Source organism: Poeciliopsis prolifica, unplaced genomic scaffold, assembly GCF_027474105.1.
Source record: "Poeciliopsis prolifica strain line A6 unplaced genomic scaffold, Auburn_PproV2 SCAFFOLD025, whole genome shotgun sequence".
NCBI classification, from domain to species: domain Eukaryota; kingdom Metazoa; phylum Chordata; class Actinopteri; order Cyprinodontiformes; family Poeciliidae; genus Poeciliopsis; species Poeciliopsis prolifica.
This window is the reverse complement of record NW_026562400.1, coordinates 4,223,270-4,295,358: the sequence shown is the minus strand read 5'-3', so window position 1 is coordinate 4,295,358 and position 72,089 is coordinate 4,223,270. Positions and strand designations below refer to the sequence as shown.

General features: G+C 36.4%; 2 protein-coding genes across 4 annotated transcripts; both read left to right on the top strand.

Moving 5' to 3' along the window:
• Window positions 1-2,435: 2,435 nt before the first annotated feature.
• Window positions 2,436-7,682, top strand: LOC129370850 (cysteine-rich venom protein). The gene is made up of 9 exons (XM_055047066.1): window positions 2,436-2,540; window positions 2,724-2,808; window positions 3,995-4,002; window positions 4,085-4,184; window positions 5,887-5,977; window positions 6,296-6,438; window positions 6,596-6,684; window positions 7,309-7,391; window positions 7,470-7,682. The coding sequence occupies exons 1-9, from the start codon at window positions 2,458-2,460 to the stop codon at window positions 7,604-7,606; spliced, it is 819 nt and encodes a 272-aa protein (XP_054903041.1). The 5' UTR covers window positions 2,436-2,457; the 3' UTR covers window positions 7,607-7,682.
• Window positions 7,683-12,104: 4,422 nt separating this feature from the next.
• LOC129370809 (inactive phospholipase C-like protein 2) lies at window positions 12,105-57,756 on the top strand. 3 transcript variants are annotated; one of them, XM_055047004.1, is made up of 8 exons: window positions 12,106-12,182; window positions 12,304-12,382; window positions 12,602-13,101; window positions 31,290-33,770; window positions 35,679-35,882; window positions 42,765-42,840; window positions 52,502-52,611; window positions 53,438-57,756. In XM_055047004.1, exons 3-8 carry the CDS (start codon window positions 12,850-12,852, stop codon window positions 53,642-53,644), a joined length of 3,330 nt encoding a protein of 1,109 aa, XP_054902979.1. In that variant the 5' UTR covers window positions 12,106-12,182; window positions 12,304-12,382; window positions 12,602-12,849; the 3' UTR covers window positions 53,645-57,756. The 3 variants fall into 3 exon arrangements, with proteins under 3 accessions (XP_054902978.1, XP_054902979.1, XP_054902980.1); XM_055047005.1 differs by having other exon boundaries at window positions 12,141-12,182; window positions 12,316-12,382; XM_055047003.1 differs by having other exon boundaries at window positions 12,105-12,382.
• The last annotated feature ends 14,333 nt before the right edge of the window (window positions 57,757-72,089 follow it).

Genomic DNA, 72,089 nt, shown 5'->3' with positions numbered 1-72,089 from the left:
GATCAAGCCATTCATTATGAAAACAACTTTCCTTTTACTCTGTTTGACTTCATGGAAAATACTTTTTGTATAGCGTGAATGTATGCAAAGCCAATAGTACATAAAGAGCTACACCCATGACATGCATCATTGCACTTAACATTTATTACCACTGACAGCAGAGGGTAAACTAACTGAACTTTGTATTTATGATTTAATGCAGTGAGAAACTGTAACTGAGCTGTCATGAGCTCCAAATGATCATCAAAGAAGTAAATAAATTTTAAATTCAGTTTAGCCCTACTTTGCTAAAATATGTGCTATTCTTATTTGTATGTCTTTTCCAGGACTGAGAACTCAAGCTGACCACGAAAGATACTGCTAAGTCTAAAATAAACACAGTTTGGTAAGGTTTCACTTTACCGGATTAAAATCTTTGAGTTTCGACTGAGAGAAAACCTGAAGAAACTCACAGATATAGGAAACCTCTGCTAACTTCACACAGATGTTGAGCTGAGATCTTGCAGCTGTTAGAGTATAGTAATTAAGCAAATCAAATACTTGTTACTCCTGTTTTAAGATGGTGCAAAACAAGTGTATACATCTTGAATTGTCCTTTAATATATAAAGGACATTTGGTTCTTCTTGACATATGAGAAAACACACAAGTATTTCTTTTGGAAAATATTTCATTCCAGTCCATTAGTATTCATAAAGAGAGACCATTTTTAAACAATCACAGTGCTGTTCACAAAGACAGAAGAGAGTCCTTTGAGTACAGCTGCATGCAATTCAAAACTAAAAACTCTCAGTTGGGCCAAAAGCCATGAAAAAAAGATGTTTTAAGGCAAACTCTGAAAGTGAACAGTGAATCGGCTTTTCTGGCATGAAGTGGAAAGTTATTCCAAAAGAGAGCAAAGACAGAGAAAGCCCTGTTTGTTTTCCAGGACCAGCTGCAAGATTTGAAGACAAACATAAGAATCAGCTGTACAAATTGCACAGTCATGGATATGATCAACTGTAGGATACATTCACAAAAGCAATGTTTAGACCATTATAATCAAACTCTAGTTGTTTGCCTAGAAAGTCTGATCTGTCTGGAAAGGTATAATGTAATCAAACTCTGACGTGGGCCAAAAAAATCTAATTCTGGTCCGCCTAAAAACTAAGGTCTTGGAAGTGAACTCTGCAGCGGTTCGAATCCACACAGACCGGAGACCGCTCCAAAACCAGGAAGCAATCTATAGCGCATGGCATTCTGGGAAAATACTACCAAAACAAATGCGAGAGTCTAGGGCAAGGGGGAGAAATGGCTCATTGTATTTTACCAAAGACAAAAGAGAAATACTACAGCCATAAAGTCTGACGCTCCTCCATCCCCACCACAGACAAGGAGGGGAACAGGTTTTTCAGAGATTGGTTCGTTTGACACAGTGCAGCATGAAAGCAAACAGCAGCAGCGGGAGTCTCATTCTCACCAGTGCAGAGTTTGGTTGTGAGGTGAAGAAAAACTTCTGCCAAGAAAAGCATCCTAAGAGCCAAATCCTTCCAAAACAACAACAAAGCTCATAGAGACAAAGAACATTGTAAAATTCTACAAAAAAACCCAATAAGTATGGCGAGAAGAAAACAGGTGCAAAATAACGTTTTATAAAATCCCGTCTGATTGTATAGCATTTCTGGAAAAGCCTTTGTTCACAGCAGAAGAAAAGATGAATTGTAGCATGAACCCTAGGTGGTGCCAAAAGGTAAACATCCTGATACAATCGTTGTCTCTTATCCAAGAAAGCGTGCTCCTGTTCAGCAACACGTGATCAGTCCTCAAACAACAAGCGGAGAATCTTAACACAAAAAAGAATCAACGTCAGTTTGTTTTGGTCCAGAATGTTGCACCCAGCATGTGAGAGAATTACCTTTCACTGAAAATGCTGACACCTTTAATTAATGAAATCTTTGCATTAATAAAGCACATCACAAAATGTCTAAACTTTAGATTGCACAGGTACTCTGCTACCCACAATCACCTTTTCTTCATCCTGCACTAAAAAAAATGACAGGGTGTGTCTTCAGCCTACACAATCTGTATCCATCTACATACATGACATTTAGTTTAATGTACCCTACCAGTTGGCCTTTACCTTTATTTACCTTAAACTCAATGTTTCCATTCTCTACTCTGTAAATATGGGTTAATATATCAGGGATTCACTAAACCCCTGGGCTTAACAGTTCATTGTGGACTCCCTGTCAGTTGCAGAAGAAAAAGCGTCTTTAGGACAAGGTGATGGATTTGTTTTTCTGTTCAGAGTTCATTGTGTAAACCACATGGTTCATGCTGCATAATTATCACCTGGAGGAGAATGTGACCACCTGAGTTGGCTCTATAAAAGGAGGAGAAGAAAATATTTAACTCACCATCTCCAGAAGAAGAAGACCGGAGAGCAGGTACGCCAGTTCAGAAGTTTCCTTAAGTAACTGATGCCACAAATAGATTTATCTAAGAAGAACACCCATCACTCAAGAAGGCAAACCTCATACGGGTTTCACTTTAACTTAAAAATGTACGTACATTCTTGCTGTTGTTATTTTTGCAGTTGTCGTTGAGCTTAATTAAAATAAGCTTCAATAAATCACGCGGAAAAAGAAAGTAACTAATTTAGGAATGACAAAAGTAATATTTGTTCTTCAAACATGGAAGAGTCAAGAGGCTGTGCAAAGATTACAGTGTTGCACTTCTTTTGTAGAGGAATCTTCTTTGTTGTCGGGAAGATGTTTGTCATCTTGATTTGCATCTTGACACTCCAAGATGTGCACACTGCTTGTGTTGTGGTGAGTGTAACTCTAACACCTTGATTTATTCCAGCCTGTTAAATGCAAAAATGATTGGAAATCATTCCCTACTTTAATCTTAAACTCTATCACTTCAAAACAGATCTAAATTCTATTTTGAATTTTGCTGAGTTTGTCACCTTTTTGTGCTTTTTTTCTTCTCTTTTTCCCAGAAGCTTCAGATAATCAAAGCATGCATTGAACTCAAATCTGTGTGAAGAAGTTTAATAAGTGCATACATTTTAAGTTAGCCTGTTTCTTTTTTTCCATATTGCTGAAAAAAACTAACCGCACCATAAGTGATTTTTCCTGGAGTTTTTTTTTTTTTTTCTCACCACACATCAATGTTTCAGATCAATCTAATTTTGATAATTTTCTTCTTTTTTAACCCATAATGGCCTCAATAACTTACCATGCTACACTGCAAAAGAATGGGTTTAAAATCTGTATGGCTGGATTAACTGAACAGGTTTAGCAAAGTTTAACTATCTTTATCTTTGTTTCCCCAATGAAATATCTTATGTGTTATGGCCATTTTGCTTCTTCCACTTTGACAACCAATCCTGACATGGTCTTCTACAGAGCAGCTAAATGCCCTCAATAAATACATAAAAAAAATGCATTTATATATCAATTGTTCACAACTCCTCCTTCTGTTTGGCCCAGTTGAAATAACTGGAGAAATCCAGCTCAATGGGAGAAATCTGAAGGGAGATGAGAATCAAGCAAAAACAAGCAGGGACAATAAAAAGGTTGTGTTGACTTTAGTCATTTGTCATAGAATTAAGAAGATAAACAAGCACTAAAATCTCACCAGGAATTCAGGTGTTTTCAAGAACCAATTAACAGATTCATGGTGTTAATTTGTAAATTATTGAAAACCAAACAGTTAAATGAGCTGCTTACTCACACGTTTGTTTCACATAAACTAACCTGATTTCTTTTCCTCGTTCCCTCATGCACTTGGCTTCACATCATCCTGTGTTCACAGCAAGGTAAGCGCCCTGTTAAATCCAGCAGGCGTGTTTAGCAGCACCGTTTTATTTTCGGCATCAGCTGAAACCTTGCCAGCACGGCTCACAGTCAGATTAGCGGATTTAGCTCAGTCTTGTGTCTGTGCTCCTTTGTTACGTCGAGCCATTTCAGAGCAATTAAACCAGGATGTGTTTGTGAGTCATCTCTTAAGCCGCCAGAGTAAATGTCAGTGCGCATTGTGTCTTTAATCTGCTGTTTACACATCGCTTTCTAATGTGTGTGTGTGTGTATGTGTGTACAGATGTTTGCCGGAGAACACAACCGTGCAGTCCGAGATCGTAAATGTTCACAACGCCTTCAGGAGAGCAGTTGAGCCTGCTGCTGCCGACATGCTGATGATGGTCGGTCCTTTTTCAACGTCCTTTTTAACATTGCATTTATATATCAGTTGATATTAGTTGATTTTCTACAACTAAGCAATAATAATAAATAGTAATAAACAACAAAGTAACAAACAAAAGATTGTCATTGGGTTATTGCTAAAAGTTGGACAAATAATAAAGTTTTTAATCACCAACTACAAGTCCAGATGATGTCTTGACAATCAAGATATTTTGTCAGTACAGTTGTGCTAGATGTGTCAAAATATATTTGAAAACCTGCAAACTCTCCCCAGCAGATGCAACAGATCCGAGATTGGAGGTGTGAAACTATCAAGATGCACAAAAAACAAGCTCCTGATGTCCAAACATATTTTCTTTAGATAATATGTACAAGCTCAATTAGTGGTTTTCAAATTTAGACAGGGCCATTCTTTCAGCTTCACACAAACTAGCCAGATTTCTTTTCCTCATTCCCTCATGCATTCAGTATAGGTTTCCTATCCATCTCCTGACTGATGTTTTTTTTTTTTTTTTAATCTCAGCTCAGTTTTTTTAATCTTCCTGAAAGTCCTTCTTTAGCTCCACTTTTCTATGCACTATCATTCAGCCATGTAACACAAATTGTTTTTGGAGGTAACTTTTTGGCAAGATAGAGAAGCTCGTTTTAAGTAAACAATTCCTCAATATTGAAGAAATCATATTAGTTTGACTGGCAGATTGTTTAATTTATAACGTGAAAACCATTTGTGTGATAACTTGAGTTGTGACTTGTGACAAAAACTGATTGAGAAGTGAGATGCCATCCCACAGTAGTGTGTGACCAACCTGATGACCAGCATAAGGAGAAGATGCAGAGATGTTGTGGTTGTGGTTCTCTTATGCCCAACTGATGTCCCTGTTTGATAAACAAAAAAAGAAAGAAAATCAAATTATCAGTATTTCTGATTTCTTTGAAAAAGATGTTTTTGTAAAAAATTAATCCCTTTTAGCAAAAACCGATGGATTTAGCTGTCACTTTATGCCAATATATTCCCTATGTACTGTGCTAAGTTTGGAATAAAATATTAATTAAAATATAGTGATAAGGAAATAGAATCTTCTTCTTCAAGGATTGCATTTCCTTAGGCTGAAGGCACAACTCGTCATGCTTTCATATGCACAACCAGTGATATAGTCAAATGACAGGTCAAAGTCTGATGTAAAATGCAATTACAATGTTTTGTCTTAGTCTTAAACATGCTTTTACATTGGCTCAAAATTCCTCTTATTATTTACCAAACACAGTTACCCAAAATTGTATGCTTAAATGCAATTTAAGAGACTCATAAATTACTGCAAAAACAGACGCAGTGTAAAATAAAGTGAAATCTTTCCAAAATTACTTGTAAAAATTACAAGATTCAACGGGAAATTATATTTTTATGTTGGTTTGCATAATTGTCTTATTATTTAAAAATAGACTTTTTGTTTTTGGACTTCTTATTTTACTAGAACTTTTATTTGAATAAAGCCTAACACAAGCAAGTCATATGAATTCAAAATCCAATGGAGAATTATTATTTTCTAGGAAAGAAGTACAGCTCTACGCAGGAAGCAACACATAATATTTTGGAGCTTAGTATGATGATTATCTTAGTTAATTATGCAATGCAACATTTTTCTTAGTTGAACTTGTCCTGTTCTTTGAAACGAGAATTAAACATTTCATTTTTTCCCTCAGACTTACAGTTTGGAGTTAGCAGCCAGCGCTCAGGCTTGGGTGGATAAATGTGCTCTCAGTCATGGACCAGTCAGCACTCGTCTGCTTGATGGTACGTTTGTTGTGCCTCCATATATTCTCTCTTTCGTTCCTCTTTCATCATTTTGGGGCTGTAAATATTTCCTCCATTAATGTAATAATGCCCTTGTGGTAGATGGTCAAAGATACTGTGTATGTTATCTTATGTCTTCTTTTAATAATAGATTGTACTAGGTGAGATGTTATCAAGAAGGAGAATTGTTTTTTTGTCTTTTTTTTTTTAATGAAGCCTGCTTTATACAAATAGTGTAATCTCGTGGGGGATAAAAAATAAAATTATCTGCAAATACTCATTAATCAGTGCTGCCATGTGTTTCCCTCCATTACCCAGGATATGAATTAGGTGAGAATCTCTTCTATTCTTCCTCCCCATCCTCATGGACCACTGTTATTACGACCTGGCATAAAGAGAAGTCACACTATCTTTACCCCAATGGATCCACCAACGGACAACCCATCGGTCACTACACACAGGTGCACATTTTTATCACCCCGTGTTATTTTTTAATGAAAAACACTTCGCTTTTACTGCTCTGCTGCTCTGGTCAAGCGGTGGTTGCAGAGTGTACTTACAAGGAATGTTTGAAAATGAAACCATCCCAAAAATAACCAGCAATTATTGTGTTGCCAGGTTGTGTGGAACAGCTCCTACAAAGTGGGCTGTGGACTTGCTCTATGTCCCAACAACATCTACTTCTATGGCTGCCATTATTTCAGAGCGTATGTGACATTTTTACAAGTAATTTAGGAAAGATTTCACTTTATTTTACACTGTGTCTGTAAGCCATTCACTTTGTCATATCTTGTTACATTAGTGGATTTATTTAATTTTTCAGAATTCAACAAACAATACAACATGCAGACACGGTTTTGCAAATGTATGAAAAAGACATTTCTTATCAGCATCTACATACTTTTTACTGAAACACGCTCTAGTGAATGTGTAAGTTTAGCACAGGTGGATTCATTTAAAATGACAATTTCTGAAGGGTGATTTTTTCCAACCTTTGTGAAAGTTGCAAAAGTTTTCTTTATTTTTTAAAACACTTTCCACTTTCTTATAATGGATCATGTTGAGGATTTTAAATAATACAGGCATTGAGATTTGAGGAACAATCACATAAACAAAGCAAAATGTGCAAAAAAAAAAGTCATAAACATAGTCCAATGCGGTTATTTAGGTATTTGTAGTAGGGAGTGTGTTTTATTAATAATGTAGACCAAGAAATAAGAACAAAATCCTCATATAATATAGAAAAAAAATATTGAGGGAAAACTTTATAAATTTTTAAGTAGGAATATTATTTTCTGCTTTACAAAATCTAAAAAAAATTTGTCCTTTAGTGGAAACTTTAAGAGATGGCCTCCCTACAAGGTTGGAACCTCATGTGCTTCCTGCCCAAACAACTGTGTGGACAAACTCTGCAGTAAGTAGAGTAACAAACCTACAGAAATGTGCCATTAATATTTAAAATACATCCTAATTTCTTCCCTCTCTTTCTCAGCCAATCCATGTCCTTATATAAATACCTTCATCAACTGTCCCAGACTGAAAGTCCTCAATGGATGCAGCAACCCGCTGGTGTTTGCCTGGTGTCCTGCTTCTTGCAAATGTACCACTGAGATTGTTCCAATATATTAGACTGAACAGCAAGAATATTTAAATTTCAGGTGTTCTTTATCTGTACTTAATATAATGCTGGCATCTGCAAAGTACAATAAAGCCAATAGTTTATAATTGGAATATTTTTGGGTGTAGCTTGTCTTCATTGAATGGTTCTATTAAAAAAAAGATAACTCAGTTTAACATAGAAATTTGCTAATGTGGCACATGGCACTTGATGAAGTGAAAGATTATGCAACTGTATAGTCATATTGTAGTATAAAAATCTCTGGAGTTTTTAAAACATTTTAGAAAACAAAGATTTTAGGGGGTTTTATGTTTCTATTATTAGGACTATTTTTGGGGAGATTTTATTTTGTTTGTTGTTCTTGGTTCTAAAATCAGTTTCTCTCTTGGATTTCCCCACCCTCAGGCTTTCCGATTTTCTTTCTGCTATGTTCCTTGTTAGATCACCTGCAGCCAAAACATGTCAGCTTTTCCAGGAAACACACTCCTTTTTGTTTTTTCTCAATATATTATTTCCTTCATATTTTCCATTTCGTTTGTCCTCTCTCAGTTTGTTTAGGGTTTGTTTGACTTTGACTCCAGATGCCTTTGCAGCACTTTCAGTTCAATCATAAGTTATTCTGTCTAACACTGACCTGCTGTTCTGTCATTATTAACCCCTCAATTGAACATCTAGACTTAATATATACATATATATAATAACAGTTGCTGTATTAGCTGTGCAACGGAAGTAATTTTAAAAGAAACCAGAATAATTGGAATATCAAAGCACCACTTCCAACCAACTGCTCCTTTAGTTTCCTTCACAGAATAGATATCAGTAAAATACGTTGATGACTCTGCAGTGGACGATAACAGTCAAGTCTTTAAAAAAACAGAAGACCTGTCAGGACATGAAATACCTTTCATCCATGACTTGCTCAGCAACTGTAAGCTAAATTTCTAACCAATTGCTATTTGGGAATCGTTTTGTTAATGCCAACATCGTATTTCCGTCAGCCACAGTGTGCCATCTTCAGCATTGTCTAGTTATAACTGCATTAGGGAGTACATAGGGACACCGACATTGAGCTAAGGTATCCCTTCAATGAGATTTTTACAATTTGTTCCTAAAAAATGGGCAAAGGGAAGGAATTGGAAGAGGTGAAGTGGCCAATACCCATCTAAAGTTGTCTATTTTTATGTCACAAAGAAAACTATTGGACCCAACTTTCATGTCCATTATATATAGATATATATATATTTTTTAATTATTTTATTTTTTTTTACTTGTACTGTCAGCTAAGGTCCAACGAGACCAAAAAGAGGTTTTGAGCAACAAAACATCCAGCTATGATTTTTGTAAAAGAAAGGATCAGTGTGTAGCAAAGAATTTAATGCCTAATGTTCGGTACGGTAGAGGATCTATTAAAATGTGGGACTCTCTCTTCCAAAATCTATGGGAATAATTGTTAGTTTGTGATATTCTGCAACAATTGAAATCCAAAAGAATTTCATAGAAATCTCAAAATCTTTTACTGAAAACTAAAAATGGAATAGGAAATGAGTCGCCATTTCTTTGAAAGGGTTTGCTTTATTTAGCCAAAATGAAAAACTGGTAGATCCAACTCTTCTTGTGAGTGAACTACATTATAAATAGAGTAAAAAAACAAATACTGTGTGTTAATTTAAAATTTAATTTGTCTGCATCTTGTTTGATAATTGTAGTTTCAGTATTTTTGCAGTTTCTTATGGTGTCAACCTTCATGAACAGTCTGTGTTACCAACCAGATTGCTACGATTCTTTAATTGCAGGTCTGCACAAAAACTTTGGACTCCTGCATCTCTGTGTGCTACCAGAAACTATTAAATGCTAAAAGAGAAAACTTTGAGCTGTTCAATTGAAAAAAGAAGGATCTGTAAAGTAATTATAGCAGCAGTGCTGATAAGTGTAGCCATTGGAGGCATCATGCTGTTGCAAATCCTTTTTCCTGTTATTGGTATTAAAGCAGAAATATTTCTGCTTTAACAAAAATAAAGTGATTTTCTGTTATGAAAATAGACAACTTGAAATGCTCAGAGTAAAAAAGAGGCTAAAGACATATTATAAAGAGACTGCACATAAAAAAGGAAATCCTCAATATGATTAATCATTTTGAAACTATACCTCTATTAACTGTAATCATAAAAAAATCATCATTTTGAACACTGTCCATATTGACCAGCAGGTGGCTCTGTTCCACAACTCATTTTCGTCATTGATATCCCCAACAGCATGCATATCTGCTTTCATAACAAGTGTCAAATACGTTTAGGCTTTTTTACTCACACACTGCGTTTTCTAGGATACAGTATCCAAAATTTTGATTACATTTACTTTTATACATGAACTACCGTTCAATTGACCCACCTATCACTATTGCTCTCAATTTCCTTTTGCTCAGGATGTGTTCTTATTTTCCAAAGGAAACTTGACACAACAGCAAAAGAGACAGTTAAAGTAATTACTTCACCTCTGAGATTAGCACATTTTTTTCTGTATTTACTGCCTACACAAAGAGGAAGATCACCAAAGCACACGATGTGACAGACAAACAAGTATCATGAGCAAAGCCTTTGAAATTACTTCATTAGAATTCATCACATGTAGCTTTCAATAAAACAGTCAACATTTGAATATGTTTAACAGTCTCACTTTGAAATAGAAAGTAATAACGGATTTAGTTTTCTTTCTAAATAGAGGAGTTTACATTTCGGAAACAAGATGTGCAAACTTTGGATAAAAGTTTCTTAGAAAAAATTACCTTTTCAAGAGTTTATGTTGCATTTTCATTTTATTGCATGAAAATTGTATTTGATCTCCTTCCAAACTGCACAAATTCTGCAAAACTGCAATACTAAGTTTGTCTTTAAGAACGCCTCCTGTCCTTAGCTCCATAACTGAATTAACTGTACTTGTTTTACAATAAGATATACCTATTTAGCATCAATCAGTCTCCAACATGAGAGGGAATTTGGGTGATATCGATGGGCTGGGAAAGACCAAAAAGTTAGGCTGCAGAATAATAGACAAGCTTGGTTAACAGCCAACTACTTTTTGGCTCAGTGAGAACCATTCAAGGTCTTGGGATAAGAACCAAATAGGAAATATTCTGGAGGTAACTGAAGCTCTGTGTTGCCCAAAAACCTGAGAGATCTGGAGAACTGTATGGAGTGGGCCAAAATCCCTGCTGCAGAGAGAGTAAATCTGGGCAAGAGCTACTGGAAACTTCTGACCTCTACAACAGAAAACAAAAGATTCTTGTTAAGCCTGCTTCAATTTAAAATGTAAAAATTATATTATTCAGATTCATTTTACACAAAGGGATTTCAAACCGTTAATTGCTTAAGATTATGCAAGCCATAAGCAATTAACTGACATGTAAAATATCACAAAACAAAATGTTTCAATGAGTAGATTTTTTTTTTTTAAAATGGCAAGTAGCGTAACACTTTGGTTGAAAAGCGAAAGCTGGAGAATAAGATCCAGTATTGTAAAAATGCAGTTGAGTTTAATCACACAAACCTGATTTTCAACATCTTTACATGAATTTGGTTGAAACAAATGGGCTACAAAGTAAAACTTTCAAAATATTTTTGCTAGGATAAATTAAGATCAAGGTTGGTTAGTGGCTCAAAAGATGAATATTGACAGGAGAGTAACTTTCAATTCCAAACTAAATGCAATTCTCATTATTAAACATGAAAAATACAGATATAGAATATAACTGATGTCGGATATTTTTGCAACACTAAAAAAGCCAAAAATGTTTTCACTATCTGCCATTAAATGAAGCAAAACTATTTTCCTGATTTAAGTCAGCTAAGAATATTATAATATTTATACTTGCTAAGCAGTGATAAAACGTTTTCATATTCAGGAATGTACACAAATTTTACACAAATTGTACATGTAGACAAATTTTCTTAATATCAGATGGAATCACCTTTTAAGTTGCATGACTTGGCACACGTCTTACAATAATTATTTTGCCCATTTTCTCAATGCTTAGTTCTTTTTTCTTAAGACTATAACACATTGGTTGTTATTAGACAGAACATATCACCTGTAATTAAAGACTCTCTGTGTCATTGTATTTGGAAAAATCTGGTTCTATTTTACTATTTAATGTTTTAGAGGTAATGGATTCTTCCTCACTGAGTGACCTTTGAGCCCCAGGATCTTCATCATAACTTTTGCTTTTCTTATGCTTTTTATTCTTGCACATGCATAGACAAATGAAGATGACATTTCATATGGGAACAAGTTGTTTGTTCAATATCTGGTTAAACTCACCCATTCTGTAATAAATCCACGAGTTTCACTTTTTATCTTTTCCATGTTATTCTAATGTACTGACGTGTGTTTGCTCTGAAAGTCCCAGAAAAAGGTGCAGGTGTTCAGGATAATTCGGTAGAGTGACAACAAACCTGGTGCGCGTTCACGAGACATACACAACTTTGTTCCCTCGTTCAGTGACTGACGATTACAGATTTAACGGGGCTCTTTATCTCTTTCAAAACTGCGCCAAAATGGGTGCGGGCCACAACAAGCCGCCGACGGAGCCAGGTTGGTACTATTTAGTTCTGCCGGTTGGACTTCAGGCAAACTAACTTCCCTGTGCTAGCGAGTGAGTGAGCGAGCTTTGTTAGCCTGCTAACTAGCTGCGCTGACAGAAAACAAACGACAGTCTGCTCCTCAGGCTGCTGGGGCAACAACTTCAGCTGAAACACGGGCTGCGACTATGGAGAGACCGAGCAGCTCTAAAGGTAAGACGCGGACCCCGGGGACATTTCTAGCTCATTATGAGATTTGTGAGGAGGCTATTTTATCTGCAGAAAGGCTCTTTTATTTAAATAAATAGGTGTGAACGGCATCATCATGCATTAACCCCCTTCCCTCCCCTCGTTCACATGAAAGACGACTGGTGCATGCTGTACGTTGAGAACATCCGCTTTCAGTGCTCACGAAATGTGTTTTCTTTTCAGGTTTCTCCTCATGCTGTCAACATAAATCCTGTCTGTAATTCACAAACGGAGCTCGGTGGACGGAGGAAGCCTCTCATTCCGGAGGAACCTGGCGGATATGAGCACCGAGACATGAGACGGCACATGTTACACCGAGGCAATAATTACAATAACAGTAGTAATAACAATAAACGACAGGGAGGGACGTCAGAGCGCAGCCGAAAGCTTTGTTTTTGAGTGCTGTGGAGAGTGTGAGATCGTAAGTGCCTATGGCGGAGTTAGGGGAGGACGGGAGGCTCCCTCCGGTCCAGTTCGGGCACACGGCCGTGCCCAGCGACCAGGATGCGGGGAAGACGCATTGCGAAGTGTCGGTTCTGAATGGAGACTGTGGGATATCGGAGAATATGATGTGCTCAGGCTCCCCGCTCACACCTGGCAGCCAAACCGGAGGTGAAAGCGCCAACACCTCCGTGGGGCCGGATGCCAAATCTGACATACCTCGCCGGAGCAGCATTATTAAGGTAATCTTTGAAGTTGGGGCGGTCTGCGTTGCGTTCTGGTGCTGAAGTTACAGCTTTCCTGTTGGGGTAACTGTGCATGTGGCGTACAAGGTGTTTCCTTAACCACACACCAGTAATTAGGTCATCAGAAACACACCCTGTGTGTGAAAATAATCTCAGTTAGTTTTCACCGTTATGTGTAGGAGGCCAAAGAACTGATGGAAATTATAGGACTCTATAATTTCCATTGTAGGCTTTGTGTTTATGAAGAAACCTAAAAAAAAAGTACAGATGTGTGAGAGCACTCTAGGAGGAAAGAAATCAAAACTCTTGACCCTAACGATGGAGATCCAGACAATCTTTGAGGTCAACTTGTTGCCCAGACATGGAGACCAGCGAATGCCAATTGCTTGTTTAATCTTCGGTCTGACCTGATTTATTTCGATTCATTATTAGCATTGGTAACACTTTATTTGACAGTTTGTGAATAAATGAATATTTATGACTGTTGTCATTAAGTGTCATTTGGTAAATCAAGATACTTTTAATACAAAGTTGACATTAAGAATGTGACATAAATTTGGTACAAAAGTATTACTGATTAAACTTTAGCTTTAATAAAATAAAGCTACATAATTTTTTATGATTTCTTGGTTAATGTCAAGTTATCATAACGAAGACATTTAGAATAATGTCATCTTTGCATTAAAAGTGTCATGATTTACCAAATATCACTTTGACAACAGTCATGACAGTCTTATTCACAACCCATCATATAAAGTGTTACCAAGATGTTCACTTCCAAAATAATTTTCTGCTCAAAATTGTTTTGGAAAAATAATCACCACTTGTTTTTTTTTTTTTTTTTTTTTGCCAAAAGATAATTTAGGTCTGAAAAAATTTCTTCAGTAAAATGACAGTCCATTATTTTAGAATGGTGACAATATTTGAAAGAAAATGCAACGTGCAAACCTCAAATACCTATGTGTAATGCTACATGGCAAACTATTGGCAGCACACTCTGATGTACCATTCGTTTTCTTGCCACCAACTAGTTTGCTGTACCCCGAATGGTGGATATAAGATAGTCAGTAGCTTCTTCATTGGCATTAAGGTGGTTTTCACCTTATGTAAATGCATATTAAAGTAAATTTGGTGTTTGAACCAGTAAAATAGGCAGGTAGAACTAGTGTTTTTAGAGGAGGTCTCAGTTATTGGTGGATTTCAGCTATTAGCAGGCGATAGATGTTCTCAACCACCGTAAACCCCCCCTGGTCCACTGTAATCCAGTTAAACCTAGTCATGTGTTCTTAAATGGTCCTGCTGAGCTCAAGTGTAATCTTCAATATCAGGTTAAGTAGTAACAAGAAGCTGATTATCAATTTAAGGCAGTCCAGAATTACCACCTTGATATATGAATGCTCATGCTGAAAAAGATTAAATACTATTGGAGGACCAGTCACAGAAGAAGCTGAACAAAACAGTCCACAAAAACCAGATGTATTATGAAAGAATGAATCAAATGAATGCTTTGTCAATTTAAATTTCTATTGTCTGCAATTTTTTTCACTTCAGTTTTGCAAAGTGGTCCACACAAAGTGGTCCAGGTTAAAATTTGTGAAGTTAAACTGTCTTTTCAAAAAATTATACAAGTGATGTGAGTATCAACATGATTTACAGATCTAACATGTCACCGTCTGGAGTGTGGAAGCATTTTCACTGAGTAATGTCATAATTGTTATCTTTTAATCCTCAACTTCTCAGTAGACGAAACTTGCGCGTCATCAAGCTCATATTATGTACATAAGAATTAGATTTGCTGAGATATTTAAAGTTGTTTATAGATTAATATTTTGTGTTCTGTGATCATGATTTGTTTTTTATTCCTCACCATAAACTACAAAGCACTGACATAGAATGGGAGTTAGTCATCCCACCAATATTATGCTTTTAACCTGTAACCAATATAAACTGTAAGGGAAGTAAGGATTGTAGAATGACTTTATAAAGGGATATGATACAGAGCAAAAAGCAAAAAACAGGAGGAGTCTGGCAAATTCTGCTGTTTGGAAATATGTCTGGTTGTGACAAACCCAAAACAGCCATGACGCATGAGGGCCACTCATCACTCTTAAGCATTACTCAAGAGTTACCCTAACTTAGCCCAGCTAAAGTAATTTTGTTGTATGATGAGCAGAATAGCAGAACAGTCTGCTTTCTCCCACACCCTATCAGACAAATTCAATTATTGTAGTGTACAGAACTTTGAAATAAAAATGTAAAAGAATATGTATTGGAGGCTGAGAAGAAAATAGACCCAACTTCTACTATACAGAGCTAATTTTCAAAAGTTTTATTTCAAAGCTGAAATGAAGCTGAAAGAAGTGTCTCTTCTGTGAGACATCTCTTTATGCTATGGTGTTTTTTCCAACAATTAAGTGGAAAAATGTTTTCACATGCATGCACACAGACTTAAGCGGAAAGTTTGCCTTAACAACGTAACAACATGACCACAGTCATAGTATCTGATATTTTTGATGCAAGTTTCAGGTTTTGTTAAGAGGTTGAACAAAGGTTGGCATGTATCATTTCTTGATACTGTTAAAACTTCATTGATAAAATTCAGGGATATGTATAGTATAGTCTACTTAGATAAGTGAGATGATAAAGTACTCCATGTAATCTAGGGCATGTCAAGACTTTCTCATTGATTTGTTACTTTATTTGATTAATGATGTAACGCACATCAATTTCTCTGAAGTTGCATCATGGAACAGTGATCTAAGCAGTGAATGAACAGATAAGGACTCAATAAAAGTTCACAACCTCACAGCACAGTGACAAAAAAACAAAACATTAACTCATGAGTTTATGACAATAATGTCATATTTGTCACATCAAGTCTGAGCAGGAGTTACAGCAGGCTGTTAAGAGTTTCAGGTGTTTTTAAACATGTGCATTAATCTCCATGAATCAGATTTTTTTGTAATACATATTCAGTTTCGCTTTTTTTTCTTCATGTGTTTGCCTTTTTTATCTCCAGCTGATTTTGAAGTTGTTTTGGTTTCTAATTTGCATTACTTGCTTCTTCAGTTTAATCTTTATTTGTGGCTCCACTGTTGAATAAAGTTGAAAAGCTAAACATGATGTTTTGATCTATATGGTCCATATTCTGTCATTAAGTACACTTTTAAATATAAGGCAAATTATTTTCAGAATGTAATTATGTATTTGTAGCAAGTGCAAGGAATTTACAACCTATGCTTCCCCACTTCCTAAGCAGAATGTCTTACTGTTGAGAAAATATTATAGCCACAGGTCACTAATTGCAGCAGCAGAAGAAGAGTTAGCAGTGGGTAATGCTTTCTTGCCACAATATGTTAAATTTAAATACACAGACATTGTCAGTTTGTCTCAACAGTATTCAAAAACACAATGTTGCCATTTTTAGACTAGTTTGATACTAAGCACTCTAAATTTGATGAAGAAATGTATTTCACGTCTGTTTATTATTGTATTTTTAAGTTTAACTCTAATTGAACGCTAGACATTCCCAGTGCTGCCCTCTACTGCACTGGAGAATTACATCCCAAATTGTACTTACAGTCTTAGATCCTTCAAAGAAAAATATTATTGTATGTATTTACTACACTTCTGCCCTGATAGAAGTGATATAATCAGTTCCCTTAATTAATTTGACAAGTCTCTTGACTATTATTGCCAAAATATTCACATGAGAAAAAATAAACGAAGAGTTCTGCCCAATTCTCTCTAAGAGAGTTTTACTACAGATTCCGTCCTTCTCGGGAGTTTGGTGTTCTCATTAAAAGTGACAGGCCTTGTTTCTAATTTATTTAAATATTCAGGATTTTAATGAAATTCTCGATCTTCTCCAATAACTTCTTTGATATCTTCTCAGACTGTGATTTTTTAGCCAATGGAGACTGTTTGGAGCTGCGGGTGCTCCGTTTACATGCCACAGCATCCTGGTTTCTATCAAAGTACTTCAGAGGAGACACACAGGCTTCTCAAAACAAAAGGATGAGAGCATATCCAGACTTGTAAAACAAGAAGATGTTGTGTATGTGGGACTATTTGTATATGCAAAACTAAACTGGAGTATTTAACAAGTTGGGCTATGGTCAGGCAGTGCTGAGTATTGAATCAATTACAAAATTTTAATGAGAATCACAGAATGATCATAAAAATGATTAAGGTAGGCTTTGGAAGTTAACAAGATAGGAAACACATGTGGCCTGTCAAGCATTATGTGGTAACAACATAATTTAAACATTTTTTACAAAATGCAGACTGTACTGTAGCCAGTAGTGTATTTTTTATTTATGTTTTTATTATTTTAAGCTTGTTGCAAAAATGTAAAGAATTTCAAATACCATGTCAAAATATTGCAAGCTGGGGTTGTACGTTTTAAAAAATAATTATTTAATGTGTCACAATGTTTACAGAAATTTTAGGTTTTAGTTTATATTTATTTTTTAAAAGTAAATCAAAATTTTTAAACAAACGTTACAAACATTTATGGATTCATTGCCAACCCAGTGAAGAAGTTCTGGCAAAACAACACAATGTTTATTTTCTCACAGTCTGAGATTAAATCATTTGCTAAATGGCAAAAGAATAGATAATTAAAAACTGATATTTTAAAATATTTTCCTTGTCATTTTCTTGCTTTTTAAATCTTGTTCTACACACAGACACACACACACATATAGAAAATTAAATTTGGACATTTTTATTAAATAGTTTTATTAAGTTGCTATGCATTGCTAGATAAAAAAGTTATTAAAAAGTTATTAATTTTTCATTTATGATTCAGTGTTGCAGACTGACTGCCTGTTACTGCTGGGGAAGAAAACAAACTTGACCTCAGAAAACCTCTGACCAAGAAGTGGCTCTGCTGTTGGGCATACAGGCATGTAGTTCATGGGAAATATGTATGAATTAGGACATCACAATGAACTTGTCTTGTAGTTTTATCTTGTTTTTGTCCAAACTTTGTTCTGTTTCTTTCATTGCATGTAAATTATTGCTTAAGCAGATGTTGACACTTCCTTGCATTGCATTAGTTGAAAGTATGTTGAAAGCCTTTGAGATGCTGGTATTGCTACAGTCGGCAGATTTTTAATGTATACCCTGTGAATGCTGCTCTAGCTGTCAGTCAGAAGAATGAAGAATGGAGTGCAGAGGAAGAAAAATGTATTTTTTATTTTTCTTTAATTTAAATAACTTTTCTGAACTCTTTTTGTAATGCTTCCTGACTGATTACTGGGAGCAACGTGAGCTTTGGATGGACCAATTTACTTCATATAGCGCCAGTTCATAATGAAAAGTAATCTCATCTCTGCAGAATAAGTTTGTAACGGAGCACTGACATTACAAATGGACTAATCCAGATTCATTTCAATAGAGTCCGATTTATAAACAAGCGTAATCACATGCAATAACTTTTATATATTTATAGAACAGTTTGCCATTTTCAGAAACCTGCACAAGACCAGTAACAAAGATATCTATCAAAGGAAACCAGTTTATGGCATTTAATCTCTAATTCAATGCAACTTCCTTTTAAGTAAGCATTCAGTGACCATGACAAGAAGAACAAAACAAATACTTCGCCAAAAATAAACGCCCTTAAGAACCGGAGCAAAATTCAAAAGCAGCCATCAGCTGGATGTCAATAGGACAAGAAAGTGAGAAAAGCACAGCAGCATTTGACCAGGAGTACTTTCTATGAGAAAGGACAACAAAGACAGAACACAATGGCAGCAACTACTATCATGTATGATGTTACTTGCTTTATCTATATAAATGTAGTATTCATGTTAAATATTGTGACTTGTGCAGTAATATGTGTGGATGATTTGACTACAGGAGTTTATATAGTCAGCTTCCATTTTGTTCCATAATTATGTCAGAATCTTCAAACTGAAGTTGGTTTTGGACAGGTACTAAAAAGTTATGTTGGTAGTACTTTTGGATATTTAGAATATATCAATTCTAGCAGTTTATGTCTGTTGATTGAAATTGTAGTTATGTTTCTTTTTGGAAGGGATTCCTGGTACAACAGGTCACTATATACAGCAGGACCCTCTTCAAGGTGAAAGGGCAGATTGTTCTTCATCTTAGGTTAAGTTATCAGAAAACATTTTGGCATAAAAGTGTAAACATACTATTTTCTGTAAAAGCAGCTTCAGTGAAAGATTCTTTTTCTGCCTCTGTTTGTGTACAGAAACTAATATTTAGCAGATAAAAAGTTTAAATTGATCAGAGTAAGACTGAAAGAGTTTACTGGATCTTAATTGATTTCATGTGCTACATTATCTTCCCACTTCAAGACTGAGCTTTGCTCCACTCATGCACACTCAATATAAATAAAAAAAACAAAGTTTTTTTTGTTTTTGTTTTTAACTAATTTTCTACATCAATGGATTGTGTTATAAAACGTGTGCGCCTAAAACAATGCCACTGCCACTCTTTCACTCATGTATCGGAATTCTAAAGACCTGATTTAATTAAGGGGAATGAAAAGGAAAAATAAACTATTTACTTGGTTAAGAACCATAATTGGTGAAATCAAAGAACTGAACAAGAGTTCTTGGCATACTGGTCAGATGTTTCCTTTCTCTGAATCAAATTAAGTTTCTTCTTTGTGTTTTTTTTTAACTCTTGACTACCTATCTTTGGGATTTTAATCAAGTTGATTTGCTTTGATGGCGATTGGGCTTCTTCTTTGATGCTGGTTCTGTGTTTCACTGTTGTCTATTCAAGGTCTTCAGAGATGCAGTTTCATAACTTAGTGAGCTCTAAGCTAGTACAATAAGATAACTGATTGAAAGAGTATTCTTTGAAATGCATACGTCTGATCATAAACATTGCATATTTTGACAATTTCAAGCCTGCTCTCTATTCAACAAACAATTATTTTACATGGATTAATGCATGGTGAAGGATTTCTGCACACGTCTTGGTCAGAGTATAAACATGTGCACGAAATCACAGGGTTTGCAATACTTCAGTAGAAAGCTGACCTTTCACTTTCCTTTTTTTATTTAGAGAAAAAACAGTTCATCTTTTGAACTGCTACTCATCGGTCAAACCATTTCAGCAAACAATCTTTCTTTGTTTGTTAGTTTGTTTTCACTTTATGGGTATGAATTTTTCTCTTACTCTGCTCTCCTTGTCCATGAACATGACCAAACCAACATTTCACTCCTTTTTTATTTACGTTTACATGAGAAATGTTATTCAGCCATTTTTAAAGTCCAACATTACTGTTTGGTGGCTCTATTGTCTGTCTGTAATTTATCAAAATATATGTTGTAAACAAATGTTTACAATAAGTTTATTTAGGAACTTTATTGTCTAGTAATATTAGCAGATATGTGAGTGGTTAAATTAGGAGTATGTTTCTGCTTACAATAGATAATCTGTCTTTTCTGTAAACTATCATTCTTGACAGTGTTGGTGTTGGACATTATCCCAGCCTCTGTTTGTGTATTGATGGGGAGTATTGATGTTTCTGTCAAGGTAATTCTTAACTTACAAGGTTGCCATCTGTGTCTCCAAACAAGTTATTTCTTTTTCTTTTTAATTAAGGATTTTGCTGATCTCTGCCGTCGGGATGCACAGGTTCATTTAATTATGATACATGTCTTTTTATTCTTCCTATTAAAGACAGTTGGCATTTTGATAAAGTCAAAGGGAAGAAAAAGGTTTCTTACATTTAAGACTTGTTTTTTCAGTGGCTTTAGGCTCTAATATCCTTTGTTCAGTTTAGCATACTGGTACAGTGCCAAAGGAGAAATCATTATGAAAATGTTCATTGCCCTAAATGATTCTGCTGTCATCAGGCAGCTCGCTGCAAGGTGTCGTGATGAGGCGCAAGAAAGAAGTGAAACTCGATCAAATCATATAAACATGAAATTTGTGGCATTTGATTGGCAATGCAGGACACAGATGGGTTAAATGTTGACTGAGTCAGAGTCAGGACACAGATCACTTCAAGCTAAAGCGTATATCTGTTTAAGCATAAAGAGAACTTGTTGTGCTACCAAAGTCTGTGAGGCACAGCTCTTACCCATGATTGGAAACGCACCAAATTATGTCATCCATAACAAATCTGAATGATCCTCCAAAAACCAAGCCCAAAGGAGAATTTATTTTATCATCAAGCAAAACACACAAAACACATACTTATTTAAAGATGCAACAGTTTGTTTGGTCATTTATTTTTTTCTGCTTGTGGAAAACAGATTTAACCAATTTGCAGTAAATAAAAGCTGCTGCTCATCATGCCTTCATCTGCATGGAGAGCAGGTTGCATTATTATTATTTTTTTGTTCCTACCAGCTACGAGTGTTTAAATGGCAGCGAGTTGGTGGTTATACAGCTTAGCTGCCAGTGGTAACAATGCACTGTTTTCTCACCATCAGAGCATTGAGTTCTTGTTAAACTATTTCTCTGAAGTAATGGGAGGATGTGGTTGGAACAGTACCAACGACACGTTGTATTTCGACTGTAGTAGTTTGCAGTTATCTAGTAGCTGTACAACGTTGTTATGGATGTGCACATGCATATTCTGAAGAGGGACTAGTTTAGGGCAGATTTGAGAATTTTAAAAAGATGATTGGGTTTTGATTTTCTTTGAGAATAGTGTTTTTCACTTAGAAAGTAACCATTGTATATCATTTTATATAAATAATAATCTACTTTCTAAGCAGGCAGGTTACATGACTTTCTCTCCAATTAATCTTAATCAAACCATGTTAATTAGGGCTCATTTTTATGTACATAAACAATGGTTTATGTTGGTTTTCCTACTGAGTTGATAGTCATGTTGTACCATTTCTTTCCTTTAGTCTTTAACCATGCCTTCTCTGCATGGTTTGCTGTGCACATTGCATTCTGCTTTCACTGCAATGTGCACAGCAATCCATTTATCTGCCACTTAGTTCCCCAGATTAAATGGCCTACAGTTGCTTATCTTGAAACAGAATGGAGAGAAACTGAGGAGGCTGGAGAGTACAAGTCAACATGAAGGTCTGACTCAGACATCGGTGATGAGCAGAGAGCACTGTTAGGAAGAACTGACTGTTCTGTGTTTTGTGGTATAAGCTAATGCTCTTTCCTGCTGCATTTGCACTTTCTGTCCACATGCAGAGTAGATGAAAAACTTTGCAAAGTTTAAAGGTTTAAAAATCCCAGCAGATTATCATCACAGTATTTAACAATAATTGATATTATGCAGCCACATTTGAGTGTCTTCTGCCTAAGGTTGTCATTATAATCAAAATAAAATATTTGGTTCAAAATCCTCTTCTTGCAGCAGCTCAAGCTGAGCTCCTGCTGGAAGTTTTAAATTCGGCTAACATGGTAAAAACATCCTGAGGAGAAAAAAGTGTGCGACTCTTTTGTCAACAAAGTAACCAAAAATGAACAAATCGGACAGATGGACTGAAAAACAACAAAATGCCAAATACTAGCTGTGCTAAAGCTATCTGCTAGCGCTACAGGTGAATTTCCTGCTGGGAGAAATGAGAGCATTTTAAAAAGTAACAAAAGATTCTGCATAGGTAACAGTAAACCTCCCAGACGACATAAGGAAACATTATCCATTTAAAGTTTAGCTTAAATGTCCAAATGAATGTTTGCCTTATCTTCCTTTATTTCTTTGAAACCGTTTTTAATTGACATGAACATATTTTGACCATTGCGTTGGACACTACAGCAGGAGCGATGGCTTTTATTCACAATTTTCAGACAGGAAACAAGCGAAAAGAAAAATGGGTAGATATGCTGCAATGGATGTTAGGGGCCAAACCCTCAACTGCTACGACTAATAATAGGACTAATAATCTATGATGGCCACTCTCCTACTTCAGCAACAGTTTTTAATATTATTAGCTCTTTTACTTCTAATGTATATTTTAATAGAAAATAAACTTAATTACTTGTAAATGGGATTAGTGTCTTGCTGACTTAAATAATTAATGATATTTTTAGTCTCCACAGATTTAATTAAAAATCTTCTTCTGCTCCAAATATTACAGTGGATTATTCAGCTATACTGTTAAAAGTAGATCACCATGTTTTTAAATTAAATAAAGGCTTCGTATTCTGAGTCTCCTGTGGGCTACGTTCATTTTCCACATAACACCACAGTCATTGGCGAATTGTAACCATCCTGTAAGTGGGTGGCCGGTGGCAGAAGCAATAATGACCCAATGGTTACAGTTTGCTTCCCACTTTGTGTCTCACTTACCATCCTGTCAAATAAATAGAATCTCTCGGATCCTTTGTCTGCATTTTTTCTCATCTTTTCACAGTTCTGCCAGAAGATAAAAACTGTGGAATCACCCTGTTAAAAAGAGAAAATGATGTGCTAATTATGGTGGGCCAGCAGTGCTGAGAGTCCAAACAAGTACTTCACAGGCTTAATCATGATGCATCAAATTGTGTTGTCAGGTCAAGGCTGTTGTCATAATGTCCATCTTGCTTGTCTCATGGGTGCAAAATGCATTTTTAGCTACATTTTGGTCTGACGGTGTATGAACTGCATCTGAAAATGATTTTCCTTCGTTGCGTGGTCTAGAAACGCTAAGGGATATTTTTAAAAGGATAATCAATACAAGATCCTACCCATGCATGGATCACAGCCTGGATGCAACTTTTTTGGATAGCAGATTGGACAGCATGTAGCAGCAGTATTTGTACACATGTTGGATGTGTTATTGCTCTTAAGCAAAGAATCATTTTTAGCTCCCAGACAGTTACAATATGTTTCTTTTGAAGATGATCTGGGATGAAATATTAAAAAATGTTTGTTTTATGGTATGAAAGATTCACACAGTGACGTGGAGAGTTCCCTGATTTTATCTACCTGAATCTCAACAATTACTTACCTCATAAAGTCTAATAACAGAGTGAAAGTAATGAAGATTTTTGCTTCAAAAGTTCTGACGGTCTGTTTGTATGTTCGTCTAAACTAGAATTAGTCCAATAACGTATTGGCATATAGGCTTAATGTTGAATAATTTGGCAAATACCACTAGGAAACAAAGTTAAGCCCATAATCAAGTATACCCACTGGTTATTTTAAATTTTACAGCAAGTATTTCACACAGAAAGTTGCTGTTCAACTATTTTTTTTCTATATAAAAACACACTATAGGTGTTGCCAAGAATCATTTTAGAGGATTCATATTTTGATGTTAATAACTGAGCAAGACTGGCAATACCTCCAATAAACGGTCTACTAATTGTAAAGGAAACATTCAATGATTGTACTTATATTGATCAGGTAATTTTCTCTCGTCTCAGCCTGATAGCCCTGCAGCCGACTAACTACCTGGCTCAGCTCAAGACTCAGTCAAGTTGCTACAACATTGACTCAGTGTTGACAAAGAAACTGCATGTATCTGGCAGGTAATGAAGTGTGAGTTTTCTGACTCACTCGATGTTCAGCTTGTCCTTGTCATGGATGTTAATATATTTCGCTGCACCAATTCCAGCCACTGGTCTGACCATTCTTTCCGCTCTCTTTGTTTGAGCAGCAGTAAAACCTAAAAGAGTTTATTACGAAGCACACTGGGAAATATACATCTGATGTAAACCATCTTTCAACCTTTAAAAAAATATTCAATGGTGTCTAGGTTTCACTCCTGGCTGAAGAGGTACTGTGTCAGAGAAGTATCTTTAATATGTTAATTTGCACTTATATCAACAAATAATCCCTTTCTAAAAGATAATTTATGTAATAAAAATAATCAAAAGGAGCATCTATGGCTGTAGTGACATTGAACATTTTACTCTGTCCAGTTTAAGTCCACTTAACAATAGAATGTATGTCATAAGTCATTTTTTCCAAATATTTAGTTGAACAATATTAACAATAACTTCGAAAAACAAGAATTTAGTACACAAGTTTACAATTTAGGCTTTTTTTTAAGCAAGCAAACAAGCTTCTGGCATTGACTGTGACTTCAGCTGTTCTTGTTGGTATAATTGATTAATTTGAACTAACTGGTTTTATTTGGCTTTTAAACATAGTACATAATCTTTATGTAAGCCCAAAATCCAAGCCCAGTTTTGACACAAAGTTTGGGATCATTGTTGCAACACCCACTAACTTATTGGTTGGTCAATTAATACTGTATAAAAATCTAATATTTTAGATAATGCTGTTAAAACCAAAAACAGGAAAGCCAGAGTACTGCATATTGCTGAAGTCATTGCAAATTGATTGCAGAGATTTTTTTGGAAGTACAGAAATTAAATGTCTCTCAGTACCTGCAAGTAGTTCAAAAGATATTAAAGGGAAAATAAATTCATGGATTTTTAAAAAGAAAAATTCAGATACTGAAGTCTGATTTAATCATCATTCTCTAAATGTTGGAGTGAATAGAATAGAGATTCACTTGTAACATTGAAGCTATTAGTTACTATGTGTGAACAGGATCGTGGCATATTTACCATGTTGGAAAACCCAGACCAACAAAATATTGATCCAAATGTTTGTCCACAGCAGTGTTTTTCTGTTAAGGAAACACATTCCCTTGGTTTTGATGAAACCCTACATGCAGTATATCTCGATGCTTGTTTTCGTCTTTAAAAAGGTTGCAGCAAATCCACAAATATTCATCTGAGAAAATAACGCTCACACCAGTCTTTTGTTTACCATCTTTGGACATTCTGCAGGATTTCATTGGGTTCTTGTCTTTTTTGGGGGACAGAAGTGGCTTTTTTGCAACTTTTGTGTAACCTCTTGTGTGAAGCCACATGTTGAGATTTAACCTTGGTTCAAAGTAGAAGCCATTTGAGTTGCAGTCATATTCTCCAAGATAAAACTGTTCAGATTCTAAAGCTATTTAGCATTTCCTTAAGTTTTGATTGTCCAACTTTTAAGAGTGCATTTGCTATTGCATTTGATTTACGTTTTTACAGGAATGAAAGAATACAATTGTTTTATTTCCAGACTTCATTCGATATCTGATGGTCTAAAAGCTGTGCTAAGAAATCTGTCAGTCTGTCTGTTTATCCATACATCTGTGCACCAGACCATACATCTTTGCAGCTTCCTTTCTTTTGTCTTTCCTTTGTTCCTCCCTTCCTAGCTTTCTCGCTTCATTCCTTCTTTCTTATGTGTTTTATTCTGCAATATGACTTTTGGTTTGTTCTTCCAACCTTCCTTCCTTGCTGTGTTTTTTGCTTCCATGCTAGAATTTAGAGCTCTGTGATTTGAGTCTGGAAAAGACTCAAATCAGACTCAAAGTTTGACATGAGAAATGCGCAGCAACCCTTTCTCCTTAGACATGAATATCCAAACCTGCAGATGTGGAATTTGAATGTTAAGATCTTGGGAGTAGTGTGAGCTTATTCATATCCTTGGCCTGTTTCTCAACTTGTACTAGAGGAAAATGTATTGCTACCTTTGGCATCTACAGTAGCTTTAGAAGATGATTCAGACAGCAGCACACGCACTTCACTCTTATTTATTGTGCGCTACATATTTCTAGTAACGTCGCTTCTTTTGATTTACGTTATCATCAGCAGTCAAAGCAGAACTTAAACGCTAATGTATGGTGCAGTGTGATTCAGGTCATTACAGTTGATGATGGCGTAGTTGGAACAGTAGAGCAAAGAGTAATGGGTCCCATGTGATCTGTTCATAACTGCTCATTGAGCCAGAATAATGTGATTTTCACTCCATTAGAGGATTCAGTCTCTTTTGGGATCTGTCAGCAGTTGGACGTACTTCCATTTTTTTTATTTCCTTCATCCTGTATATTCATGTTTTACCCTTCTTCTCACTCCGTACATATATGTCGTCACCCAGCAAACATACGGTGAAGAATTATACTAAAAAAAGAACCTGGGTAGACTGATTGTGTGATTTGTATTATGAAAAAAAATCATATAGTTGCTCAAATACCTATCTTTCTTCTACTGATGGTTTTAAATATACTTAAAATATCAACATTATATTTGGGTATGGATATTTTGCCCGTAATAAAGTTTTAAAAGCTATAATTGTATGTCATTTTTGTTATTTAGCAAAATTTTTGGTTGCAGTGAAACTTAATTTTCCAAGGCAAATTTTTGAGTCGTATCAAAACTGAGTAACATGCTAACTAAGCTTTGTAATTGCTGGTGCAAAATGTGAATTTACACATTTTGAATGAGATGTCATTAAAAAAATCTCATTCAAAACTATTTACATTTTTAGATTAAGCACTATTTCATTAGATTTGATCTTTAACTACAATAAGTTTTTTAACCGAGTTAATGAGCATCAGAGCATATTTTACCATTTAAAACTTTCGTAAGAATTTAAATTGGGAGAAAAAACATTTGTGGGTGTCTGGAAGAATGGATAGTGATACTGATATTGACTGAGATTACTCACTTTTTCATTCCTGTGTCTTTTTGCATTGCTTTTGAGTTGGCATTGACAAGTTTTTAATCAAATAGGGTTTGGATCTTTATTAGGATCAAATCTTAGGACATTTGGCTTAGCTGCAAAAAAAACCACAAGATAATTTATTCAGTCATAAATGAAATACAGGATTGCAGAATTTATGTGTGTTGTTGTGAAACAGCAGAAAGACTGTAAAAATTTGACAAGCAAAATCTCAATCATAGTGCAATTATCATTAACTATTCTGTCTTCAAAGAATAAGATCCTCTTCTATTAAAGAAATGATGGATGAGCTACTGTATTTTTGCCCTTAATTTGAAATAATACGAAGTGTTCTTTGTGCGGACTGTGTGTAACCGCAAAGTTTGATCAATACCTCTGACAGAACATGTTCTCACTGGTGCTGCAATTCTTCAGTTATGAAATATTCTTTTCAGCTTGTGCTCATAAAGTACTCATAACATGCTTATAACCAATAAACAACTCGTGTAAAGGCACTGTTAAAGATTAAACTCTTCAGACTGTTAAATTTTGTTTATAGCTCTGTTGGAAGGTAATTTAGGGATAAAGACATGAATAGATTACGTCTATTTGGTCTAGATGGAAGACTCTGTTCCCTGTAAAACTACTGTCTGGTGAAGCTAATAATATTTTTTTTCCGATTGAGGATATCTTGTATTTTAAACACCATTTTAGGACTAAAACTGCAGAGAACACCTTCCACCACCCTACCAAAAAGAGCGAATGTTACATAAGAAGTATTCCACTCATGTAAACGTTAAGACAAAAAAAAAAGTGTATGCACAATTGTTCAGATTTTTTTTTTTTACTGGCTAAAGGAAATCCTGAAGTATGCCTTAAATAACACAGCTCAGTGTTGCCATGAAGGCAAAACTTCCTCATCCTTTTCTCTGTTGATGGGGATTATCTGCAGTCATGCATTGACATTTAAGCTGCTCTTCTGCATGATGAAGTTGCAGAAAGTCTAAAAGACTGACAGAAATTTTTTGATTCCCCATCTTTGGTTTTCGTTTTTTCAGTCTTTGTTCTCCAGGACTACATTAAAACATGACTTTTGTCACAAATTCGAAAAGGTTGTTTTAAGCCAAGCTGGTTTACACTCTTTCAGACAAAACCTTGTTAACTGAATTGGTATTTATCAAAGAAGTATACGCAGAGTGCACCACAGCGTAGCAGATCCCTGTGTGTCTCTGGCAGGAGCTGCTGAGTACTGATTGTGCACAGAGATCACAGGGGAAACGGTAAGCAGACGAGTCAAATTTATAATCGTTAACATTGTCAGATAGAGTTTTTAAGTGCACCGGCTTAAAATAAGAAAACATCGAAGTCTTAGTCCTGCAGTATATAAGTAGTCAACATCTGATTCTAATTACATGTGAATCTGGAAGGGTCTGAGCGCTCCCCAAAGACAATAAGATCAAGGGTTTCTGCTGGAGAGTAGCACAGGCTATTTTTATCCCGACATCATAGATAATAGATTCCTTTGGTATCAACCATCTCCATTAGGCCCACACATTATGGCTAAATGGGATTGTCAGAATATGCAAAATATGTGTTAAGAGTCCAGAATGTAAAATGGTGTCCCTGTGGTTAAAAAAGGAAAAACATTATCAACATCCGTCTGCTAGATTCGAGTGGGCGACACTCTCCTGGGGGGTATTCCCTGTTGTACCTCCATAATAAGCAGCGACAGCTACCTTAAGTCAACCCTGCAGAGTAGGTGCAGTAATTTTGAAAGAGAAAATATTCAGCAGGAACAAATGGAAACCAGGCAGGACAATGTAACGTGCAAGGCCCGTCTTGAGAGAGTTAAAAATGTGGTGAGTGAGCTGGAGACTCGTTGCGGGAGGTAGTGAGCTGCCTAAACCTAATTACAGTGAGCATGGAGCTGTACTTTTCAGCTTTGCAACCCTATGTCCTTATTCAGCAGGTTCACATGTTTCCCCAGAGTTATTTTTTCCCCTAGTCTATTCTGTTAAATTAACGCGGTCTTCAAAATTTATTTATACTTTTTTGGTCAGTTTGTCATGTTTTCTGTAATGGAGTATCAGGTTTTTTTGTTTTTTTTCTGGTCTGTTTTATGAAAAGTTAAAATTTTATTATAAAGACAACATTTTATTTTTGAGAATAATGACAATTTAAGAAAAAAAACACATTCAAACTATTTGATCATTAAATGAAAAAATTTGGGGAATTAAGTGAAAACAATAGCTTCACAAAAGTTACAGTACTGAAACCACTGTGTTCTACCAAAGTTAATAATTTTCCAAACGGATAAGAAACCCATCCATAATGACTAATGTAACTGTTGCCATAATGATTATAATTTGGACAATTTGTTCTCAATATGTTGCATTTGGAGTATTTTATAAAAATAAAAAAAAACTCTCTTCCAAACATTTAGGCTAATTTTATCATGAAAAAGTATTTTGACATTCTTAAATTGTTGCAGTTTTGGCATTTCGACTTTTTGTTCATCTTTGCAACAAAATTGCAGTGTTTGAAATATTTATCCACATAAACATCCTACTTACTCTTTAAGATTGTCCAGTAGACAGTCTGTTTTGACTAAAGATAACCAACAGGAGGAGCATATGTTTTCAGGCAAAAACGGTTTAAATTCACTAAAATAAACAACTGTGTAGATGACAGGAGACACAAACCAGTTTAATTTAACAAACCTCTTTGGCTCACTGACAGCAGTTGTCTTACAAATTAACTGAAAGTGAAAGTAAACTGGAGTTGAGAACAGATGTGTCCACCAGCTGAGCCAAACGCGCCTGTTCTCATGCTTCCTGTTCGTTAATCAGGAAGCATTCAGTCGTGCAGAGGAGATGCAAATCAACCAAATCAAAGTCGACTCTTGAAAGTGATATAACAGAGCTGCACCTTAAAAGAAGTGCCAGGATACCGCGACTGCAAAAACAAGCACAAATCATTACCCCTCCACTATTTGTTCACTACTTTGTTCTAATGCAATATACTAATCTTTGGCTTTCTCTTAACATCATACAATAAATGACACCCAGAGATCTATATGTCAGTCACATCTGTCCAAAGAGTGCAATAGCTCATTTGGAGGTTACTTTGTAAAATTTATGTTGCCACATTCCTTTTTAAATAAGACCCTCAAAATGTGGTAGTTTTCAAGTGTCTATTGTGCAGAAAATAAAGTGATATAACAAGCTGCTATTAACTGCTTCATTAGTCAGGCTTTCTGTACAGGTAGACCCGACTCTTGGCTGCACAACAGACATGCTGCTCATAGTTTGCCAAGTGTAATTTTAAAATGCCATTACCTAGTAAGTGTGATGGATAATGCCCTTTGATTTTGCAGGCCATGAATACTCATGTATTATTATGAACAGAAATGTTTTCACCCAGGGGAATTGGTCTTTTAGGCAGCTGACTAGCTCAAAGGCACAGCACCAGGTGAGGGAGGGACAGCGTTGAGTTTTGTTGTTCCTGCATATTGCTTTTAGGAACCTAATAAAGAAAAATTGGGGTTTTCAAAAGTATAACAATTTTTAAAACCTTGTAGCATCTTGATAGCAAAAATTGGCTGGTACCAATGACAATGCTTCTCATACTCAACTAATTTAAACTTGTGTTTAATAACCTATTGTTGTACAGGAATAAAGGCGTAAGGACATTAATGATATATAAAACACTCTAGAGTCCAATTTTAAAACATCTGGTGACAGTGTGAAGCATGAATTGACTTATTTATAGTGTTTCTCTCTCTTTATAGGATGGAAGACAACGAAAAGAAAGAAAGAAGACCGTCTCATTCAGCAGCATGCCCACTGAAAAGAAGATCAGTAGAGTCAGCGACTGCATCAATGCCATGGTGGATGGCTCGGAGCTGAAAAAAGTGCGATCCAATTCACGTGTTTACCACCGCTACTTTCTTCTCGACGCCGACATGCAATCATTAAGGTGGGAGCCAACAAAGAAGGAGTCTGAAAAGGCAAAAATAGATGTGAAGTCCATCAAGGAGGTCAGAACAGGCAAGAATACAGACACTTTTAGAACTAATGGCACCTATGACCAGATATCAGAGGATTGTGCTTTTTCAGTCATCTTTGGAGAGAACTATGAGTCCCTGGACTTGGTGGCGAACACAGCAGATGTAGCCAACATATGGGTGACTGGTCTGAGATACCTGATCTCTTATGGGAAGCATACCTTGAATATGATCGAGAGCAGCCAGAACAACTTGCGCTCATCTTGGTTAAGCGACCTCTTTGATGAAGAAGACGGTAATCACAACAAACAGATAGCAATATGTGCTGCCGTGCAGCTAATAAAGAATCTAAACCCGGGACTTAAAAATGTGAAAATAGAACTAAAGTTCAAGGAGCTCCACAAAGCTCAAGACAAGAGTGGGTCTGATGTGACAAAAGAGGAGTTTGCTGAAGTCTTTCATGATCTTTGCACAAGACCAGAGATTTATTTTCTTTTTGTTCAGTTTTCCAGTAACAAGGAGTTTCTTGATACTAAGGACTTAATGATATTTCTGGAGGCAGAGCAGGGAATGGCTCAGGTCAGTGAAGACACCAGCTTAAATGTCATTCACAAGTATGAACCATCCAAAGAGGGTCGGCTAAAGGGATGGCTCTCTCTTGATGGGTTCTCTAACTATCTTATGTCTGCAGAGTGCCACATATTTGACCCTGAGCACAAATCCGTTTGCCAAGACATGAACCAGCCTCTGTCCCACTACTACATCAACGCATCCCACAACACTTATCTGATAGAGGATCAATTCAGAGGTCCTTCAGATGTGACTGGGTACATCCGTGCTCTGAAGATGGGTTGTCGCTGTGTGGAGCTGGACGTGTGGGACGGTTCTGACAACGAGCCCGTTATCTATACAGGTCACACAATGACTTCACAGATTGTTTTCCGCAGCGTCATAGATGTCATCAATAAGTATGCCTTTGTTGCCTCTGAGTTTCCTTTGATTCTATGTTTGGAAAACCATTGTTCTGTAAAACAGCAGAAAGTCATGTTTCAGCATTTGAAGAAGATCCTTGGAGACAAGATTCACGTAGATTCTCCAAAACTCGAGGACTGTTACCTCCCATCTCCATCTGAGTTGAAGGGAAAGATCCTGCTGAAGGGTAAGAAGTTAGATTCAAACTGTACTGCTTCAGAAGGAGAAGTGACGGACGAGGACGAGGGGGCAGAGATGTCTCAGAGGATGAGCATCGAGTCCACAGAGCAGCAAACTAATGCACCCAAAAAGATCCCGCTGCTTAAGGACCTCTCTGATCTGGTGACACTGTGTAAATCTGTGGAGTTCAAAGACTTTCCAACATCTTTCCAGAAGCAGAAACCCTGGGAACTCTGCTCTTTCAATGAGGTGTTTGCCACTCGCTGTGCGTGTGATTTCCCTGGGGACTTTGTCAACTACAATAAGAAGTTTCTTGCACGAGTTTACCCGAGCCCAATGCGGATCGACTCCAGCAACATGAATCCACAAGATTTCTGGAAGTGCGGCTGCCAGATTGTAGCCATGAACTACCAGACTCCTGGGCTAATGATGGACTTGAACATCGGTTGGTTTCGTCAGAATGGTAACAGTGGCTATGTTCTCAGACCAGCCATCATGAGGGAGCAGGTCTCATATTTCAGTGCCAACACAAAAGATTCAGTGCCTGGGGTTTCTCCACAGCTCTTGCACATCAAGATAATCAGCGGACAAAATTTTCCAAAACCCAAAGGCTCCGGTGCTAAAGGAGACGTGGTGGACCCGTACGTGTACGTGGAAATACACGGCATTCCTGCAGACTGTGCAGAACAGAGGACTAAAACAGTCCACCAAAATGGGGACAATCCACTGTTTGATGAGAGCTTTGAATTTCAGATAAACCTTCCTGAGCTCGCAATGGTGCGCTTTGTGGTTCTAGACGATGACTATATTGGAGACGAGTTTATTGGCCAGTATACAATCCCCTTTGAGTGTCTCCAGCCTGGTTTCCGCCACGTACCGCTACAGTCTCTGACAGGAGAGTTGCTGCCTCATACTTTGCTTTTTGTCCATGTTGCCATAACCAATCGAAGAGGTGGAGGAAAGCCACACAAAAGAGGATTGTCAGTAAGGAAAGGCAAGAAAAGCAGAGAGTATGCTAGTATGAGAGTGCTGCAGATCAAGGCTGTCGATGAGGTCTTTAAAACAGCCCAGCTGCCACTCAGAGAGGCCACCGACCTCCGAGAAAACATGCAGGTAAGACAAGTCAATGAGATGTTTGTGTTTTACTAAGAACTCCCTGGACCTGATCTATGTTCATCATTTAGTCAGATGAACAAGATGATTCACCAAATTTCACCAAATTGCTGCATTTGATTGACATAAGGGGTTGACAACTTTAAGTAATCTGTCTTGAGCTATATTTTAGTCTATTTAATGTGAATAATTTATGTTTTCCATTTTTTAAATATAATTGCTACATGAAGAAATTGTCATATAAATTTTTTTTATTATTCTACTATTTTTATATATTATATATTCTAATATATATATATATATATATATATATAAAATGTTTATTAATTATTTATTCAGTTGTCATTCTTTACATACAAATCCCAAGCTTTAAACCAGATTATCATTCCAACATGGAAACTATACGTCACTACTGCAAACCTACAAAAACATGGCTGCCAAACATCATGACAAGTTAGGTCCTAAATTGACAGACCGGATAAGCAAATGTGTTGTAAAAATTAATATTGCATGTAAAGCTGATCAGGGTTGATGGGAAGATTAACAAAGTGAAATAACAGAAGGCAGTTCTGGAGGAGAGATGTAAGACACTTGAAACAGGGTGCTGTGGTGGCACAAGAGCTTAGCACAACCCACAAAAGGAGGCCTTAGTCCTCAGTGCGACTGTCACAGGTTTGAATCCCGGCCTGGTGACCTTTTTTGCATGAATAACCACTTTCCTGTCCTAGTACTTTCAAACAAAGGCCACTAGAGCCAAAAAAAAAAAATCATTTGAATCACAACCCTGAATATACAACTAGAGCTATAATTAGATCAAAGACTAAACATAAAAACAATTGAGAATTTGTACCAAATTTCCGCAGTTAATTCATTAATCACTGTTATCTATTTAATCTGAATTAATATAAGCTATTTTGCAAAGAAGAATTTTCAAAAATGTTTTAAAAAATGGAAAAGTCATGACTCAAACAGGAGTCGATTCTTTCAACCCATGGCTAGGTTGATTTGGATAGTTTTATTCTCGGAATAATGAAATTATTTAAGTACCATCTCTGTATGACATAAAATTTTCTTTGATCGTAATCATAAGTGTGAAAAAACGAGCTTTGCAACAAACCAACTCGATATTATTAATAGCTCATTAAGAAAATAATCAACCAGTTCAGTGTTGGAAATTTTTCCCGTGTCGAAGACCATTTCCTGTTAGCGATCCATTAGCTTATGTTTTACAGCAGCACCACTAATCCTGACCGAATTAACTTTGTGCAATGAAATTAGATTATATTGGAAATCCTAACGTTAGATTCTCTTTTGACTGAAGTTTAATTGAAGAAATACAAAAGCATAACCACATAAACATGTCCCCATACCATTTAATAAGAATCTGTAAAGAAATTAAAGCTGGAGGAGAAAAGCAGAGTCCAGCCACATTGTGTTCAGCATTATGTTTTGTTCCTTCAGGCGTTACATCGGTCTGTATGTTGGTCCTCCTGTTTATATTGCTGCTTTGTGAGATAACAAGCCAGCAGCCATGAGACTAACACATCTAGATTGCTCCCTCACAGCGGTTGTTTATGCTAGGGTTAATTTTGGCCTTTCACAGGAAGCTTAGGGTTTTCGTGGATGTATGTTTCATTTCCACTTGACGCTTATGTCAGTTCAGAAGGATTGGGTGCTTTGGAGCAGCTAACAGTGCCAAAATGAAAGTTCTCACAAACGACACAGGCGATGACGGCTTCCAGCCTCTCCCTCTGTCACTGAGCATATCTCTGGAGGCCTGGTTTTAGCTGTTAATGTCTTTGAAATAAAGATCTTATCCTGCAGAAATGAAATATTATACGCTTTGCATTAGATTTTGCTTTGCTCTCAAAACTAAGTGCATTTAATTTGTAATTTGTCTCAACCCAGAATGCCATAGTGTCCTTTAAGGAGCTCTGCGGCCTTTCAGCTGTGGCCAACCTGAAGCAGTGCATCTTGGCCCTTTCCCCTCGGCTGACGGGACCTGACAACAGCCCGCTCCTGGTGTTTAACCTCTCTGACCCGTACCCAAACCTGGAGCTCCAAGGCCTGCTCCCAGAGGTCCTGAAAAAGGTCGTCACCACCTACGATATGGTGAGTAATGATCAGAAAAAACAGCCCATTACATCAGCTCAGACTGTCATCCTTGAAGAATTTCGGAACTTATAAAAATGGAGAAACAAAAATAATTCCCTCTTCTTGTTTGTTCTGCGAGTACCCGAGAAAGAAGAATTTGAGTTTGGTTATGTATGAATTCCCCAATCAATAGCTTCTTTTCACCTCAGCAAACCAACTTCGACTCCAATTAGATCGATATCTTGACTTTACTTAATATAATAGGGACATGCCGAAATTATTAGGTAATAGGGTTGGAACTCTGTTAAGTAATACAATCAATGTTGAGAAGTTATGCAACGTGCCACTGAGGCCATTGCAAATATCATTACAGTTAGCAGAACATGTTCTTTTGGCTCACAGTGAGTCAAAAGACCATTAAAACGGACAAAACAGGCTCACAACAACAACAAAAAAATCTAATCCGAGCACCTTAATAAATTGTCAAGTCTGATTATTATTATTATTTTTTTTAGAGAATTTCAATTCCTGAAATACTTTCATTAAAAAAAAAGTACATCCTGTTCTGGATATTTTTTGTCCAAAGTGCATTTTCTTTATTGAGTCATAAAACCAGTCTAATCTGACCAGTAACACACAACACAGTTCATGCAGCGTATTTATTAAACAATGATGAAGGCAACTAATGTGTAACTGCATGGCAGAAAGATCAAATAATTACGTTTTTCTTCACTAAGTCATGTTAACCTGACTGAAATGTTGTGGTGGGACCTTAATGCCTCATTTGCCTCGTTTTCAGGTCGATGTGGTTCGGTAAGCTGTTTTATAGTCCAGAAGAAAAAAAAACAAATATACTTTTTGTATAATATTGCATGTAAATGATGTTCCTTATTTCTAATTAGCATTACACAGCCTAATGTTTTGGTCAAACTCATCGGGTTTGACCAACTCACAACTGAAAACACTTTTTCTACCAGATACCTTCTGCTCTTTTTATTGAATTTAACTTATTTTACTATTGTATCTAAATTTATTTAATGTATTTTGTGCCGTGTCTAAAAATAAAATGTTATTCAAATTTCTCCCAAATTCTCAAATATCTTGCAAATTTTAAAAAGAAAATTAGGAAACACACATAAGTGTATTTGTCCCAGTAAGAACACAGATCACATTGCTGTTGTTTCATTCATCTTCTAAAACAAAAACAAATGTTTATTTTCTGTCAGTTTAAGTAAAAGTGTTTAATTTTTTCACATGGCAATTGGCTTAGAGCAATTCTGCAGGCATCCTTAATTGCTTGTAAAATTATGAAAAAACTACACAGCAACACAATTAGGTGCTATCTTTACTTGTCTGGGCTATTTTTGCATCACTTTTACTCTCTTTGGGACTCAACCATGAGTGCATTTTAAGAGGAGCCATGTTGAAGTGACCTAGATGCACACCGATTAAGGAGGCTTGGTTTAGTCTTGAATTGAAATTGGGTGATTGGCTTCCGTGGTGACAATCCGACTGCTGTTATGGAAAAAGAAATTACGGAAGAATTTAAGTGCTGGAAAGTTGGAGTTTCTGGTAATTAGCAGAGACCAGAATTTGACAGTGAAAAAAACACAAAGTAAATTATGTACCCCAGAAATGTTAAGAAATATAAAATTTGCTAAAACAAATGTTTAAATTGTTTTAGCAAAAAAGTTTGTGCAATCTTAAGAGAAAAAATTTTCTTCTACTCTTTTCTAAAATCAGCATAATCCATGAAACGTTTAAAGACTAATAATGGTAGAACAAAGTAATACGTTAAGCCTTCCTGCTATCTGCTGAAAGTCTTGCACTCTCTTGCTCTGTCGCAGTCTGAATTAACAGACATTTCTCAATATGTTACGGTTTCCTTTTTACACCTCCATTTTTCCTCTGTCATTTTAAGCAGCATCTCAATGATTCTTCACTCTTTTACAGTCACCACTGAAGACTGTTGGATAATTCTTAGTATGATGCCTTCACTCACCAGAAAAGCATCAAATTTTTCAAATTTTGACTTAATGCAACTCACGTAATTTGCTTAATGTGCTATAATTTATAAAATAAATTGGAATTGAATTGAACTGATCAAGCTAAAAATTGTCTATAAGGTACGTAAATATCGAAAGGAAAATATAGTTCACATTTTTTGTTTCCAATGTGCCCATTTAATTACTACAGTATAATTACATTTCTAAAGTCTTTAAAGAAGAATTGAATGTTAAACTCTTTGTTCTGTTTGGTTTGAGAGATGGTTTCTTTCCTAATTTTTGTTTTTGAATACAATATATTTTTATACTTTTTAAAAGTACAAATATAATAATTCAGCAAAAAGGTCACTGTATTTATGTGCTACAGCATAAGAGTTAAACCAAGAAAGTTAGGAAACTTTAAAGCTTTGAATGTGAGCATTTATTGTAATTTACGTTATGGAAGTTCTAGTTTTATGTTTTCTGTTTCACTGTACCATAGAAACTAGGAGAGCTTTCACAACCTGACTGCTACAGAATCTGATTCTCACTTGAATCCTATTTTCCTTTAAAAAAAAAGGTGTTTACACTCGGTGGGACGCCAGCTCATGGTTCTAAATCATTTGATTTATGTTTATGCTTTTCAGTATTTCACAGCTTGCCTCAACAGCAGACCTTACTCTTCTGCTTTACACATTGATAAAACATGGTGATGGAAGCCAGATACTTTCAGAGCTGAGAAACGGTAGCGCCATCTGGACCGACTAACAAAGATATTGCCTTGTGTTTCCTGCAAAGCAAGAGTCATGGCAGTGACCGTGAATATTATTTCATTATTGGCGTCAAAGAACGTATGGCTAACAACAGCAGAACTTGTTTGCAGATAATAATCCTCTGGAAAACGTATGCTCCAGGTTTACTGGCTGCTAAAGACATTCAGGTTTTTGTTACCTGACCTACGTGTTTAATTCTTGCTTGTATTGGCATTTTACCAGTGCAGATCAGAGTTTATATATCCTCAGAGGTGTTGTAAGATGAGTTTAATATGAAAATTTAAAAAAAACATTAGACTGGCATTTTTGAGACATGACTAATGAGGATATTCTGCATTAATTAGTGTTGGGAAATTGTGTCTGCACTGAAATCCACCTCAGACACTGATGCTGCAAAAAGAGTAAACGCTTTCACACCAACAAGACATTTCATCCAACACACTATTTTTATTCCAGTTCCTTGAACTTGAGAGATTGTTATGCCTGAAAATCTCAATATAGCAGCAGTTTCTACAATTCCTGATTATTTTTCTCATATTTTGTTAATGTAGCTGTGAAAAATCAAACTCAGATTAAATCCTGGTGGAATAAAAAATATTAAAATAAGTTAAAATAAGTGAAAGGAGTTTCTATTTTGTCAGCAACTATTTTTAGCAATAGAGATACTGATTTACAATCAATGACTCAGGCATTTAAATTGAAATCTAGAGGTTTGCCTAACAAGGAAATTATGTTAAAGCTAACGTTCTAGTTTGAGCAGACGGGAAAAAAAGAAAGACCAAATACTAAATTTCCTTCAATTTTTCTACTCCAAGCCACTATTTTTTAATTGTTTGAATTTGTAAGATCCAGACTGTTTGTAACATGTTCTCTTCACATAAAGAATAAGATCACCAAGCTAACATGTAAGTAATTACCTTAACAAACATGACCACAGTAGTTAGGAGGCGTTTCTTTGTGTCCAAATATAACCTTATCCACACTTAACTCAAAAACATGCCTCTTCAATATATATTTGAGACACTGTGTGTGCCGTGAAGACGGTAATTTCTTGACCCATCAGGAAGGTAATCACAGCTTCTAAGTGCTGCAGCTGCAGATATACAAGCACTTTGTCATTACAGCTCAGAGAATAACATGGTGATTCATGTTACTGGGCTTGAGCAACTGTCTGCCCCACGCAAAACACCCAACAGCAGGCCTAGTTCTGTGGAAATACGCTGTAATATATATTTAAAAAAGAGCATGATGAGTTTGTTTGTTTTCAGAAAATGTTTTCTTTGTGTCTGCTGATTATCTTTAATGCCAGGTTTAAATTTCTTAACTTTTAGTAGGATAATCATGTGGCTCTAATTGGTGCAGTGATGGTGAAAACCAGCGTTATTAACTTTTGTTTTTTAGATTCAGAAGAAAACATTTAGAGTCCAAAATAGGAACTTGCAGCAGTTTCGTTGTCTGTATAATAGAATAACCCCTGGGGTGTGGACTTTGAAACTTTCCACACCTTTTACGTGCACAATAGGTCATTAGAGAAACAGAAAAAGAAAAAAATTCAAAAAGCCTATTATAACCTTTTTAAATGTGTCAGAGAGAGTAACTAATTAGAGACCAACAAAAGCCACAGCTTTAGTTAATGACAGACTGTTTCTCTTTAACAAGTCACCAGAGGATACAGCTGCTGGTAATTTAGTGTATAGTTTCCATTTTGTAAACAGATCTAAAGAAAGACAGAAAACTATTGGAAAATGTATATTTAAGTTTGCAAGAGATGAGAAGTACCGAGTAAAGATTTTTTTAAACTCTCAAATGTATATTTCTAGATAATTAATTGGCTGCCTTGAATATCCAAAAGTCCAAAAGTTTTACTTTTCCACTGAGTATGTTTTGATATATCCTTACAATAACAGTGTATAAATCCATATTAATACAGTAAAGTTTTGGCAACATCTGCCAATATTTTTTTTAACAGTGTACAATCATAATACATAGTTTAATGCATGCCATTCTTTTCTTCACAAAGAACAAAATAAAAAATAAAGCTATTTCTCAGGTTAGAATAAATTGTCACAAGAACAAAAAGAGGAAATACACTTTTATTTATGTCTTTGTGTTTTATGTATTCTTTGGAAACAAGACTATTTTGAGTAATTTTGCTCAACTGCAACACTATGATTAGGATTCTTATTAAAATATGGACAAATTTCCTAAGAAGTATATATTTTGCTATTATCTTTGCATGAATATAGATTAGTTAATTATGCAACTTTGGCATGACTCTTTTGGTCGTCCCTAAAGAGTATAAAAATGTGTGCTGCAGCACCGTATCACTTACACGGCACAAATAGTTGTATGAAGTCACATGTTTGTGCAGCAGAACCACTTCCTGAATTAAATGCAGAGGAATAGTGGCAGGGGAGTTCCTTGGAAAATGGTATTTTTCTAAGTCTGAAACTAGAGATATTGGGTAAGCTGACGTCTGGACTTTATTTTACAAAATCAAAAGTAAATATTACGTATTTTGTCATTTACATCCCTGGGTTTGCGAGCATTTGGAAATATAGTATTAGCTCTATGATGGATGTCCTCGTCAGAATTTTGTACCCCGATACCAATCAGAAATTTCATTAAAATCAATTCAGTTGCTATGGTCCAAACTTTTTCAGTAAAGCCTCAACATTTTGGAGAAATTGCCAAAGGATGAGTAGTGAAACATCTTAAAGATGCACGCTATTATACTTGCAAGGGATTCAATAAGATCAGTAACAGTAATGTCAATGGTCATCTACAACATGCTGGACAGCAGAAGCTAAGCTAACAATATCTGTTTAAAAATAAGCAACAAGCTGCTAGCCTCATTCCAGCTCCATCCTCCTCTGAGCACAAGCCGACAAAAAATTGCATCTGGTAATGTTGATTACAAACATACATATTCATAAAAATACTTTTCATGTTACCCTTTTATTCCTGTAAGTTGCACAAAGAGCAAAAGTACAGAAAAAGTGACAGGACACAATAAAGTATTAAAAATGGTTTATAGGTTTTAAAGTAATGTCTTTGTTACCATTTTTTTTTTCCATGGGGGAATAACAACCATTGTTGATAAATTAACATAGGCAGAAAATGTGTTTAGTGTTCAATGTATTTAATTAGAATTTGATATTTCAGTATTTGACCAGCCAATCAGCAGTTAGATCCAAGAAAGAGAAAATGTACATATTTCATTCAGATTAGTTGGCAAATTTTATGGATTTTCTTCAGCTTTCTATCTGAGCAGCATTGCGTTTTGACATGACCTTGGTGGGATCTTCAGGAGTGCACAAGTACATGTGCAAGGCAGTTACTATAGTGACACGAACACAAGTGCCCCTGTATCGGACTTACATTGGAAATTAAGTAACATTTTATTAAAAATGTCACCTTGGGTACCATGTGGGAAGATTACTATCATATCTTAGCTGTTCTTTCTGATGATTAATAAAAAAGACACCTCAGGCTCTGTATTTTTCTCCCTATGTTACCTGCTTTGCACTTCCTTCTCTAACCTCTTCCTGAAACAGTTTTCTGCTGCCTTTCAGCAGAATATTTTGCTGCCTGCATTCTTGTTCAGAAGAAATTCTTTAATATGCATATAGATCATCATGAAAGTTGTGACAGTCTGCAGGTCAGCAGAGTCTGTGCACTCAATTAGGGCAGAGCGTTGCACCAGAGGAGCTAAACTTAGCCTCCTTCACAGCTGCTCTGTCACAGATAGCATGCTAATGATGTGAAGCAAAGTGACATGTTTGCATTTTCATCAGTTGACCGTGATGATCAATGTTTCCGTTTAAAGCCAAGCAGAGGGGTTGCCATTTGTATTTTTCTCCGTAAAATGAGGCATAGTCACAACTTGACGGAAATCAACACAACCTCAAATAAAAAAAATAAAAAAAATCTAATTACTTCTGCTGTGCTTTCCTTTAATTTTGGTTTGCAAAAGACACAGTTAAGCGACCTCGCCCAAAAGACTTCCCTGCAATAACATCTTATTTTCTCGGCCCTCTTTAAATGGAAAAACACCAGGCAACACAATTTACTGCGTGACTTTTAGTAATCACCCGTCTTAAAAGCAGTTATTAAAATTGCTTGATTATTTTTCTTTTCAGATGATCCAGACCAGCAAGACCCTGCTGGAGAGCTCTGACAGCGTTTATGAGAGGATTTTGCAAACTCAGAAAGCAGGTAAAAAAAATAAAAATAAAATCTTTACTAAATTTTTTGTAAATCAATCCAGATTCTGGCTAAAACTAGATTACTCCACCTTAAAAAAACACATTCAGTACTTGGAAGCAACTCAAGCCTTTGTTCATGTTTACTCAAGCCAACCAGAGAAACGTTGTAACCTCAAACAAGTTTTATCAAATTTGGCTCAGCTCCGATTCACACACTGTGCTTACAAACTGGAAAAAAACAGCAAACAGACAAACTGCTAGCTTGACACTACAGATGGCAGACATGAGAACTTTCTGCTTCCTGACTGTGACAAACATTTGTTTAAATGTGAACAACTCTTCTGGTCATTTCCTGTCTTATGTTCCCAAGTGCAAGAGGTTTGCACACTTTACACCTTAAAGACTTTGTAAATGCGCATTTTTGCAGAAATGAGCGACGTAGTAAAATAAGTCAAATGTTTACGTCGTAGCTGCTAATGAACGCACCACACAGAGTCTCTGACATGCATGTTGTGACCATAATTTTCATTTTACTTCCTTTGGGCTATATTTGAGGCTGACCTTGTTATTTGTTTGTGCCGACCTCCACCAGGGGATTACTTCCCCTGGTGGAGAAGTATAACCTGGTAATAAAGCATGTAGGTGAAGTTTTTATCTCTCAACCTCTCTCTATATTGATTTAGTGAGGCCAGGGACAAGGTTTATTCAGTTCAAAGACTTGAGGAAACATGCTGGATGGACAATTCTGCCAGCTGTTAATTATTACAATTTTATTGAATAGTTGATTAATTTGTTTTTTTGGGGGGGCACATATATACAATTATTGATACCTATGTGACTCTCTTCACAGTGAAATCCAAATAGCATAGAAGATTACAGGGGGTTATGTAAAATTGACAGATTTGCATCATGTTATGAAGTTATTCCCTCGTCAAAACATATATGGAGTGTTTCCTTGATTCTTTCATGCCTTATTGAGAATGGCCTTGTAAGGTGCTGCCTATTTCCACAAAGTTCCTCCTTGGATCTGCAGTTCCCAATGTCTCTCTCACTCAGCTCCTCCAAACTAGGGTCAGCAGCAATTAGCGTGTATTGTGATAAGTGTTGGAAAGAGGAGGAGCTTCTTAAAGAGACAGAGGCCCATCAAGGAGTCAAACTGCAAAATTACATTTCTTTTATGTTTGATATACAATTATGCTATAAAATGGCACAATGTTCCTGGAAAATATACCTTGTATAAGTCATTAGATTGAAAAGATATGACAGAGCATCAATACCATGCCTCAGCTTCCTTTGTTTCTTTTGTCTCTGCACTGAGATAACTACAGATCTTCTTTTGAAATATTCTTTTCCTTTTGTGTCATCAAAAGCTATCAGGGAGTAAGTTTGATGGGAATTTTTAAACCTACATCCCGCTGCGATTATTATTCTCTCTATGAAGCTTAAACATTTTATTTTTGCAACTAGACAGTAACAGCATGTATCAGTGCAAAGGAATCAGATTTACTTATGTATTGTATAAAATTCTGTACATATGGAGTGTAAAAGTACCTACATCAAATCATAGTTCAATTTCAGAACCATTATTATGTAAATATAACCGTTGGAGATCTTGATTTTGTTGTTTCCTTTGCAAAAATCTAAGCTAACAGCAGTGTTGGCGGTATAATGATATAATCCATAGCTAGCTATCAATTACATGATGTCACATGGTTATACCACACAGTGAAGGCTGTTGAAAACCCAATGGGGCCTATAAAGCCACAGTTGCATTACTGAAATGTAGAGATGGTAGCGTGACGTCGGGTATTTAAGATGCTTACCAAAAATAAAATCTGTGGTGAGAGGCAACCGATTTACTCAACCCTGCTGTTACCCACAAACACAACTTTGCCGGTGCTGTATAAACAACTGAATACTTCCATCAAATGTAGCACTATTAAGACAGAAATAATTTGACATTTAAACTACATATATATATACAGTGCAGAGCACTGTTTCTACAGCAGACAAGTAATCAAGTGGAAACTTCTTATCTGCTTATCTTTGTTCCAGCATGTGACCGAGGCACTTAAAGTAAACTTATATTTTATCACCCATATCTGTCAGCTCTACATTCGCTCACAGATCTGAAGATGACATATGAAATTTTCTCCATCTGAGGCGTAAATGTTCAAACTATTTCTCAGTTCATGTGTCGATTTGTGAATGATTGGCTCAACCCTCTTGATCTGTAGTTACAGATATTAGAGAATGGGACTGTAACGATTCATTGAATGACTCAAAAACAATCATTTTCAAAATTCCTCGAGACATAATATCTATCTAAAAACTTTAAATTATGTTCTACTATTTAGCACACTGCATTCCACCTCCATGTTTGTGTTGTGCAACACTCTCTCTTCTACAAATGAGATGTTTAAAAATACTCAGTGCTATTAGCAACTATGTCTCGTTCTGCTGTCATTAGCAGAAAGAGACAAAGTGTGGGACCACTTTAAAGCAAACAGAATAAAAAACTAAACAGAATCAGAGTTTCACAATAGCTCGTCCTCAATGCTCCATCCTTGAACATCTCAACAGGAAACATCCACTCCATTCATTGAGCTTGTTTATGATGCTTTTGTTCCCTTTGCACAAAACTAACTTTCATCTGATTGTTATTACAGAATCTGGTATGCAACATGTATAAGGAAATACATTTAGTCTAACATTACAGATGAGTTATGATGTGGAAAAAAATAAAAATCTGTTTTCATACTTCAGACAAAGGGATGTCTGAATCAAACTGCATCATAAGCAATAAAATGTTTCACTGAAAAAATTAACTAAATTGCTCTTTACTAGAATTTTCTCTTCCATATATTAATTTTAGCTTAGCTAAAATAGAACACAATTCTTTCTTTGGTTCCTAAAATAATCGTTTACAACTAGAGAGCATTATCTCACCATAGTGTTGATGATGAGGTGGTGTTGATGACTCTGGTTTAAACACAGCTATTTTTGTCACAGCTCTACACCAGCACCACAATCTTAAATTTAAGTAAATCGAAACATCAGAATGAACTCAAGCAGAGTTTGTGGTTTTTAGTTCCCATGTAAATGTTCAGCTTTGTCTGCTGAGGTTTCATGTAAATAACTCCTGGGTGAAATGTCTGTCCTGTATTCATTAAATGCTTTTCTGCTTTTACATATTTGGGTTTTTGGGATCATTTTCAGCTCTAATTAAAGCCAGAATATCAACTCTTCAAGTTTGGAGTTGGTAACCTTTAATCTAGATCTGTAAGATGAACTGACCGATAAACCCCTTAAAGAAACATTTCTATTTAAACAACTTGCATCTTGATAAGCTGGCAGTAAAACCCCAAACAGACCAAACAACTTGTCGAAAGCTTGCGCTAAAGCTTTGTGGGGGCTTTCGGTTTCAAAGAGCCTTCGACATGATTAGCCGACATCAGCTGGAGAAAATTCAGCAGCAAACAATTCCATAGTAGGACACAACAAATGGCAAAGCCATAAAGTTGAACAATGATTTATTCTCGGGTTTTTCTCCCTGCAAAAAGCAATGTGTTTGGGTGCATGCACCAGTGCAGGAGGACGTGCTCAAGCTGCTGCTTCTACCTCTGCGTGTGCATGCGGTGTGGTTTTACAGAAACTGGGTCAGTACGAACCTGATTCCCTGTAAACAAAGCAGACTGTTTCAGCATCAACTACTACTGAAGTTGTGAATAATCCATCACATCAAGTCAGGGACGCCTCCCGCTTAAAGGCGGTGTCAGATTGTGCAGAGTCAGGTGTTGGGAGCACTTATTGGAGACGTCACTTCCCCTAACAGACTCTCACTAAGGTCCCACTTAGCGTTCAGGACATTTGGATGGCAGAACAACACAATCAGCACAAGATGTTTCTTAATATTAATGTATTAATACAAATGTATTTGCTTTCTCTGTCTGAAATCTGAATCCTAAATTTGTCAATCAGCAATTAATCAATTCCTCACGTAATAAATGAAAACAAGTTTGATATTTTTCATTCTGATTAATATTTTTGAAAGAAAATTTACAGAGACTTCATACTTTATTTTATTTATGGTTTCAGTTGTGGTTTCATTTCCATTTTATTCGTTTTTGGTTTTGTTTTATTTTAGATATTAATGGACAGTTTATTAGTCTTAGAGAACAAACCTGCATTTTTTGGCCATTGTCAATATATTACTTGGAAATTAGACCAAAACAATATTATTTATCGCAATTAGGCCTGACGCAATAACCAGCAAATCAATTAATTGCAGCTCAAAAATTCCCATTTGCGTAATTTGCTACCAAAAACTGAATGACAAAAGTTTTCAGCCTGGTATATTGGACTGATCTAGCCCTTCATTTATTTACAGAAACTTCATAATTAATTTTACTTATTTCTGTAACATATTTTTGGGATGTTTAAACTATCTACCATTTCCTTTCAATTTAAAGCTTACTGTTCTTTGAGAATGTGTACTTGGATTATTTTGCCATTATCATTACATTACTTGAAAATGATCTTAAAACATCTTTTATCACAATAATTGCTGGGATGATTTATCATCCAGCCAAGACTGTTATTATGACAGGCCTACTGAATTTCAGTCTGTAATTGTTTTTTAACCAGCGATAATTCTCCTGAACATTTTCTAAAGAGAGTATTCTCCAGTCAAGTCTGGAGAATCTGGAAGTTTAATATTTCATATTAGCAGGAGCACCTTTAGTGGCGTGTCAGTTCCTAAAATAAACCTGAAGGAAGGAGGCGGATTTGCTGCAGGAAGCACTGTTTTTTCCTGCATTCTGCCTCTGATGTTGAAAAAGAAAGACAACATGCTGCACCGTCTCACACTGAAGAAACCTGAGTTAGAAAATAAATAAACGCTGTCACAAACAATGTCAGTGCCTTTTCCGGCAGCAGCAGCCAACACTGGACAGAGCTGCCACATGATATATTTCACAGACAAAGATCTGTCCTTTTGTTAAACTCATGTTACCTAAACTCTTCTTTTTGTTCCTGTCATCTCCTCACCTCCTCGGCTGACATTTCAGCTTGAAGGAGGAAATGTTCAAAGTTAGAAATGGTGGTGAAAACATGCCTGAGTTTTATCTACATCCTGTGCTGCACATAAACAGATGGCAATCAGAAATGTTGCCATCCCAGTTATTATTATACACTGAATTTGAATTATTCTGTCTTTTTGTGGTTAATTAATGAATAATCTGTAGTTCATAGCAAATAAGTTTAGCTCTGTTTTATTTTGTTCATGTATATATTTTTTTTAAATAAAATGACCAAAAAAACAGATGAAACAGAACTGCTTCAAAATAAGAGTATGAATATAAACTACCTTAATTATTAACAGTTGGTAACAAAACAGACGTTGAACTTTATTCAACTGAAAGTTTACGAAACCGCCAAATAATTGACTTTACAATTTGAGACATAGCATGTTTGTGGGAGCAGAATGGGACGATCCCAGCAGAGATGAAATATTGGAAATATTCTGACCCAATCGTCGAGCATTGCATTATCTCCAACAAGAGCATGAACTGTGTTTTTCATTTCACCTGTTACTGGTCATCATGATGGACCTGATTACTGTGCGTCAAAAAGATGTTATAAGTCCAAATTTGCTGAAATAAATTTGTGGAAGTTTTCTTTCAAGTCTGGGAGTCTTATCTTTAATTAAGCAACTTTGAGCTGCATTATAAGAAAGGACAAACATGGGACCAAACAATTGGGTAAAGTAATTTGCATGATTTTTGATGAAATCTATTGCGTTGTCAGAAAAGTTTTATTACTAGAATGTCATTTTTGGACATTTTTAGCAGTATTGTAACTTTTTGTTATGTGCCTTTCCATTATGCTGCATTTAGGTAAATTAGGACCGCCAAGGCTGAGAGGAATGCCCCAGTTTAATACTAAAAATAACTCAAAAGTCCTTTACCACCACTACACTTCCTGTTACCCGTTACTTCTAGTTGAAAAGGGAAAATACCTGATATTGTTTGCAAAGACATTTTAAAATAATCGCTTATCATGAAGACGCTGGGGTTAAACAAACTTGTGTAAATGTAATTAGTGAGAGGAAACAAAAATAATGGCTAAATCAAGCTATGACGGTTGCTATTTGACAATTATTCAGTGCTGACTTTATGAAAATGTGATTCAAAAGAAGACTGCAGCAAATTTCTTTCTCAAAACTGAAATTATGTTCAAGTAGTAAAATTTCAGACAAATCTGCAAACTTAGTCTGTTCCCTGCAGTCTTACTGCCATCTGCAGAAATTCAGCGACTCTGGGCTGAAATGACCAATTAGAGCCAAGAGGAGGATCTTAGCATTGTCAATCATGCTCATGCATGCGCTGCTCACATTGAGATTTCTGGTTTGCTGTGCTAATGGTGGAAAAACAATCTAGCACCACAAAAAAACTCTTTACTAGTTTGCACGTTATCCGGAGGCTTCCCTATGGGAAGGAAACTGTGGTGCAGCGTAGAGTGTAAGTCTTATCTCACCCCATCCCTCGTATTCTTCCACGAGAGAGACCCAACATTCTCAGCCAAGTGCGCCTTTAAATTGTATCGTATATTAAAATAAATAGAGAATTAAAAATAAGTCAACCAATTTTACTAGATTTATAATTTAGGGCATCTATCTAAAATCTCAAACATAGAGAATCTGGAATATGTCAGATGTAAGCAGGAATCTAAACATCTGTATGGATCTGAGCTGTTCCAGACTTCACCTGTCAAATAATATAACATACATCCAGGAGCAAAATATCTGTGGGTTCTGGACTGGAGGCTAAATGCAGCAAGAAAACACTCCTGTGAAAAATTATCATCCTGATCTCAGGAGTTTCCAAATTGATTTCCTGGGAGTTCCTCCTTGGCTCAATTTTTCTGTCAGTCTTGTCCAAAAAACTGACAGAAAAATTGGGTTAGTTTTGCTTTTTTCTGTAGCTGCTGGTGAAACAAGTTTCTTTTTAATGTGGCAAAACTGTTCCTTATCTGTTGAAATGGAAAATAACCTGATACTCCCTGTTGTACAACAGATTGTCCTTTGAAAGTCCAAAAGTTTTTTGTTTTTTTTGTTCTCTTGAAAATTTTTAGAGCTCCTCACAGCTGAGATTTTACATCTCCGTGTGATTCCTCTTACAGTCGTAACTTAATCTGTTTAGTTCTGGACTTTTTGTGTGTAAAAGTGGGGTTGTCAAATCTTTTTCATGATGGCCTCAAATGATCACAATAACATTGCAGAAAATGTCTAAATATTATTGGGGCATGTTCTGCTTTTATTTTGTAAAGTCTCCTGCCCATTTCTAAGCCTGACCTTCTTGCATTATCTGCTTGCATTTTAAAAAATCAAACCATGTACATTTTAGCAGAAAGAGGAGCTGGAACTCATCCCCCAGGCTGCATGGATTGAGACCTTTTCGGTGGAAAAACATCTGGCTGCACACAGCATTGTTTCATGCCACGAAAAAAGTCCAAAACAACCATAACTGCAGGAATAGCATCAGAATTTCTTATGCAAAAGAGGTCAAACCAGGTCATTTGTGTGGGAACACTTTGAAAACACAGATGCAGATCAAAAACATGTGAAGATTTGCTGCTTGACCGCAACAAAAGAAAACAAAAGAGCCTATAGTATTTCTAGCAGACAGAAACTGACTATTTTTATAACTAAAAGGAAGAAGTTACTTGATTGTGCTATGAAATGACAGTGCCTGGAAAATACATTACAAAACCCTTTAAAATAAATGTCGATTAAATTTTTTCCAGTCACTGCCCTGAAACATAAGCTGTTTTGTTGGCCCCTTTACTTACGTTTATTTGGGGAGTTATTTATTTTCTTATTATTGCTACTTATAAATTATGTTTTTTATGCATATTTTGAAATACTTTGTCAATAACATTTAATTTCCAGATGATGTTGGAGTATTCTTTATTGAAATAAAGAGATTTCCTTAATTTGATTCAATACTTCATGATTTCAAAATAAAACGTTTGAGTTTTAATCAATCAGTTTTCTATGTTGGAATTCTAATGTAAAAATCATCTTTAGTTACTATTTATTTTGTCTATATGGGAAACAATTTGACAGTTCCTTATTGCAGAGTGGCGGGTGCCGCGGGTCGAGCATCACCAGGAGTCATCTTCAGTCATCTCTGCTCGCTCTTCCTCTTCACACATGTCCAATGAAATTAGCTGCGTCATTTGGTGCGAGTTCTGCAATCTGTGGATAAATTTGTAATTAATCTGCAAAAAGATGTAGGTCACGCTTCGATGATGTGACATTATTCTGGAGCTATTCTCCCCGACTGCTTTGCTAAGAGCGAGCTTCCCCTCTTCCCCTCCACCAGACTCCATACGGTGTTGCTAGGCAGCCCCTGCTGTGCGCGTCTCTCTGTGTGAAAGAGAAACAGAGGAAGCTCTGCACCTTCCTCATGACAGTTGCAGCTCATGTGCGCCGCAGCAGCTCCTGCATCTAGAGTTGTAAAACCTGAAACTGAAAGAGAGAATTTTTGCATATTCTCAGCAGGAAGCTTTTTTTCTTCTTCTTCTTCTTTTGCATACACGCGTAATTTGAGAAGCAGATGGTGGATTTGTCCACGATGGCAGAAAAAAAAAAAAGTCGTCCGAGGTCAGAATCTCAAAAATGTGCATCGGCGCGGTGATTCCTCAGGAAGGGGTTTCTCTCTCCTCCCAACTCTCGCTCGCACGTGGACATGCTCGTTTCCATGGCAACAGCGCAGACAGGGGCTGCGACCTGCTCTGAGCGGAAACGTCTGTTTTCTCCGAAGGGGTTTCCGAGCAGAAGCACGTCACCGTCCTGTGATTTGTGCTGCATCTCTCCCCTGTCGGGTTTGGGGGTTCCAGCTCCTGCAGCCTCAGCATGAAATGAAACATGTCCTCACTGGGGGACCTGTGAGGACACTCTCATAATGTCATAAAGCTCTCACAATGTCCACTTTGCCGGTCACACATTGGTGACATTTAACTTTCTGATAGTAATGATTGAAAAATATTGAAAGATTTGATAGAAAATAAAACGAATCTGTGATTTTACCATCATACAGAAGACTTCTGTTATCTATAATCACTTTGGATTAGGTGGATAATAAATCAATAATATTTATCATGGTAGACATGATCAATGTCAATAGATAATACATCTGATCGAATATTTAATATTCAATGTGTAGAATATTCAGTGCACTTTGATCCAGAATCACACAGCATTCTGGGATATGTAGGCAGAAGAAAAACCTTAGTTTCTCAGCCTCTCACAGTCGAGGTTGGTGCAATCAACTAACTCACTCACTCTGTGGTTGCCTAGCAACAACTTGTTGAGTAACTTGCGCAGCAGCACTTTCATGTTTTTCCAAAGTGCCTTAAAACTTCTTAAAAATAAAATAAAAATAAAAACTGCATGAAATGGAAACTGGATAAAACAGAAAATATCTCATCACCAGTTTGGTAGTATTTCAGATATTTGGATGCAGAACAAATCCCACAGGCCCAAAATCTACCTCTCTGATCGCAGTGATTCTCACAAAGGAAAATTTTAGGTTAGGCACCACGTAGCAACGTCTCTTAAACCATAAACACTGACCGGATGAAGTTTTATTGTTCTTTTCTTCCAGCGATGGAATTTCATGAAAACCTGCATGATCTGGCTGTGAAGGAAGGGCTGAAGGGCAGGAAGCTGCACAAGGCAGTGGAAAGCTTCACATGGAACATCACCATACTGAAGGTGAGAATAAGTGCAACATTCAGGGAATATCGAGCTACATAAACCTGTAAGCACATGAAGGTGCTTAAAGCGGTCAGAGATTACATCAGTAGCAGATATGAAAGCTAATTATATGACATTACTGGTAAATCAGAATTACCACAATTACCACAATGCAGAAATTAGATGAGTTCAACACACACGTCTCGTGTTCTAGTTGTGATGAACAAACGGTAAAATCTGACTTGGCAAATCAGAACCAATAATGACAAAAAAGGTCCACCAAGAAAATTCTGTTTGCTACTATTTGTCTATTTGGCCAGCTGTGTGGGTTTGGCACCTTCATGCTGTGTTAAGTTTTCTGATTAAGAATGCCAAAATGGTTTAGATGCATTAAGCTTGTTGGACAATGTAGCCATTATAAAAGTCAGTTTCTGAGTCAAGAGGGAAGATGGTGGAGAAAGCTAAGAATATTCACAACATTTCATTAAACACATGGTTGCATCTGGATGGACGAGTTCCACATCCATCATGGACTACAACTTGACATCAAGTAAGGCTGAGGCAGGAGTGCAGTAGAAGAAAGAAATACTGCCACCTGCAGGTCCTGGAGTTAGCAGTCAATTAAACTCAATGTCTGACCATTTTTACAGAAAACTGAATCTAGAAAAACTGTTGGAACTGTAATATATGCTGTACAAATTTTGAGAAATTGAGAATTTGTTCTCAATCAACTTGCCTTGTAAAATAAAAATTTCACATTTGGTTTTAGTTTTCTATTAGATTCTCAGATTACTTTTCATATGTGTATTTTTTTCCCCTGATGTAATCTGATCTGTGCCCTCAGGGTCAAGCCGACTTACTAAAACATGCCAGAAGTGAAGTCCAGGAAAACCTCAAGCAGATCCACTACTCAGCGCTTACCTGCAACCTGAGCAAAGGAGGAACAGCGGGTGGCTCCACCGGCTCCACAGACTCCAAGAGCCGACGCAGCTTGGAGGCCATTCCTGAAAAAGCCACGGGGGAGGAGGAGCTGACGGATGAGGAAAACTGAAGGCTTCCTGTCGCTCTTCTTTCTGCATCTTCAAACCCAGGTGCTGTCACTCTTCACCCTCCATCATGGACATTCCTCAACCTAAAGCACAGTTAAAACTTCTTAGACCAATAAAATCATATGGATCATGTATTTGTTTCAAACAAGAGATTTAGAAAACACAGGAAAAGGTTTTGCAACCCTTCAACTTTCCTAGACATCTAAGTGAAACTATCTGCTTACTGATTTTCCTGTTTCCTCTCCTGGATGAGTCAGGAGAGAACCAGCGGCCCTCAGACTGTTCCAGACTTTAAACACAAGCACTTCTACTTAGCGGACCAGAGGACACAAAGAAGGCCTTGGATTGTTCCAAGGATTTTTTTTTTAAAGCACAATTTTCCTGAGCTGTGAATGTAACTGGGACTGAAGAGTGGGAACAAAAATGTTCAGAATGAGAGTAAAGAGCTGTTTACAATTCTGGACTTATTCATGTTCTCGTCTGCCAAAACAGTAGTAAACTATGTGTACATATAGAGTTTCCTGTGAGCTTTTTTTCTGCAGAGTGCATCATTTTATTATTGTATACTTGGAAATATGAGATTTATTTTATAAAAGTTATACGAACACAAGTGTGGAGAAAAAGTTTTATTTTGTGCGTGGACAAAACTTCCAACATGAGGAGGCAGAAGGACGTAAGACAGAGAGAGAATGTATCCATGTTGTTGTCCAGTTTCTCTACTCTGAACCAGCAGCTGCATGAAAGGATGTTGACATGTTTTGTTCATTCTTTGTTTAGATGTGCTTCTATTTCAGGGCAAGTTTTTACCAAAGTTCACTTTATGTTGGTTTATTTTAAACCCAAAACTAAACCAGTTCAACTTACTTAGAAAGATGAAAAGACGACAAATCAGTTGTTGCTGGTAGTAATCTGCAGAAAGCCACGGTTTAGACGTATTTATATTTTGAGAACATTTTACATAAAAACTGTTTGTTGGATAAATAGACGACACACTTTGAAGGGAACGACCATATTAACTTAATGTTTAATTATACAGATTATTAACTGAAAACATTCTGCACATTACTTTCTGTATCTATGATAGTAGCCATACACTTTAAGCGAACACAATTTTATTTAACAAACCTACTAACAGTGTTAGAATGGCCTTTTACTGGGATAGGAATCTTTTTTAAATTATGGTTAACAATACTAAGTGAATATTGTTTCATAGCCATTTATATTTCTGGAAACAGAACAGTCCAAAATGATGGTGTCTTTAAAGGTCTTTTTTGTTGTTTTTATTTTTTAAATAAGGATCGTGTGAAGTACTAATTAGTGATCAGTATCTTACATGCAGTAGACTGCAGTGAAACTTGTTTATACCCTTAAACCCTCTAATTTAAACCTCAATTGGTGATTTAATCATAAGCTAAAGTTGTTACTACATCTTCTCATTCTTGCATGCGATGGTCGTTAAAGTGTGTCTCAAATTATTTTATTCTCAGAAAAAACAACCTGGAAACAAAATGCCCCTTTGACTTATACATGAGGATTCACAGTATTTTCTGGAACATTCTTTACACTTAATCTGGGTGTAAATCATCTAGGCTACATGTGCATTTACTTGAAACAAAGATCAGCAATACTGCAAATTTTTAGCATTAGAACCTAATCTTATCCCAGAGTTTCAATATTAGGATGCCGTTAAACACATTCGACAGGACGCTTCTGGCTTCTTGAAACGTTTTCTTGAACTAACCTTGAAAAAGTTACGACCACCTTGTTTTTACGTATACTTACTTCTCCGAAGCATTCAATCAGCGTTTGCCTCAACGAAGCCACATTCAGAGGTTCTACTTTATCACAGTTCAGGACAAACTTTGAGATCAGGGATGGCCAATTGGCTTTCCACTGGAAGCCACATGGTTGTTTGTCTCTTATTGATTGGTTAAAATCCTTTTTTCAAAAATATACTTGATAATAAAGTTCAAATATGAGATTTATTTGGCTGTTGTAGCATACTGCATCCATAATCAGGGATGAGATTTGCTTCCAAAAAAGAACAATATCATGGCCACATTATGGTCATATCACCACTGATCGATTTGTATAGAAGTGCACGACAAGTCATTTCAACCCATTTACTAACCATTTAAATAAATGTCTGAAGAATGCTAGTCAAGTTGAAGCTAATAAAACAGCATTTATGCATTTACTCAAACTCAACAAAGTTGCATGTTTGGTTCCTGCCTTGGCACATTGTCCACAAGAATCTCCTGGTGATTTCCTGTGCCTAAAACTGTCCAAAACGTTTCATTCCAATGATGTAATACTCACCAGGAAATATCTGTTTGACCAATTCTTCAACAAAACGAGGCGCCACACAACCATTGTTGTGCCTGTGCAACAAAACTTCAATATAAATCTTGAATTTGCTTTCTCACAGCAGTTTTGCAGAAGTGTTTTAAGGATAAATTAAAACTAAATGTTTTTATAAGAATCATGTTTTGTCTTGTGGAAATTCATTGCATGAATAGGCTTGTAAATAATTCAAGAAAAAAATACCAAAATACCTTAATTCAGAATACCCTTAAATATGTTATATTTACCCATTCAAGACTGACTATTGGTAATGTAAATTAATCTCTTATAACTAATGGAGAAATTATTTTTATGTTCTACAAAAACTTTAGCAAAATTTTTATTTTTTATTTTTGATGAAGGCATGAGACAGATTACATCTCAGACCAAGGATTAAATACAAAGCAAAGTTTTTAGTCATTTCTGAAGCTGAGCTTAAGGCCACCAAGCTAATTTTTAAAAACTGATGTTGGATAAGCAATCATAAAGCCATCCGTCTCACAATCTGAATATTGTGTTAATATTTGCCCCATTAAAAGTATAATTTTGCTTCTGAAATACATCAGCTTTCATGACAAATTATAATGAAGCCTATTGTATAATAATTGGAAAAAACATCCTTTGTGTTAATCCCATGATGCTACTATTCCCTCAACACATTTTATGCAACGTTATCATGACGATCCCAACCTATAAAACAAGTCTCATCTCAAATAGCCATACACTGATAATAAACCCCCACAGCCTTGCTATAAAATTTACTAACCTTCTGCAAACTTTTATGCTCCATCATGGATAATTTAAAGCCCAATATGTTCATTTTTTTCGTTTCTCACAAAGAAAGCATTGACTAGTTTTGCTCTTTTCTAGTAAATTTGTTGAGTTTGTTTAAATCAAATGTTAAAAAATTGGCATTTTCTCCAGTTTAATTTCTTCCTGCGTCTGCGAACATGCAGGAGCTGAAACGGCAACAAACCCAGTTTAACTTATTAGCTTTAAAACAAAGATATTTTTGGTAATTTATCTTTTGTTAGTTTATGCTTTTTTATTGAGCGCATTCCAGTCAGTACTAAATCACCATTTTAGCTTAAAACAACTAATTTTCTTTAAACTTAATTGCATTTATTATGTTACTCTTTGTTGCAGCACTTATTTTTCTAACATTTGACATTTAAATTATATCTAATTAGAAAAATGCCATTTAAATAAATGTGTGAAGAATGCTAGTCAAGTTGAAGCTAATAAAAATGTTGGTTTAATGAACTGATAACAGCCGACATTTAATTTTGTTTTAACTGGAAATTTTCCCAAGGTGAAAGTTGATTACAGTCAATTCAGTTATTATTTTCATGACAGAGAAAATCCCAAAATGCTGTTTCCACTTTCACTAAACCATCTTCCAGTGAGCAAAAGTGACTAAAAGAAAAGAAAAATTAAAACCCCATCACTTTGTTTCTGTGTTTTCCACTTAAGACTAAACAAATCTGCCAGTAAAACTGAGCAATCAGAGCAAAGTAAAACTTGCTGCACTTTTTATCTCTACATGTTTTGTTTTGAGTAGTTTTGTTTCCCTGCTTTTTGTTCAAAGTTGTGCTTTATGTTCCCAAACATTGTCCACACTTGTGGGTGTTTCCAGCGAGCCGTCTCTGAACATCAGTGCTGTGCCAGAGTTCGTAATAATTAATGTCAAAACAAACAATTCAAATGTATTTCAAGTCTAATCTGTCAAGTTTTAAATAACAACCTCTGAATAAACAGTGTTGGATAACAACGTCTGTGATGTGTTTCTTTTTAAGAGCCGCATCATAACTCACACTTGCTGATGTTTTCTGCACAAATCATTTTAGCTTCTGGTCTCAAATCAAAATATTGGTTCACTTTATATTCATCTGAGTTCATCCAGTTTATGTTGATGGTAAATCATCCTATGCAGCAGATATTAGTATGGCGTTCCACAGGGTTCAATATTTGGACTGATACTCTTTACTCCTGATAAAATTATTAAGACTGTGACATACATTTCTATTGATGTTGATACGTCTTAGTTATATTAAGCTCCAAAAGCTAAAACACAGAAGGAGAAATTACCTTTTTATTTCAAAATAGGGAAACAAAAGTAAAAAACTGTAGTTAATCAAAATTGTATTAAATTCAAGTGAGTAGGACAATTAAAACTGTTCATGAGTATTCGTGCATTAGAAAGAACATGATTACATAATTTAATTAGATGATTAGTGTATTTTGGAAACAAATATCTGACTTCTGTAGACCAAAAATGTGTAAAAAAAAACAACTGCATTATAAAAGCTGAGGAAATTCCTTAAAATGAAACATGACGTAACACTGATAATATATGGTATAAAGTCTAATATAAAGCAGTTTTGGATAACCTGATCTTTATGTTCAATTCACTGAAATACATACTTCCGACACAAATCGACCCAGAAGGGATTTTTAGATTCACAACACTATTTTTTTCAATGAGAGGTCGTCTCTCTGCAGTGCAGCTGGTTACATGAGTGAAATCCAATCATCATTGGCTCTATGGCCGCCCCCTGATGAGTTCCCTCTGGCTGGCAAGAGCCAGTCGATGCTCTGCCCGACCCTGACCCTTCACCTCTCCTCTAGTGCCAAACAGACCGTTCATGCTCCAGGTTAAACCGATGTTACAGGCGGCTAAAGTTCACACAAAAGTCACTGAGACGCGTCCTTGTGTTGCCTGCTAAGCAGACTGAAATATTTAGTCGACTAAAGTAGACATTTTCCTGAATTTGTTCCTCTACATCTTGCTTTAATGTTGGTCTAAACCAGCACCACTAGTCAGGGTCCAGTCCTTTTGAAAAAGTAAAAAAAAAAAAATTCTGGCCTTTATTCTCAGGATTACGCCGTGTTTTTTTTTCTCAAAAGTTTGATCTCAGGATTCTGACTATTGTTAAAATTCTGGCCTTCATTCTCAAAATTCTGACTATAATCTAAGGATTCTGAGTTGAATCTTAATCTCAATTCCAACTTTTTGTCAAAATTCTGACTAATTTTGTAATTCTGGAGATTTTTCTCAAAAATAATGGCGTTTTTTCTGAAAATTCTGGCTAATCTCAGAGTTCTGTCATTTTCTCAACTTTTCAAACTTTTTTTACTCTCAAAACTTTGACCTTTTTTCCCCCCTCTGAATTCTGACTTTAACCTCAGGAGATTAAATTCATGATTTAAGTTAGCATCCTTTGTTCCGTTTTTTTTTTTTTAATTGACCCTAATCATCTTCCCTAAATTTTTACATTTAATCTTATGATGGTAGAAAAATTTATGAATAAAATTTTTTTTAAAAATCAGAAAGCTGAGCTTCCCAGTACCCAAGGCGAAATAGATGAGGGATGGTCCAAAATTTCTGCAGAGAACCATGCATAACTCACATTTGATGTTTCAAGCCGCACATCAATGTGGATTTCAAGGACACAGCCTATTCCAAGTGCGAATGGACACATGCATCAGTATTGATTATGTGTGCGCGTGTGGAGCGGAGCAGAAAGAGCCTGGGGAAATAAAGCCACACTTTATTTCAGATGGACCTTCGAAGGTCTGCATGCTCACAAACACAGTGCTGACGCAGAAAACCCGGCTCCTTTTTATGAACACAACAGCTGCTCAGCAAACCGCATAAATTTTATTTGTATATCGAGTGACCTCACCAGACCTGAGACTGCAAGTGCAGAATCATAATTTGACCCTAATCCTGATTCTGTTTGGGTTGAAACGGGGATCAAGTTGCCATCACTGTTTGAATCTTGTCTGAAAAAACATCCAGACGTCTTGAGATGTCCTGAAAGCACGAGTCCCACGGGAGATAAAAGCTCACCTGTGTGTTCTCTGCTGCTTCACTGCTTCAACACACACTGCTCCGCAATCTGCTAAATGTGTGTAAAGAACATAAACGGACCACAATGGCTCCCTCTAATGCACTCTAAAAGTAGCTTTTTAATGAGACTTAGCATGTCATTGAATGTTTATAACACAAAATGGCTTTTCAAAAAAAAAACATAGCCATGTTCAATTTGAAGGAACCCATTTGCAATTCGTCGGGTGAACCGCTCTTAATTTCCCTGCAGACAGTGTTTACAGCAAACACTCAGGAGATTAGTGTTTATGGCTTCACCTTGCAACCCTTTTCTATGTAGGTTCAGAGCAAATGGAAATATGGTCCAAGTATATGAATCAGTTTGTGAGATACTGGAGAAGAGCAACGTTTTAAGAAAGCATGAGAGTCGCTGTTGAAGGTTCTGCAGAGCTATTTTTCCAGAAGGAGTCACTATCAACAGCAAGATTAAGATAAATGGATGCGTCTGGTCGGATGGATGTGTCTGGTCTGGAGAGCGTCTACGTTAAATCATCCTCTGTGTGTCTAAGAGTGAAGTGCTGGTGCTTGACGGCTGAAGACGTGTTTGGACAAGTTTTCAAACAGAAGGATGAAGCAGAAGAACCCCTGGGTTCAAATGATCTAAAAATAAAGTTGCACTGCAATAAGTTAGAGCATTGTGACAACAAAAATCTAAATTCTCAGAAAATTAAAATGTTACATACAACTTGTTTTATAAAAAACTTTTAAAGCAGAAATGGCCCTGAAAGAATAGTGACTAAAAGCCTTTTCAAGAGTTTGGTGAAGATGAGGTAGAACCACAACCAAATATGGAGAGGCAGCGTTCAGCTTCGACAAATCTGAAACAAACTTCTGAAAAACCACAAAACAGCCGAAACTCTGAGTTCCTTTAAATCCAGACTTAAAACTCACCTGTTTAGAGTTTCTTTTGAACCATAAGAAATGACACCTTGACCAACATGTGTAATGATGACAAAATGTTTTCTGATTTTCTCAATTGTTGACATTGTGTTTTTATGATGTAAAGCACTTTGAACTGTATTGTTGCTGAGACGTCCCGTGCAAATAAACTGATCTGTAAAAAAATCTAAAACCGATTAAATTATTCAGAAAGAACTAGCATGAAGATAACTAAACTGGTGCAGAGTTATTCTACATTTATTACATCTGCATGATAGATTGTGCCAATCGTAAGTTTGTATCATTAAGTTTCAGTGATTAAAACCATTCTGTTCTTAAAAACATAAGTCTGGTGAAAAATTATGTTTTTTAACCACAATATTTGCCTGCATGCAACTGTTTCTGGAGAATTTGAAAAGTGCAGGTTTTTATTTAATAAAGAGAGGAAAAATTCTTTCTAAATTAATCAGACCCAATAAAAAAGTAAAATGTATTTGTTCCTCTCAGACTTAAAACACTTAAAGCAGGTCTGTCAACAGGAAGTTGATAAAAAAAAAAAGAACTTCATTAAAGGATTTCTTAAACATGCATGAAAGAATCAAAGCAACAGGTATGTTTTTAATGAGGGAACAACATTATAACATGATGTAAAGCTCAACATAGGTTGATTTTACTGCCCCCAAGTCCAATCTGACTTGTGGTCTAGTCAAAGACTGGACTTAAAACCAGTTGACCTTCTAATGTGGCTGAACTAAATCAACTCTGAAGAAGAGTGGACCAAATGTCCTCCGCAGCAATGTAGACATTAGATTCGCCATCACTGCCAATCCTTCGTGGTGTATTTATCTGATATATGCAAATGTCACATTAACAGTTTTATCTGGTCCAAACAAATCATTTTCAGACTTTAGACAGTCATCTGCCTACAGGTTAGATACCAACTGCTGATAAACTCTCCTCTTTTTGAAAGGAACTGAACTCTTTGAACTGATAAAAACACGTTGCATAATGCATGCTCTGAGTAAAGTGAACAGGTTAACTGCAGACATACATTCATGTCTGGACTCTGTCTTTGACAGTATTGTCTTAATTGCAAAGCAGTCCCATAAATTACTACCCACACTTTACTGTACAGGAATGTTTCTGCTCGAAGGCTTAATGTGCAACACAAACTGCAGCACAGTTATCTCATATCATATCTTCTCTCACTAAATATTTCATGGTCTGCTCAAAGCTTCGCTCTCAGTCCCAGAGCACCATCTCTACTCTTTCTGGGAAGCTCTTCAGACGCACAGAGAGCCACTAGCGCAGATTTATCGCCGCCGTTGTGTTTGTGACCGAGTCATGAGCCTGGTGTTGCAGTTAAAGGAGCGTCTGAGGCGAACACAAGCGGCGCTCAGAGGCGCATCGACGCGCACAGACTCTCGGTGCTCATCTCAGGACTGAATTACTGACTGTCTCGGAGAGATGCCAAGGAACGTCCTAGAAATTGGCAGCTGCCATGTATAATGCGGCAGCCAATAACACGGTTTTTCCTCCACTCAAGGGATGAGATTGTGTTCGCCATGCTTATCTGAGACATTTAATGGAGGGAACATTTTTATCACCCTCAGCCATCAGAACACTGAGCCTTAAGAGTTGCTTTTATTAACCATGAGATTGTTAATGTCCTCACAGTTTTAGTTTAACGGTTCACACTAGAAGTAGTGCGGTTTCATATTTATTGAAACACTTGGACAGTTAATGTGTAATCCAAGAGAAAAAGGTGTGATAAGACACATCAAAAGACAATGAAGCAACTTATTTACCATTTGCTAATGCACATAAAATTACAGGTTTGCAGTGTTAACTCTAAAACCCACATTTATCATCCCTGAACTAAACACGCCAGTGATCAAAGTTGCAGTACCACATTTAGAAAATGTATATACTAATAAGATTTAGGAGTCATTACCTTTTTTTCTGAGCCTGCGTTGGACTCCACCATGGTTTAGGGGTTTTTGCAGCTTGTTTTTTTTTGCAAATCAAGTCAGCCTGTTAATAAAACATAAAAAAGAAAAGAGACCGATTTGTATGTTTTTGTTGTATATTTTGGTTCAATAAAGCCAGATGAGAAAAAACAGGAAGCACTGACCTTTCTTCAGACTCTATTTCCTTCACATTGCCATTGTGCTTATTTAAATAAAATAAAAACTTACTTTATGGAACAGAAAAATTACATTTTCATGAAAAGTGTGACTGTGACACTGAGATTTGCTCTGGTGGTCTACAGTTTGGAGACTTTGGCTCTCCAAGACAGCTGGAAGTGAAGTTGATTTTTGTTGATAGTGACCAAAATAAACCGGATTAGAAATGAGTAAACAGTACTCTGAGTATTTAGGGCCAGTAAACATTTTGTCACGCTACAGTCAAAAATATTTAAAATTTAAAACACACATGCACAAGTAGACTCAATATCAAGCAGAATTAGAAATCAGGACCTTCTTGCTGTTAATTGAGAGTCAATCACTTTTTTTTTCATCCATTAGACCCTTTAAATGGGCACCATTATGCATTTCTCTGGCACATAGTTCTATTTTGTGGCATACTCAAGTAATTATTTTACCTTCAATTGTTAAATAAATTTGATCTCACAATTTGATGTCTTGAAATTGGACTCTGTCTCTTTAAGAAGCTCCAGTTCTTTCTGAAATTCCACCTTCAGCACATTAACACAACAATGAGTTTCCATTCTGCCATTTACAACCAATCTTGGACGAAGTGATGGACTGAGAAGTTGGGGTGGAGCAACATGGACTTGAGCTTTTTGAGTTTATATAACTTTACATAAAACTCTAAAAAGTTGATTTAACCTAATAACCCCCTTGAAATATCATGTAAAACTGTGAAATGTATCAGACAGTTACCCTCAGCTACTGAAATATTTATGCTAAAATCAAACATCTTTTCTTTCTCTCAAGGTGAGTTTTCTGCCTCTGATGGGAGCAGTGAGGCCGTTAAGCTGGCAGGCGTTTCAGGAAGGAAGTGGAGTTGAATGACCCGCCGTTGGGGACAATGTCACACTGTGGCTCTCTGTATTTCTCAGAGCGTGACACAATAACGACTTGTTCCTGCCACTGAACATTGTGGCTCTCCTTGGACCGACGCCACAACTGTACAGTCAGAAGTCCTCATCCCTTCAGCAGCCCTCCAAACAAACTCTGACTGTGCTCCGCCTCCCTCTGCACACATAATGGTTCCTTCTTCTCGCACAATGCTGGGACCAAAACATGTCGAGTAACACCAGCTGATGTCACCCTGAGGTCAGAGACTGTTTGCCTTGCTCAGAGGCACCCTGTCAGGGGCTGCTTCCAGTCCATCCCAATAACTAATACTCGCTTTTGTCCTGAATGTAATTGTTAGGGAGGAACGATGGAGGAATGACATCTATTCTTAATGAAAGCACATCCAGGCAGCGCTGTCCATTAAGAAGAAGAATTGCTTGGTTTCTTTTGACTTGATTAGAGAGGCTGGCGGGCCAATAAACTCCAGGACAGATATTAATGTAATAGCTGAAGCAGCTGGTTCCTGACAGAGTTATGATCCATTGTTACAGGAGGGAAAACAGGCAGGAGAGAGTCGGCGAAACGGGGAAACAGATCGACACAATAAGCGTTTGTTCAAGAGAGAGAAAAAGAGGAAGTTCATAAAACTGTTTGCAGAACCAACAAAGAGAAAGGCTGAGAGGCAAGGCTAATGAAGCTTATACTAACCAAAAACTTATTTTATAACTAAATTATGTTATCATAAAGTAAGGCAAACATCTAGCAACCAACTGATGAAAACTTGAAAGTTGTTTAGCAGACAGTCACTTACACCATGTGACTGTTTGCAGCGTATGCAAGCATATTAATGGAAAGTTGTTTACAAATAAAAATAAAAAACAGTAAATTGTCAGGAGTCAGTGCAACCTTAAGAGGACTGAGGCAAAGTCCATTCAAATTTGACATTCAAATTTCATGGAAAGGCACATTGATGTTTCCACAGCTGTGTTGGCATTAACCATACAATTGCGCAAATTTAAATTATGAAAATAAAGTCGCTTAATGGAAACACACAAATTACACGTTGTGGAGGTGTGTTTTCATCTTGCAAAACTGCAGACATTTTTTTATATCACACAATTTATTTGCCACTGCTGGCAAAAATAGTGGCGGTTTCTGATAAGGGCAATATGGGCAACTGCCCAGGGCGGCATCTTTTGCATCTTCTGAAAACTGAATTTTGCTTTCATTGGTTGGAAGCCATAGTCACCAAAATTATTGAAGGTAAATACTTGAAATGCATCACTGTGCTTTTTGACTCTCTCTCCGCTTAACTTTTAATGTAAAATTAAATACATAAACTTTTGAATGATTCCAATTCACTCAAAACCATGTTTTAGAGTGCAACTGTTCCAAAGACTATTTGACTCTTAGATTTAAGCAATTTTGTTTGTTTCATATTTAAAAATTTCAGAACAAATAGACACATGGAATGTAGGTAAATATTAAATGGAATTTTGAATAACAATTTATTAAGAGGAAAGAAAAACTATTCAAATCAATCTAAACTTAAGCATTCCATAATTCCTTAAATACAGGACCTGCTTCAGAACATTAAGTAGGCTATAAAAACTCTTAAATGCCGTTCACCTGCTGAGGAGTGGCGACCAAAATGTTTCCAATAGTGCACCGACAACTCATCATGGTGCTCCGAAATGAACCCCAAAGCTCTAAAGCACTGCATGCTTCATTCACCTCAGCCAAGTGTTCATGGCTGACTGAACAAAAATTGCATTGGAGAATTTGCATAACCACACTCGTGTGACCAAGAATTTGAAGAACAGCCAAGAAGGTAATACACTGGGGGAAACCCTGAGCTTTACATTATGGAGATAGTTTGTGTATAGAGGAGCAGGAAGTTGTCAAAGTCCACAGAAAACCCTGAAAGACCACATCTGAAAGTAACAAATAAAGCCAAATCTGGCTGATTAGATCAAAAAACAAGAAAAAAGAACTTTTTAAAATCTTCTTCAGAAGAATTTATATAAATGAATATATGTTTATTAAAGACAGGCTTTCCTTGTTTTTTATTGTGTTGTAATCCTGATGGGGTTTTTTTCCTGCTGCATGGAAACACTGGGCTGGAAGTTCATAGGATTAATCAATAATGTGACTTTCCAACTGACCCACATGTGTTATATTTACTCAAATGATTCATTCACAGAAACAATCAGCATCCCAGTTATTGCTCTGGTGCAGAGCAATAACTCTGCACCAGAGTGCAGAGTCAACCAAAAGCCACTGCCTGTAGGTTGTGTTAGGGCTAAAGATCTTTATTTATTCTCACTCATACGTGGTCAGATGTAACTGGTTTGAGTCGCTCTTTATCCTCATAACATAAAAATAACTTGAATGTTTGGTAAGATTATGAAAACAATATTTTTATTGTATTAGAAGAACCCTGAGGAAGAGTACGTAGAAGCCGTAGACACTACATGGGTTCAGTAATCATGATCTGCAGCAAAACTCATCTAGGAGAATAAAACAAAAATATGCTACACATACAAAACACAAAATTTATGTCCAAAAAAGGCGGAAAAAAAGTCAGAATTAGATTCTGCTAACAAATGCTTTCCTGACTGGCACATTCCCAACCTGGTCATCCTGAAATCTGTAAAAGAAAGTTATTTTCTTCTGATCTTTGCTGTATGGAGTGGTTTTTAAAACTAAACCAGCAGTATCCTATCAGAAGCCCCAGCTCTGATATTATAGCTTTGTGACAAATACGCATTCAGATGTCCTTATTTATCACATTAATAATTCAAAGGAGGCTTGTGTACAATGCTGCAGCATAAATCTAGGCTGTATCTGCAAAATGTGTCAAATACAAAACAAAGTCACCACTTTAGATTCAAACTGTCCTCTAACTTAAAGTTAAACTCTGCTCTAACTTTATTACTGTCAAACTTTACTGAAATTTGCAGTTGCGCACATGAACAAGGCAGGTGCCTGCTGGAGAAGTGTTTAATGAAACAGATGTTTGGTGTCAAATCTTCTCAATGCTGAGAAGAAGGTTTGATGAATCAAGGTGATGCCGGCGTGTATCAACTCTTAAGCATCGAGGTGGTGGCATCAGGCTATGTGGCTGTTTCACTGCTTGCCGAAAGTAAATACAAAAATGAAGAGAGCTACTAAAATTCTCTACCTTCAGTCACTAGATGATGGAGATGTTGTCATTTTTGAGTCTACCAACAAGAGTTCAAAAGTGATTTTAGATTAATTGAAATAGGTCATCACTATCGGCTTCCCCAAAGCCCTGACATCAGAGGAACTGCTTGCTAATGAGTCCTTATTCAAATATTAGTTAAGCAAAGGGGACGCGTAATTTTGATCCTGTGTTGATTCGAGTAAATCCATCATAAATAATGAGTTTCAGATTTGTGCAGCCGGCGATTGATGTGTTTGCAGTATTAAAGAAAGTCAGAGTAAATCATTAAGAGTGAAAAATTTATTCATATTCATGATGGGTCTCACTTTAAATGTACGTCTGAGATTTATTATAATCTAGACGGCAAAGATGAATATCTCGCCTTTAACATTAAAACTAATAAAGTTGAAATACATTACAAAAATGTAAACAATTGTTTAAAGCATTTCATGTGTTTTTAAAGTTGTTTAAAAATTAACAAGTAAGGGAAATGCCATGTCTCAGCAGTAGATTTTGAGTTGTCCTCTGTTGCCATCTGGTGGCTGTCAGTAATTACTGCACAATTAACAGAAAGAACCTCCTTTCCCTGCATCTTGTTTATGCAGCACTTTCATTTTCTAAATTAAGCCATGACCTCCTTCAGTGTTTCATCTCAGCTGTTTCCAGGTCAATATAAGCATCTTTTTGCATATTTCAGGTGCAGATGTTGAAAATCTAGGCTGGTAGATGAGCTTCACCACAGATGGGCTTTCATATCACATTCTCCTGTCTTAATCACTAAAGCGTTGTAGTTGAATATTCCAATAGAGAAAATGTTTTATTTTCCCTAAAAAGTTGCAGTAAAGGCAATAAATTGGCCACTAGTTTCAATAGAAATGTGAACAAAAATGGGGGATTTCCACTAGATGGCAGGTTGAGCTCAGACAGAAAGCTGCCTCCATTTTTCTTCCCTCTTCTCTTGAGTTTTCATCAAATTGTGTCTTATTCTGCTGGGAACGCCGTCCTCGATTATCACACCTGCCCGCTTCCTTTCTGACTCCATGCTAGGGGAATGCAGTACCCTGTTCCCACAATGCACTGCATCTCCCCTCCGTGAGGAAACACTCATGTGCTGCTGTGAGCATATGGCACCGGCTTATGGGAAAAAAAGGAAAGAAATACTTAAATGAGTCAGAAATTTGTTTGGATGTACAGTATGTAAACGCAAACAGTAGCACAGGCTTGAAAGGTTGGATAGAAGGTGAACTCGGGTTTGTACCTTTGTTTTGTAGCTTAAGTTTCCTTCAGATGATACTGATGGAGCATATTTTCATATAAATAAAATCTAAGCTAGACTTTGGAAAAGTAGCTTGATTAAAGCTTTAATCTAAATTTATTTTATTAAAAACCTTAAATGTGTTTGCATAATGTTTGTTTTCATTATCTAGAGAGGATGTTGAGTTATGTTGCCTACTGATATATTGCATAGTCAAAATATGATTTAAATATGAGACCTAAGTAACTAAGTTTGGGACAACTTTAGGACAATTGCTCACACACTATATAGTCATAAATGGTTAAGTGGGATCAAGATTCATCGCTGAACATGAATCATTCCACTTTGTCTAGATCGCTGTAAATGTAGCCATTTCTGCTCTGGTGTCAGTGGTGGAAATTGTGAAATTTCAAACAGTCCAAAGCCTATTTAGGAGGTTAATGAATATGAAGACTATTTTTAATCAGAAGAAAGTATTTCCAACAGATCAAAATGTTTTTGCAATGGTACAAAATAAACCATCCATCAGTTTTATGTATGAAGCACCCTTCATACAACAAATTCTTCCATTTGCTTCTTCCTAGGACTACAAAAGCAGACTTTAGTGAACCCAAAACCCAAATAAAGTTCACCAAACACAAAGTTTTTCATATCTTGCTATTCCTGATTGTACACAAAATATTTTTTCTTTCAGTTGAATCACAACATTTAGAAAACACCATCCTTTTGATACGGTAAACATGCAAAACTTACTTTATGTCACACATAAAAATGTTACGGTGAACTTCACGCCACTGCTTTGACTCACTGTTGGATGCTTTGGCAACTGCCAGATGACAATTTCTCAAAGTGACGTCTCCACTTAACTGCATCCAGTTTAGAAATCCTGATTTTTTTGTCAATCAGCTCCTTTAGATGCTTACTGCAGAGCCTGCATGTGAACCAACTTGCATCAAAGTCAGTATTAAATCAATAAATAGCATTTATTACATCGTCCTTAGCCATATATATTTCAGATATCAGATGTTTGATGTAATTAAATACTTTAAGGAGATAAAGATTCTCTTTGTTTTGAGACAGCATGAGTCTCCACTGTCCTTGATTGCAGATCACATCTACAGCTCTTTGTTTACTCCGAACCACAGTGTGCTGAATTGTTTGTCGGGCCGAGGAAGCCTTGATGGAATCAGGGTCCATTAACATGGAAGGCAGCGTTGAGGTGACTTTAGCTCCTAATTAAAAACAGATGTGTCCATTTAATAGTCTTAATACTTTGTGGGAGAGCGAGACAATCACCGCAGAAATATCTATTTGCCTCATTAAATCAAGAGGCTTGATCATGATGAGAAGCAGGGTAATGAATGAAGACAGACATGTTTACTGGGTTGTTTAAACAGTATTTGCTGGAAGGAGAGATTTGTTGTTTAGTGGTGCTATGAGGAGGAGGAGTGGGTGGGATGGGGGTCCTCAGGTGAAGACTGGTATGATAAATGCTACATGGAGTCAGTTAAAAATAAGAATCGACCAAGTTTAAATCACTCCTGGAACTGATCCAGGCTTCAGAGTAGTTGGCAGTCATTTCAGGCCCATCTAGCACAATGAGAGGCTACAGAATAGCCCCGTTTATTTGATAATTGTCAACACTGTGTAAAAAACCCAAATACAGGTAATAAAACAGTGGTGTTGGATCCGGTTGGTCTGGTTGGCTAACCTATGTAATGAAAATATTGCAGCCATTTTGAATCAGGAAGTAACTTACTATTAAAGCTGCCGTATGTAATTTATGAAAAAAAATATTTTTACATATTTGTTGAAGCTATCACTATGATGTGACAGTATGGTATGAAACATAATCTGAAAAAACATTCTAGCTCCTTTATCTTGGAGTGCTACCTAGAAACAATCAATTAGAGGTGGGTCTTAGCGCTGTCAATCACCCATTGCTCTCTGCTACTTTGCAGCTAGCGCAGCATGTCATGTTCAGGCTAGTTAGCATAACCGCCGATAATGGCAGATAAACAGTTTTCCTGTATCATTAAGTTGTTTCTCCACCATCAGTACATTTAGCAGCGTGTACATGAGAGGTTGATTGACAGCTTTAAGACCCTCCGCCTGGCTCTTATTGGTTGTTTTTGGATGGGAACGGAGAAGTGTGGCAATGTGGTGCCAGTTTCAACAAATATGTATGGTGAAAATGACATTTTGTTTGTCAAAGGTGCAAACTGTGCTAAAGCATTTAAAATATGAAACAAAAGCAAATGCTGCCTTGAAAACCACACAAATGGTAACCAAGTGTAAGAACTACTTCAATCAATCATTACATAACGGATGTCAAAATACAACCCAGAGAGAAAATAGCCCACAAAAAATACATTATTTCTTTTGCAATGCTTGAAGGTTCACTGTTGTTGTGGGGTTTACATGTTTTAGCTATGCGTAGCAAAGTCATTTACAGTTCTAAAAGTATAAACTACTTTCTGATGTGACTGCGGTTCATTTAGTTTATTATAAATAAAAACTCTTGGATCTTTATAGACAACACTGTGGCAGTGGAGCATCTTCAGGTCCAGCCATGAAAATTCAAATTGAAAATAATCATGGTCATACTTCCTTCTCTCCATTCTGCTTGGTCCAGACTATTTCCTTACTCAGACTAAAATTAATTACTAAAAAATCAATCAATTTTGTCTCTAGCTAAGGCAAGTTTTTCTTCTCTCTCATGGGGAGAAAATGGATGGGTAAAGGGCAGGACAAATCCAACTGGACAGAGTTATGGACAACTGGACATATGGACTAAATATACAGACTGCAGTATATGGAACAAAGGATAAAAATATTTTTTTCCACAATCTGTTTTCATATTTTACCAGGAAGATCCTTAAATGAGACAGAATTCCTGTGTCTTATTGATTTGTCAAGTTTACTATTTCAGGATTATTGTGATATTAATCTCCATAATTTGCATGAGAGTTATGATTAAATTCTACATCCTGAAGCGCACCCTGCTGGCTGATGCTGCAGTGTATCGGCCATGTTGTAAGTATGAGATGGGACAAAGATGTGTGTGGACACTTCAGATTTGCTCAGGGACCTGTTGTCACATCCCATCATCGGAGCTGTGTGCTAACACCAGAAACTGCTGCAGGACAGCTCGCTAAATGGCTGCTGAACCTCAGGATCAGCAACAGCATTACTGTTACCATGTCTGTTCAGAGTCCTGCATCATTTAGAAACCAGAAAATTAATCTTGAAAGCCTAGAAAGCCTCATTCTGTTTGGTTATTAGAAGGAAAAGAACAAGCAAGGGAAGGAAAGCTCATGAAATCTAAAAGATTAAATTATTATGATACAAAAAATATAATAAATAAGACATAAACAGAACCTGACAGGTTTATCTGCTGCCTGGTGCTGTGTATTCTAAATTACTAGTTGGTGATAGTTGGCTGACCAGTGTTCTGTTAAGGCTACATTTTTATTTCAGAAAAAATAATAAATAGCGTTGCTCAATTGGCTGCTTTGCAAATGCCAGACTTGCATGTCAAGCAGCATTACGCTCAGACGTTTCAGTTACCCACCCTGCATTACCTTTGAATTAAAAAAAGAAACAAAAAACAAAAAAGGCAAATCTGTGAATAATTTGGAGTCATATTAAACAGAAGAAAACATGCAGCGGTCCACTATCTTTCATATATTCCATTATGAAAGAGCTGCCAAGTTTAAGATTTCATACCTTAAACACCAATCACAATCTGTGCTTGTTTGGAAGCAGTGCAGAAACTTTCTGCACTTTGTGTTAATAAAAATATTGACAAACCAATGCAGCCTCATTGTCTTTCCAAGTGGACATA

Excerpts from the sequence above, each read along its gene's own strand:
- LOC129370850 (XM_055047066.1), top strand. The coding sequence starts at position 2,458 with ATGCCACAAATAGATTTATCTAAGAAGAACACCCATCACTCAAGAAGG. Across the intron at positions 4,185-5,886 it reads CTGCCGACATGCTGATGATG|ACTTACAGTTTGGAGTTAGC; the intron begins GTCGGTCCTTTT and ends TTTTTCCCTCAG. Across the intron at positions 7,392-7,469 it reads CTGTGTGGACAAACTCTGCA|CCAATCCATGTCCTTATATA; the intron begins GTAAGTAGAGTA and ends TCTCTTTCTCAG.
- LOC129370809 (XM_055047003.1), top strand. The coding sequence starts at position 12,850 with ATGGCGGAGTTAGGGGAGGACGGGAGGCTCCCTCCGGTCCAGTTCGGG. Across the intron at positions 13,102-31,289 it reads GCCGGAGCAGCATTATTAAG|GATGGAAGACAACGAAAAGA; the intron begins GTAATCTTTGAA and ends CTCTCTTTATAG. Across the intron at positions 35,883-42,764 it reads TCGTCACCACCTACGATATG|ATGATCCAGACCAGCAAGAC; the intron begins GTGAGTAATGAT and ends TTTTCTTTTCAG.